We start from the raw sequence: 72089 nt of genomic DNA, 5'->3' as shown, positions 1-72089 counted from the left end.
TAACGGAATCTGTTAACACGGTGGACGAAAAACGGGTTTAGGGAGTGATTTGTAATTATAGTTTACTAAATGGACCCTCCATGCACTTTTTGTACCATTAGGAGTAATTTGTAATTTAGGCTAATTCCAGGGACCAATGATGCAATTATCATTTTTTTTTCTTCTTTTTTTTTTTAAAAAAAAAAATGGAGAATATATAAAATAATAAGTGAGTTTTTTTTTTGGGGGGGAGGGGGGAAATGCAGTCAATTCTTGTAGGAATAGCTATTCCTCTAATTTTTTAGAGGAATAGGTATTCTTGTTAATAAGGAAATAGTTATTTCAATGCCAAACGAGCGTCAATCAAATGTCCAGAAAAAAAATGAGGTGGCGTTTAGGATAAAAACTAAAAATGTTGTTTCTATCATTTTTCCTCTTTTAATAGTGTTTTTTTTTTTTTTTGGGAAAACTCTTTTAATAGTGTTGTTAACACTTTCAATATGTAGAATGACAAATTTATCTTAATAGTATATATATCACATATGAAATATAAATTACATTCAAGAATTTTAAAAAAGAGATGCCCATTTTTTCAATGATATTCAAGGAAAGTTGATATATTTTACCGAAAGAACACTGAAAATCACACATTTTATCTTATTATTATTCTATTTGGTTATGGTGAAAGTGTTCATCAACCCTTCATATATTTATATATAGTTTTCTTTTAATATATTGTTGTGTCGTTCTTGAGCTGGCCCGTACCTTAATGAGTTCGGATTAAACTTGAAAGCAGCCGGTTCTTTTTTTTAAGGATAAAATTGTTTTAAAGATAAAATAACAATATTACTCAAAAAAAAAAAAAAAAAACCAACTCCTCTGCAATTCATTTAACCTGGTGGATGACAACTGAATATTTAACACGGTGCATTACAATTGAATATTAATGGAGGTAATTTGTTTCACTTGATCACACAAAATAAAATATTATAAAAAGCTCCAAAACAAATTAAACAATGTCGCTACGAAGACAACGACATATTTGTGAACTTTAAAAATAGTCTACAAATTTTGTTAGTACGACAACGAGGGTATGAAACGACTAGTTTTATTAATTAGACTGATGAAATAACTGAACCAATTTTAAAATGTTCAAGAATTTGTGAAAATTTATCTTATAATCATACCAGAAGTATTTTAATCAAAATTAACAAAGAAGTAATCATTTTCATAAATTTCTTGTTACAAAATATTTATAATAAACTAATTACCTTTTTTTTATATTGTGATTTAACTCTTCGGTACGTCGTGGTCTATTCTTTCATTATGTTAATATTTAATTCTAATTATAATTTATAAGCGTGTACGTTTTGTAATTCTTGTAGCGAACCGCTGCATCAGTTTAAATGTATTTTTTAAGGCGAATGATATTTATACACACATTTATATTTAATTTGCGAACAAATAACACATTTTCTTTAGCCTTAACCAAGTCATATATTAATGTTTTTTTTTTTTTGGGAGGAAAGTCATATATTAATTATATATGTGATATATTTCCTGTATTCTCATTATTATACATCCAAAATAAATGAATTGTTATTATTTGTTGTGAGCTTTATTGTAATATTAAAATTAATTGAATTGTTTTATTGTTTTATAAATCCCAAAACCAACACATGAAAGATTGAATTTTTGACAACCTGCTCAAATCTTCATATACCAAATATTTTCTAAAAAAATCAGGACAAGATTACTATTTTCGTTCTAATTTGAGTGCATTTATTTATATATTGTATAATATATATATATATATATATATAAAAAAAAAAAAAAAGTATATCGTTAAGGAAACAAATTTCATTTGCGAATTAGTTTCTAAAACTGACACGTGAAAAAGCACGTGTTTTTATTATTATTAATATTATTAAAAAAAAATATGTAAAAAACATATATTATTAAAAAAAATACATTATTTCATTATTTTTAAAAGCTAATTTGTTGAAAAGAACAAAATATAGCTGTATTTTTTTATTTTTTTGAAAATAAAGAAATTCACTAATTGGGACTTGGGAAGATTTATTCAACAAGGAAAACAGAAGATATTTGAGTAAGAAAAGTTCAAACTTTTATGAACAAAAAAATAAAAAATACTCAGATTTCAATAACAGTTACGAGATTCTGACAACAACAACTGAAGCGCAACTTCACATCTATTAAAACGCGCGCTTCAAAACAATTCTCAAATCCATTCGTACAATCAGCGCGTGTATAACTGAAAACGTCAAATCCATTATCCATGCAATCACTTTTCACTTCAAACGCAAATCGGGTAATCAAAAAACTATCGTGAAGACACGCTCTAAGACGCGCGTTGGCTACAAGTTCACCTCGAATCCCACAGCTTTACCCTCTGGACCCACAAAAAAATTTGAGAGAATCCTACTCGTAGCCGATGTCTGGTTTGATCAGCCCCTGACAAACGGCTCTTTATCCACTTTAGAGTTTAGATTGCGAAACTGAAAATACAAAAACACCCTCTAAACCACTTAAATTACAATCAGCCCATCCTACCCAGCCCCTTTATAAACCCCTCCGTTTACGCCCTAGGTTTTAGTTTTGCCCAACCAAACAGCAAACACCGATCAAGAAACGCTCTCTCTCTCTCTCTCTCTCTCTATGGAGAGTGGTACAAGAATGGCTTCTTCGTCTCCAAGAATCAAAGATGACGGCCAAGATTCTCACAAGTATCACAAATTGCCGCCGTCGGGTTACTCGTCCTCGTCGGCGTTCGCTTCGTCGTGCTCGAGCTTCGCCTCCCGATCGTCCACGTTCTTCACGCGCTCCTCCACGCCCGTGAACTTGCACGGACACCGCTCGTGCTCTCCCTCTCCGTATCCGTCGAAGCCGCCTTCGCCGTCGCCGTCGTCTTCCGTTAGGTTCTCGATCGAGGGGGCGACCTCTCCGGGGCGCTCTTCGATCTCCGTGAGGAAGCAGGGCAGCAACAATGCGGTGTCTTCCAACAAGAAGAAGGCGTGCGCGTGTTCGCCTACGACGCACCCGGGCTCGTTCCGGTGCTCTCTGCACAAGGCCTCGCCTTTGGCTACACGTGGCGGAGATCATGGCCACCAGCAGAAAACGGCGTCGTATCACCTGAGTCTTCGGAGGTCGGCAATGACGAACTCACTGGTAAGGATCGGCGGAGTGGAGGGAGGCGACTTGGTGAAGCGGGCCTTGTCGGCTCTGATTAGGCCCTCCTCGCACCAGCAGCGCCGCCGAACGGCGTTCCAGCCGAGGCCGAGCCGCCTCTCCCTCATGTCCAAGGCCGACGAGTCTTGATTTCATTCGCTGAGTTGACTCAGGAGTGGCCTTTTTTTTCTTCGTCAGATTAGCGGGATAGATTAGGAATTTTATGTAAAGATTTGAGAACTCATTCATGTCATGAAATTTTGCCAGGTAGAGTTTTAACCAACGTAAACTAGTCTAACAATTTCTTTTTCTTTTTTTTTTTTTTTAAAAAAAAAAATCAAAGTAGTTTGGTATTTTTGATTTTAATATGAGAAAATTAATAACCTTTTTGATTCTTTAAAATCTGCTGGCCTTTTCTGAAATCTGAATGTGTGATTGAACTTGGATTTGTGTGGGCAAATTTTGTGGACATGATCTATGTATGTATGTATGTAATTCTTTCATAATTTTTTTGGATTTATTTACCTTCTATTTTCTTTTTTATCTTTGGCTGCGGTGCGGGTTGAGATGATCCAAATTTGATGAATTCGACACACTGTGGACAGTAAGATGGAAAAAGAAAAAAAACAGTGATTGGAGTAAATAAAATTTTCGGGACAAAATCCAGCTGCGAATTAGCAAAGAGTTTGATTTGATTGAGTCGAAGTTTATTACTGGTTCTTAGGAAGGTTGACAGGCTGTTGCTTATTTTTACTATTTTTTTCTTAGGAATTTTGCTATAATAAATCAGTTCAAATTTAATGAATTTTTACCTCAAATTAGCTACCAAAAAAGCACTAGAGATCTTACACTATTTTCTCAACAAAGCAAATAGTCCAGATTTATAATTTTCCTTTTCAATTTGAGTAGAAATTAATGTGGTTAATGAGTTGTTAAATCACATTGCACTTGGCAGTTATATAAATTTGTAAGTGAATTTCGTAGATCTCGCATTCATCGATTGAAGAGGTGTGCAATAAATTACGAGCAGTAAGTGACCTTGTTTTATAGGAAATAAATCTTTTTAGGAAGTTATATTCATACCAAAAAATAAAAATAAAATATATTTTATAGGAAATACTTTTATTTATAAAAAGAAATATAAAAATTACTTACAAATTGGTTTATCGAAAATTTTATGCAGAAACTTCTACCAAATGCAATGCACTGCCTTTTGGGATTGAAAATATGCTTTTTTTTTCTTTTTTTTTTTTTTTCATATTATAAAAAGTGAAAGATTCCCGCCCAAACTTTATCTTAAAAATTAAAAAATTAAAAAAAAAATTAGCAATAATAATTTGTGGTTACCGTTCCCTGTCCCAACTCCCAAAAAGGACAAAAGAACAAAATGGTAGTGAATACACATGCATCTATGTTTCAGAAGAGGGGACAGCTGAAACTGTTTTAGCCAATCTGGGACATAGGATTAGTATCGTCTGAATGTTGGTTGAACAATCCATGGCCTGACTTTCAAATAAGCCTGTCCGGTGAAATCTACCCCATTCTATTTTAAAAAGAACAGCATGAAAGAGAAAATAATAATAATAATAAATAAAAACTTTCCCCAGACCTAGCCTTTACATTTATTAGGGTTTATTTGGGTTTGTAATTTTAAAAATGCGAATTAACATAATAATTTTAAAATATGTGATTTGAAAAAGTGATTTTTAAAATCGCGGTCAAGCGTTTGGTAAAATCGCAAATTAACATTTAAAATTTCGCGTTTTCAAAAAAGTATAATTTTACTTGCGATTTGAAAAGGCATATTTTTTGCATTTTCAAATCGTAATTTTTTAAAAACGTAGTTTTCGAACGATTTATATTCTGCAATTTAGTTTAAAATCGTACTTATTATCTACGAAATCGCAATCCTAAACGAACTCTTGGTCATCTCTATCTTCATCTCGCGATTTATTTTGGTTATTTGTGTTAGTCTTAATTTATTTACATTTACATGTAATTAGTCTTTATTTTTATGTAGGAGATTATCTCCATGTGAGTCATAGTTCTTGTGTGGGTTTGGAGTCCTAACGTGTAGGATTATGTTTCCCTGTTCTAGTTTAAGTAAGTCTTGTATCCTTTATTTAAGCACAATATTAAATAAAGAATGGCATAGAAGAATTAGTCAAAATTAACTTTGTATAGTGAGAAATACTATTTTGTATTTTTTTTTTCTTATTATTTTCTGTTGTCGTTGCATTATCAATTCACGATTGATTTTTTTCTTCTATTTTTAATCAAAATTGATTTAAAAATGGATTAACAATATCACGTCGGGTCATCAATGACGAAGGATAGGACAACGACAAAAAAAAAAAAAAACTAAATAGCATATCTTATCAGTTATACATTTTTTTTATAAATTAATTATTAGATTTATGGAACTCACATGTAGGTTTCACAAATTCAATGATGATTTGAACATCTAGTGGTAAATCTACGATTAATTGTCTTTTGCCCAATTTTTTTTTTTTTTTTTTCTAAGTAGGTTCAATTGCCTTTTTTGTTTTTAGTTAGAGGAAAAGTACAAATATCTCCTCTAAAACTAACTCACAATTTGTAATGCTCTTCCAAACTACTAAAAAAAGTTCTACAATTTACCCATTTTATCCCACAAAAAGACAAAAATAACCTTAATTTTCTTTTTCGTATAAGACAAAAAATACCCCTATAATTTATTTTTTTTTAAAAAAAAAGAGAAAAGTACACATAAGCTTCTCAAACTACCACATCATTGTCAATGTCCCCTTAAACTAACAATTGTGTCCATGTCCATATTTAAACTACTAAAAAATGTCAATATCCCCTCTAATAACAAAAATACCCTTCATAAAATTATTATTTAAAAAAAAAAATCTAAAATAACAAAATTTTATACCAAAAATAAAAAACTGATTTTTCTTCTTCTTCTTCTTCTTTTTTTTTTTTTTTTTAAAAAAAAAAATGTTTTTAAAATTTTCAATTACTTTTTCGTTTGTTTTTTTTTTTTAAAAAAAAAAAAATCGTTCTTTTTCGTTTTTATTTTTTATTTTTGTTTTTTCTTTCTTAAAACATTTTAGTTTTTTTTTTTGGAATTTATAAGGACATTTTTGTCTTAATTAAAAAAATTTACGGTCATTTTTGTTTGTCTTAGAGGAAATATTGACAATTGAGTAGTAGTTTGAGAGGATATATGTACTTTTCCTAAATATAAAACTAAAAACTTTTTTTTTTCATTTAAAAAACACAAAAACAAAAATTGGCTGAGAGAGCCACCCAACGGTCCCCCCCACTCTTCCAGCCTCTATTTTTTTTTTTTTTTTTTTTTTTTTTTGTCTTTATTTTATTTATTATATAGTTTGAATTTTTTTTATTTACCAATAGTATTTTGTCATTTGAGAGAGTGCATTATAAATTGAGTATTAATTTAAAGAAGGTATTTGTACCTTTTGATCTTATAGACTTATAGCATATCGGTCAGGCCTAATTGCCTAAACTTCCATTGTGGTTCTTAATGGGCTTGTGTCCACCAAATGTGCAGAGAGGGCCACACTGCTCTAAAATTTTGAGGCCCAAAGATCAATTTCTGCCAGGCCCAACCCAAAGGCCAACAAGCTCAGTGAGAGAGGTTTAAGAGGATGGGTATAGCTGTTAATGTTGGATTTGGCCCATTTGGGTTACGTGCTGAAAAATTACAGTTTATGTATTGTAATAATTTTAACCGTCTAGATTTGATTTCAATTTTTTTATTTTATTTTATTTTATGAAAATGGAAAAAGAGAGTAAAGTTAATATGGACAGTTGAAAAAGTAGAGCCCATATATTGTAGTGTTGATACAAATTTCTTTTTTACTTTTTACGTTGAATCAGAACATTTTTTTCAAACATCTAACAAACGAGAATCATTTTCATTCTTGTTTACTTCTAATGCAAGAACCACAAATACGACCGACCATAAACGGAACTGGTTTACCAAACACTACGTTAGCTCAAGACTATAATTTAAAATTACAGAATTTGACTTAAGTACCGTAAAAACAAATTACATGGTCTAAATTTAATTTTACTCTCTCTTACTTTTATTAAAAAAAAAATAAAAATGAATTAAATTCGAAAATGGTGGTACCCAAAATCTCACATGCCTACTCCACTTTTTCGGTGACAGTCGCTTTAAGTAGGTGTTAAGACACGATTGATGAAGCTGTCGTGCTTCCAAGGTTTTAAGTTTGGCGAGCAGGGCACGTGTCTTCAATGCTACTGCAATCAATTATATAAATATCAAAGGGACACGAGTCTGTCATTTTTTTTATTATTCATTTATGGTCCTGCCAATCGATTTTTAACACGACATACGGTATCTTCTTTTTCTTCCCAAGGATTCCTTCCTCTTCGTTTTAGCCCTAAATTTATCCTGCATGCTATCCATTCTCTTACATGTAGCTACCTAATTGTCCACTATCATAGTTCTTTCATATAAGGTTTAGATAAATGTTATCTAATAATCGTCCGCTAACTGCAAACCATATTAGAGGAATGGTTAGCGATTATAATCGCTAACCGCCTTTATATATATAAACGACGTCGTTTTGTTGTTTAACACTGAAACAAACATCGTTTTGGACGTCCAACCTAGACTTAAAGAACCAAAAAAACAAACAAAAAAAAACCTCGACTTATCTCATTTTCTTTTCTAACTCTCTCACTCCCACTGTGCTGCACACCCTCCTTTCTCACTTTCTCAATCTGCTCTCATCTCTCTCTGTGTGCAACACAATCGTGTCAAGATCAATTGATCATTGCCAATTTGCCAACGACCAGGGTAAGAGAACAACGTCATGAACCAGGTCGCCTCTTTCGTTGAAAGTTCGGTGATGTGGCCAATGGCCACGAACTAGTTCGCCATGAACCCCATCAATGCCGTCTTCGGTGAGATCTGAGCTCCTATGAATATGTTTTCTTTTACTGCTTCTTAGATCTAAATATTTGTACCTTAATTTGTTATTCTAGGTCTTAGATCTGAATCTTTATGGTAGACAATCTGAATCTTTGTTGTATGATCGGCGATCGGCATTGGACACCAGCAACAAAAAGGCCAAAAAAAAAAAAAAAAATCTGTTGTCGGTTGGCAGTTGGTGAAGACAGTTTGATAATTTTTTATAACCGCTAGGCAGTTACGGTTAGCGGTTTTAGCCAATAACTATTAACCCAACCGCCTTTTCATCCCTATTTTGATCGATCCCTAAAAATATTATATTTTTTATATTTGTTTTAACGATTTAAATTTAATTTTGCTCTCACCCTTCCTATTTTTACAATATATAAACTAAATCCAACTCTACAATTTTTTATCTTTTTTTTTTTTAGCAATACAAGAAGGGAAGGAGAGGGGTGTTTGGTAACCATTCCCCTCTTTTCTTTCTTTCTTTCCTTTTTTTTTTTTTTTAAAAAAAAACAACTTTAAAATATTCTAAATTTTTTCATTTTTTATATCACATCAATAATTTTTTTTATTATTCAAATAAAAATATAAATTACAATACAAAACTTTTTCACTTTTTCATAAAAATTATTTTTATTTTATATTACATCAATTATTTCTTACAATTATTTTTTTAAAAAAAAAAAAAAAAAAAACTCATTAATCTTTACGGGACGTATTCTTGTTCCACATTTGCGTCCAAAATGGACTTTAAAGTACTGACCCAACACGAAAATGACAGCAAAGCTTTGTATTCTTTGCCACGTCGCAGTGATTTTTCCTTTATGTTTACTGAACCTGGCGGTGAAAATCACGTTCAACGAACAAGAAGAAGATGAGACGAGTAATTGAAAGTTTTTGGCCCCGTTGGTCAGAGTACTTGGTGGAAGAAGAAGAAGAAGAAGATGAGATCAGGAAGAGTACTGAAAAGTTTGTCAAGTACTAGAGCCTGTTCTACTCTCTTTTACAATGACAAATGCTTCATTTCTTTATGAGATCTTTCCTTTCGTTCTCTTATTTTTCAAATTTATGGGTGAATTTGGAGCCATGAGTATCTCATATATGAACTCAAAAATTCAATAATGATTTTAAAAAGTGAGAAGACGCGAAAATACGTTGTAAAGAACTTTTGAAAAAAATCTTTATTTTTAAACATTTTTTAAAAAGTGCCTTTCGACCTTTTTTATAACAAAAAAGTATAAAAAAAAATAAATTATTTTTTGGTTTTTTTTTTACCAAAAGGAGCACTTTTTATTTATTAAAATAAATTTTGAAGCTCCTTAACACAATCTCAAACAAACTTCTAGTGGGCTTGCTTGAAATCGAGCATCTTGATAGCATATCCTTTATCATCTACTGATCGACAAAATCATATTTAACAAAAAAAAAAATGATGTTCTCTTAAAAAATATTAATAAACAATTCAAAACATAAAATATTTTTTATAAAACTTTTCACACATTTTTCGTAGGAATATATTGACAAAATAAATTCTTAACTTACAAGTGTCGTAGGAGCTAATTTATTATTTCTTTAAAATTAAAAACTAAAGAAAAAGAGAAAGTGGTCGTGTAGCTACCCTTAGTAGATGAGAAGGGTGGTCACATGGAAACTTTTGTCCTAGTCAAAGGTGATTACACAGTCACCACAATCGGCCAAACCATGCAACCACCTCAACTAGATATGTGTGGTTGTACAACCTCCTCTATCTTAGTTTGAGGTAACCACATGAGTCCACGATCACCACAATAGGCTGAGGGTGATCGTGTGACTGCCTTTGTCTTGTTTGGGCACAAGATGCGCTATAAATGCTCCCAAGGGATGTGTCGGCCCTAAATCATACGGGATAATATTGCGAGTGAAGAAGTTAGAGAAAAGAAAGTGTTTATTTTTATGGTTGGTATGTTAAAGCTTTACCACACATACAAAAAGAAAGTATTTTTTCTTTTTCAATGTGCAAAGGAAAAAGTTCTATTTTTCTACGTTTTTTTTTAGAAATGAAAATGATATTTTGTTTTTCATTCAAATGAGAGAGAGTAAACTTTCAAAGTCAATGAGGGCTCATTTTACACATTTTTTTTTGAATTGATGTTAACTTAGCTGGGAACTCACGTTTCCTTTTATAAAATTTATTTATAGCGAAAATGAAGAATAGGGCCTATACATAGGATTAAAAGGCAGTACTAAAGCATAGGTCTTGACTTGATGCCCTAGACTTCTATAAGCATTAAGGAAAATTTTAATATGGTTAAAAGTTATATATTATTTTCTATGGTTGAGATTTGGAGCTCCTTGTAGTACAAAGTGACAAAAAGTTTAAGAACATGTTTGGGTGTTGAATTATATTGAATTATATTTGATTATATTTGAAAAAGTTGTTTGGATTGGTTTTTTAAATTAAAATTGTACAAAAAAAAAAAAAAAAATAACCCAACTCAAAAATAATAAAAAAGAGAAAAAATAAATTTAAAAAATAAAAACCTAGTGGGGCGGGCGTCTGGGGGTAGTGGCTGGACCACTCATAGGTGTCTAAAGCGTCAAAGCATGTGTGCGGCGACTAATTTTTCGCACTAGGTTACACAACTAGCACATGTGTACTCAAAATTCTATTTAATATAATAGCAAGATAAATGCTTATAAAGCATTCAAAAAACTTATAACTTTTCAATATATGACAAAGAGTAATTGCATTCTTTTTGTCTCAAAATAAGTGTTTTAGTTCTTAGTAATACTACTATTGATGAAAAATAAAAAGTTTAAAAACTTCCGAAAATTTATTTAACTCTATTTATGATCTGTTTGAATTTGCGATTTTAAAAAGTGCAATTTAAAAATGTAAAATTTTAAAAATTAATTTTTTAAAAACGCAATTAAGTGTTTGGTAAAATGCAGTTTGACTTTTAGAATTATGTGTTTTAAAAAAAGCATCCATTGCTTGCGATTTAAAAATGCAGATTTTCTACGTTTTAAATCTCAATTTCTTAAAAACACAATCACAAACAATGCATTTATGTGATTTGGTTTAAAATCACACATTTTGTCTATAAAATTGTAATGTCAATTGAACTCTTAGACCTGAACTTTTTTTTTTAGTAAAATTAAGCTATAAGGGTAATTTAGATAAATATCAAAATAAATATTTTACTTTTACTTTTACTTTGAAAACTAGAAATTTATTTTGAGACGTCCTAAAAAAGAAAATAGCAAGAAAGGTAGATTGTTTTGAGTGGAAGGGGAGTGAGATTTGAGGTGTATTTAGATGATTTTGAGATCAAAATGCCACATCCTATTTGATAAAAGCCATCACTTCTATGCATCATTGTTGGTTTTTCACCAAAAAAAAAAAAAAAAAAAAAAAATCTACCAAATAAAATAAGAGAGATAGCAAGAAATGTAGATTTCAAATGCATTTTTAAGAGCACTAGTAGCAAATATCTTATAGGTGGTTTATTTCCTTAAATATAGGAAAAATGTCAAGTTATTATGGAATATATTTAAATAAGAAAGTAAAAAATAATTTTATTTTCTAAATTTAAAAATAAAATAAAAATGAAACTACTGTAAATGCTCATGTTGATAGAGTAAAAGCGTTATCAAAAGTATCCGTTTGGGCTATAAAAACAACACCTAATGCCACAAGCTAAGGAAATAAAGTATTCGTTTGTCCTCAAAGGTAGCTCAATCGGTTGGGGACTACGCCTTATGAAGCGGAGGTCACTAGTTCGAATCCTCCCTCCCCCTCTTGTGAGGACATGTAAAAAAAAAAAAAAAATGCCATATGCTAAGGTCTGTCAAGTATTTTCGTTTTGGTCTTTTTCCCTTTTTTTTTTTTTTTTTTTTTGGATTTTGTAATTTCCTGTGTTTTGGAAAAGTTTGAATGATTAGCTTGTGAGCCTTATCAAATGCTTGAGATTTCCTGCTATTTTCCAATGAGATGAAGATGGGGATAATTTTATGTTCTACTTCATTTATATATGAATGACTAATGTTGAAGCCAATAATAATCAGTTTACATGATGAACCTGGATAGCAGCACTCACATTGGACTAGTTAAAATAGTCAAAATCTTATTTTGGTTAGCTCTTATAGTTACAAAAAAAAAAAAAAAAAACTCAACTTCTGGCCGTCATTTGACTAAGAATATAGCTCAACAATGCATAAATTAAATTAATAAAAAATAATTTGATTATCACTCCTCTATGAAAATAGCAAAAAATAGATAAAGAAAGAATATTTCAAATAAAATAGTGAGAGTGAAAATATTGAGGCAGATCACTGTAATTTAACAATGTATAAGTTAAATTTAATTTAAGAAGAAACTTTATTTATACCCTCAAAAATATAAGAAATGAAATTTTTTTTAAAAAAATTAAACATTAAATACCAATATTATAAATTTTTTAAACTGAGAAATTATGATTATGGGGAGGCTCAACCTTCCCCTCCCCTTCCCTTCACTTCTTTCAAAAAACATCAACTTCAAAACATTCATAACTTTTTTCACTTTTTATATCGCATCAACACTTTCTTATTTCTTTTTAAATAAAAAATTCATTACAATACAAATTTTTTTTTCTTCACTTTTTCATATAAATTATATCAACTTTATATCACATTAATTTTAATTTCTAATATTAAAAAAAAAAAAAAAACCCAAGGGCAGGAAAGGGCATGGGGTTTTCAAACGGGCCCCAGTTGAAGTTAAGCCCTTGCGCTGATGTGAGCCACGTCCAACATGGTAAATTTCATGGGAAGCGACAACTATTCTTTTTGCAACTGGGAAGGGACCACGCTTAAATAAATCAAGTCCCTCTCTGTCTCTCTGCCTAATCGAGTTTCTGAAGAAAATCTCTCTTTCAAGTTTCAATTGATACAGAGTCACAATCACCCTCCTACACAAGTCCGAAAAGAATACACAGTGAACAGTTTATTATCCCATGCCAAAACTAGTTCTGAAAGCAGGAAGTAGACCACCATGGGTGGGTTTGGCGGCCGCAGTTTGGATCCAAATAGCGGCCGGCAATGGCTACAACTTCCCACTATACTCCTCAGCACTCAAATCCATCATGGGCTACAACCAGCAGCAGGTGACGATCCTTGGAGTGGCCAACGATATTGGAGAGAGCGTGGGTATTCTCCCTGGTATTGCCTGCAATAAGTTCCCTCCTTGGGCTGTGCTTTTCGTTGGTACCGTGCTCTGTTTCTTGGGATATGGTACTCTCTGGCTTGCTGTTAGCCAGACTGTTCAGAACTTGCCTTACTGGCTGGTGAGCGACCACTTCAGCACTCTATATCCCAATCTAGTTTTTGTTGCTTTTGCATTTTTTTTTTTGTTTAACTTCAAAAACGCTTTTTGGATACGACATGAACTTGATCGCCTAAAACGGTAGCTGGTGAGTTAGTTTTTATCCAGGAATTGAAGTTCTGCATACCTGGTTTTGAATTTGATTGATTTGGCGTTATTGCTTCATAGGGTTCTTTGTCTTTATGCGTACCGTTATGAAATTGATTGTCTGAAACAACTGGCTGGTGAGCTTAGTTTTTCCAGGTTTTTTTTTTTTTTTTTGCATGCCCTCTTGTGTATTTGATTGTTTTGGAAGTATTTCTTGGTGGGTTCAATTGTTTTACTGCATATTCTCTTTAGGATTTGATTTATGTGCGATAATTGTCTTTGAGTTCATATGTTTTTCCATATTTTTGGTTGGAAAAATGTAAATCTTTACTTAGCCATTTTGTAATCTTAATCATAGAGTAGATTATAATTAATTTCTTGAACTGGGTTTGTCTGAAAATGGAGTTTTGGTGACTTATTTATAAAATTTCGATGAGGATTGCATGACCTAAGCAGTTCATGTGTTTAGGCGATTTCACTTATTTTCTGCGAGTTTTTGTTTGCATAGCTGTCCAATAATATCTTAAAGCTTGCTGGAATTGGTATTGTAATTTAGTAAATTAGTCCGCGATTCAGCATTACTGCTTGCTGACTTGTCATCTAGATACTTTAAGGAGCTACTAAAAATACTGTGGATGTTGTTGAATCTTCATGTTTCTGCTGAAAAAGTTACACTGAAAGCAGTGGAATTTTAATTACTCTTGCAAGGGCATGTTGTGACATTTCTCTACCACTAATATAGCATATAATTGTGGAGAAAATCTTGAACTCTAGGCTTACAAATGATAAGTTATCAATTTGTTACTGTTTTCACTTCTTCTTTTTTTTTTTTTTTACCTCTTTTCATTTTCATCCTTGTGAGGAAAAGTCCAAATGCAACATAAATGGAGCTCCTATAAATGCTCAAAAGTGATGTAGGCTGTAAATCTTTTTTATACATCAACATGTTAGGAGTTAGTAACTTTAATTGGATTTCAGTTGCATTGTGGCCTGGAAATTTTGGAAGCCTGCATTTGAATTCTCTAATGTTTCACTAGATCCCCATGTTCAGATTTTCCCTTGTTGAGTTATCAAAAACAAAAAGATTTTCCCTTGTTGGGAGTATAGAAGTAAACCTCAGCACCTTGCATTTGATGCTTGGATTTTCTGAAAACTCAACCACAGGATTGTGTTCCAAACAGCAATGATATACCCAGTAACACATGGAATATTTTATTTACAAATGGAGTAAAGCCTGGAAAAATATATCAATCTACATATATTGATCATATCTTTGTGCATCTACATGAATGGTGTACAGGTTTTGTTTGTGGATACACAAATGAAATAAATGCATATTGTTTGAGTGGTTTGCCTAATTTAGATCCACTTGATAAGGAAAAGACTTCTTTTATTTATTTATTTTATTTTTTTATAAGAAGGAATCGAATTTCATAAATATATGTTACGACAAGTACCACATTATTGGTTTTCAGGCGTGAATTAAAAAAGAAGAAGTTATAACATAACTGTTTGTGTTTCAAAAATAAAGAAAAAATGTAAATTTGAATTGTATTATAAGGAGTTTTAGGAAATTTGGTCACAATATGATTCTATTCACCAACGTATTGCACTGTACGAAACAAAGGAATACATATTCAGTATTCTATTCCAGTGTTACAACAATACTAAGGAATATGGAATAGATATTCTATTCTAGTTTCTTTCATTCCCACTAATAGTTATTCATTTTCCGAATGGAATATTTATTCATTGCTCCAAACATGCCTTTAGAGGTAATATTCTTTAAACCATTTTCAGCCTGTTAGCTAGAACTTTGGCAATGATTTTGTAAATGCCACTTACTAGGCTAATTGGTAAAAAATCCTTGAGATCAACAACCCTTGGAACTTTCGGAATGAGAGCAATGAAAGTGGCTTTAGATTCCTTTCAAACTTGCCTCTAGCAGGGAAGTCATGAAAGACCTTCACTCCACTAAAACATCCCAACAAGCTTGGAAGAAGGCCAAGGAGAAGCCGTTAGGACCCGGGGCCTTATCACTATTCATGTCTTAGGGGTGTTCAGGTGGGTGGTTTAAAAACTGTCCTGCATTTGCTATATGCCCGTCTGCATAGATTATGGGTGGATTTTCAGCCTAACCCCGGGCGGTTAGATACCATATCCACTATCCAACATATGTGGGCGAATAGCGGAATATGGGTAATATCCACCTCCGCCTACTCATATATATAAAATAGTTTTGTCTTATAAAACAACGTCGTTTTGGGATTAAATCCCCAAACGACGCTGTTTCGTATGGGGAAAAGAGTAGAAAATGAAACCTTAATGCCTCATTTTCTTTCTCCCCCTCTCTGCAGGCCCAGCTCCCCTTCAACCCTCGCTCTCTCTTTGACTCTTGAATTCTCAGTCTCTTCCTTTCTTTCTCTAGAGCGCTCTCTGTCTCTCAAAGAAGACCTTGATCTCTCTCTCTCTCTCTCTCTCTCTCTCTCTCTCTCTCTCCCTCTCTCTCTCTCTCTCTCTCACATAAAGGAAGACCCTGATCTCATCAAGTGCTCTATGTCAATTCATTTGTATTTCTTTTTCAGAGAATATAATTCAATTCAATTGTTTTTTGTAGTTTTTTTTTCTTTAAAAAAAAAAAAATTACTTGTATTTCCCAAAGTTCATAAATCGATTCTTTTGTTTTGTTTTTCAGATTAGAATTCAGTTATAAATACTTGTATTTTGCAAATTTTACAATTCAGAATTCATTATAGAGATAGTCTAATGTGAAGTTGAGTTGAAGAACGGGCAGAACAAACTAGTCAATTTGGATAACTTCCCAAAAGTATGGGCATTGATGAGGAAAATGCTAAGGAAATTGTAATGTTTGTGGTTGATGAGTGTCGCAAAATTCAATGGATAGGATATTCTCTATGATTGGTGCTTAGGGGGCTTGGTGGTTCAAGAAAGAAAAAGTTGGTAACTATGTAGATGAGATTCAGAAGCAAATGTTTAAGCAATTAATTGTTGAAACAGATATCTTATTTCTCAAATTATCAGTATTACCTTATTTAAAGTTCTGGTACAGAGATTATCACCTCAATATTTATCATAGTTTACTATATTTTAAGCATTTATCACCTAAGTATTTACCATATTTTTCAACATTTTAAAATTGATAAATGCTAATGTGAGAAAATCTTAAGCATTTAATTTGAAAATGGTTATTGAGATTTTTTTTTGTCTTTGCTTATGTAATGTATGAACTATCAATTTAGGATAAGGTCCCTTGGTGTATGCATTTTGGAGATAACATTGATGATACTATAATGGGAGCTAACTCTACTTATCAAGAAAAAAAAAAGGGAGCTAACTCTAAGCTGGAAGTTTGGAAGGATACTTTAGAATTTAATAGTTTCAGGTTAAGGAGGACTAAAATCAAGTATATGCAATGCAAGTTCAGTGTTACGCAGGTTATTTGAAAATGGGCTTCATAATCTTTAGACATTTATTTCTATTTATAGAAGTGTTTGTACCATATTCTAGATAAGACAGCTTACTCATACAGCTCACTAGGGAAACCTCATCATGTTTCTAGAACATGGACATATCACACCCCTTCTAGAATATATACACATCATATTATTCTAACACTTGTAAATGTAGAAAAAGGATGGAAGGATTGTTAAACTTTATGGTCAAGAGATTAAGAGTAATTACTTTTGGTATGTTAGATGAATAAGTGATAAGGATGGAAAGATTGAAGAGAATGTGGTCCATAAAATAAGAGCAAATTGGATGAAGCAGAGAATTCGTCACTGTAGAATACCTGTTAAGGTAAATGAAAAATTCTGTAGGACTACTAGAGGACGTGTTATGCTTAATGGTAAAGAATGTTGGGTTGTAAGAAGAAAAATATCCATAAAATCTGCGTAGTTGAAATGAGAATGTTGAGATGGATGAATGAGATACTAGGAAAAATAAGATAAAGAAGATATGTTCGCATAATGAGAATATTAAGATGGATGAGTGAGATACTATGAACGAGAAGATAAGGAATGATGTCATCGATCTGTTCGAAGGCAGGGATAGACCTTTTTTGAGGAATAGATTAGAGAAAGTGGCTTAAGATGGTTTCATCATGTGTAATGGAAATTGACTAATGTAACAATGAGAAAGAGTGATTTAATTAAGTTGAGAGAGTGAAAAGAGGTAGAGAGAGGAATAGATTGACGTGGGTAGAAGTAATGAACAAGGGTACGCTAATTAGGGAGGTGATAAAGTGGATGAATTTAAATATGATAGAATGGCAAAAAGGAATAAATATGGCCGATCCTGATTATGAGGATCCATAGCTTATTCCAATTGAATTGAGATTCGGGGTAAGGTTGAGTTGAGTTGAATGAAGTATTATTGTATGTTTCCTTTCTCAGCAGGGAATTTTATATCTTAAGAATATTTGATGAGCTTAAAGGAAAGACAATATATTGAGCCAGAGAAAATATTTCTGTTGTCATATATTTGACTTACTCGTAAGTTTGTTGCTTGTTAAAGTATTGATTAAGTGATTAAATTTACTTTTTCCTATCAGCTTAAGCTTTTGGAATAAGTGGTAATTTAACATGGTATCAGAGCCAAATGTCTTGAGTTTGAACCTTGACTCCGTCATTTACCTCCCATTTCAATTAAATATTTCTCGTGTTGGGTCTCACTTATTAAAAGAAAGTTTGAGCCCACACATGAAGGGGATTGTTAAAGTATTGATTAAGTGATTAAATTTACCTCTTCCTATCAGGTTAAGCTTTTGGGATAAGTGGTAATTTAACATTGCTGATGTTTCAAAAAAGAAAATGTCATTTAGAAAGTAAATTCAATCAATATGTTGTTATACACAGATAGACAGACAAACATAGATATATGTATGAACTCATGGGCCAATGCAAAGGAGTAAACACTTCATCATTGTGTGTGGGGGTGGTTATGGAGATTTATTTGTTCATATTCAAACGCAGAAACAAAGACATCATCATATTTATGAAGTATTTGGGAAAGATGTAATTTTTCCTGTTTTGCAAGTCCTACAAGTGCCTATCCTGTTCATTCTTTTTCTAATATCATGTGCATTTTAATTCCATGTTTTGCTTAAACAGTGTGCAGAAATTTTATGGAATGCTTCTAAATTTGCTCTGTCTCCATGAAATTTTATGGGTTGCAGAAGTGTTTATTCCATAAATTATTATGGAAAAATGTGTGATATCAATATGTTGCAGAAATCACAAAAGATTAATAATCATCCGATTCATGTAGATGACGATAGAAGAACGTTTTTATCTTTTTCTATTCTCATTTTGATCTGGTTATAGTCAAAGAAAATAGTTTGGTGCATTCCCTGATCCTGATACTTACTACTTTTTCCTGATTGTATTCTAGGTTGCAGTTTTGCAGTTTGATTAAAGGAGTTCATGTGTTTTGCTTTAGATGACCTTTGTTTCTTCTACTTTTTCTTAGCTTTATTTATTTATTTATTGATGCATGTTGGTTTTATGCTTCATTGGATTTTTTTTAATGTTTTCGTTTGGCCAGTTCATTTCCAGCCTGATACTTTTGATTGCATCTTTTCGAGTTGTTAGATTCCCCATGATCTTGGGCATTTCTGTCTCTGTATATGTTGGTTTTAGTTCATTTGTCTTTTCTGTTATCTTCATTGCAAGCTACGGCGCTACCCTTGTCATTTTAGAATTATTATGTGAACCTATTGATAGTGACTATTCCACTTCTTATTATGAGTCAGCTATGTGACTAAAATGAGTCTTCCAAATCAAAGTTTCCTTCTCCATAATCCACATGTGAATAACTGTTTATATAGTCCTGCATTATCTTTTCCAGTTACTGAAAGGAGATTTAATTTAATTTAATTTTTTAATTTTTTTTCTTTTTCGGATGAAGAGTTGTCAAATTTTTGATGAAATAACAAAAACCACATCGAAGTAAGTCCATTATGTTGGTAGAGGAGGCTTGTTTCTTTAAATAAGCAATAATTTGTTTGAAATATCAACTTCTTTTTCCCTTGAGCTGCTGTTATTTATTTTTATAGACCCTTGAGCTGTTTGTAATCACTGCTAATATTTCTTTTGTTTCCGTCATAACATCACATGCCTTAATTTTTTTGTGTCATACTTGCATTTAGATTTTTGGTAGTATTACATACATATCTCCTTTCTAGAATATGTAGGTATAATCTGTATCTCCAATTCTATGGCAGTTATGGCTTGCGCTATGCATTGCCACCAATAGCAGTGCATGGCTTGGCACAGCTGTGCTTGTAACCAACATGAGAAACTTCCCTCTCAGTAGGGGCACCGTTGCTGGCATTCTCAAAGGTTATATTGGACTGAGTGCTGCAGTATATACAGTGATATACACTACGGTGCTTAATGACTCAGCTTCAAAACTATTGGCGCTCCTTGCACTTGGGCTTCCTGTTTTATGTTTGGCCTTGATGTACTTTGTTCGGGCTTGTACTCCAGCTTCTGGAGAAGACTCTTCAGAGCACGTCCATTTTCTTTTCACCCAAGCTGCTAGTGTTTTGCTTGCTATATATCTTCTCTCAACCACAGTGATAAGTGACACAGTTTCTCTAAGTGATACTGTTTCCTACATTTTAATTGCAATAATGGTTATCCTTCTGATGTCCCCCCTTGCAATTCCTGTGAAAATGACACTTTTTCCTGCAAAGAAACTTGGGCCCCCAGTTAATTCTTCAGACGATTTGGTTGGTTCAAACCAAACAGATCCTTTGTTAACACCATCTTCATCAGCTACAAATCTTGGAAGTTTCTATGAGAGTGAGGATGCCTCAGATGTGGAAACACTTCTTGCTGTTGGGGAGGGGGCAGTGAAGAAGAGAAAGAGACCTCGTAGGGGAGAGGATTTCAAGTTTCGTGAAGCTCTTATCAAGGCTGATTTCTGGCTTCTTTGGTTTTCATACTTCCTTGGAGTTGGTTCGGGAGTAACGGTTCTTAATAATTTGGCTCAGATTGGGGTTGCATTAGGTGTTGATGATACAACAATGTTGTTGGCGCTCTTCAGCTTTTGCAATTTTGTGGGTCGTCTTGGCTCGGGTGTTGTTTCTGAACACTTTGTCAGGTCAGTACTCATTGCCTGCGATTTTTGTTTTCTGGGCTCATTGCCTGCGATTTAACTGGTCATACACTAGGTTGAGATATCTTCTCTCTCTCTGGTTGAAAAGGTTTTGAACCATGGTTCACTTTTTCATTGAGCATACCTAGCATGATTTTTCTTGATAAATCTTTATTGCCCCTTACATGCATTCTTTTCCTTTCTCTCTTCCCTTTTTCTTTTTGGAATCTAGGAAAGAGCAAAGTTAGTTGCAGTATTATATTCAAGATTTTCTTAAAAAAATTTCTTTCTAAATTGTTTTCTAGCACTTGTTTCTCAATAGTTTCATAAAACATTGGAGTTTATGACCCAAATTCTTGTAGTTCTGAACTCCAGAGTACATTTTTGTACCTTTTGTGTTTTTTATAGGTCTTATTTTCTTGCTATTTTGTGCGGCTATAATACTAACTTAGATGCGATTATATTTATTACAGATCGAGATTACTTCCTCGCACATTTTGGATGATATGCGCACATATAATCATGATCCTAGCATTCCTTCTATTTGCATCATCCCTCAATGGTGCTATCTATGTTGCAACTGCTCTGCTTGGAATCTGCTATGGTGTTCAGTATTCTACAATGGTCCCAACTGCCTCTGAGATTTTTGGGTTGAGGCATTTTGGTATAATTTACAACGCCATGGGATTAGGCAATCCTATTGGTGCAATTCTCTTCTCAGCTATTCTTGCTGGTTATGTATATGACGCTGAAGCTGCTAAGCAAGGAGGGTCTACCTGCTTAGGCCCCGATTGCTTCAGACTCACTTTCCTGGTTCTAGCTGGCGTTTGTGGCCTGGGCACTGTCTTGAGCATAATTCTGACCATTAGAATACGACCGGTTTACCAAATGCTTTATGCCGGGGGTTCTTTCCGACTTCCTCAAATTTCAAACCACTAAGACTGGAGTTACTATTATCTGATAGGATCAGAGGCATGCTGGTTTTGAGGAGGCATGATTCAATAAAGTTAGTTGCCTAGTTCCTAGTTAGGGAATATCTGTGTCACGCCTTTGCTCTGGATTATTATTATATGAATGCAAATCTGCTGAGCCGTAGTCTCTCCAAGCTGATTTGCTGGTTGTGAGCCTGCTAATGGCAATTTGTTTGGGGGGCTTTGAGGGACTGTATTTTTTATGTAATACACATCTTGAGGTAAAACGTTCCAAATTTTGACACAAATTAGCCTGCTGTATCTTTAGCTTGGTTGGTGTGCTTTCAGCTCACTTCGAAGACGATGCATATTTTTGAGAATACAATTTACATGGATTCTTTCCCCCTTTTCTTTCTAATTTTTGAGATTACAATTTACAGAGATTCTTTCCCACCACCCACTCGCCTTTTTTTTTTTTTTTCATGCCGAGTGCAACAAATGGCTAGGGCGGTGGTTCGCCACCCCCCTAGCCATTTGGGTCAGGTTTTGGTTTTTCAAGCTGAAATACCGCCAATTGTGGTTGCCTTTAATTTTTGAGGGTCTACTATTTGGTCAGCTTACCGCTTGGGGAACTCTAGTTCTTCCAAAAAAAAAAAAAAAAAATTCCTCAAAAACAAATATATATATTAATGAAGTAGACCCTCAAAAATTAATTTGGGAAAAGTCTACATATTCTTCTCAAACTACCACCAAAATTCAATTGACAGTGTCTTTTCAGAGGTAAATCAACCACCCTCAAAATTTACAGGGGTGGCTGAGTCACCCAAAAAACACTTATAGGTGGATCGGCCAACCCGAATCAGACGAGGGTGGTCGAGTCATCTCAAAAAATACTTGGGGGTGGATAGGCTGATTTAGACAATTGTGGGCGAGGGTGTGTGTATATGTATATATATTTGTTTTTTAGATTTTTTATTTTATATTCATAAAGGGTATTTTTTGTCATTTGAAAATGACATTTATAAATTTTGGTGATCCGGGAGAGACATTGTCGCAATTCAAAGTTTGAGAGATATTGCCAATTGGGTTGTAATTTAAAGGGAGTACACTGAATTTTTCCAATTACCCTCTTCCTCCATATTTATTTATTTATTTCACCCCACACTAAAAGTCTGGTTCTACTCCTGTTTTTGGTCAATCCTATATTCTTTTCTTGATTTAGTAGGTTCAGCTTGGTAGGTCTGAATTGCATTTTCCTATTGTACTTTAGACGGGTCATTGTCGCAAATGAAGTTAATTTTGTAAAGACACAAATCCTTTAAAGTTTAAAGGTAGAATAATGATATATGGACTCTTGTCCTTTCTTATTCTTTTCAAATGTGATTCAATTTTTAAAATTATCATTAAATTTAAGACGAATTATTACTGAATTTTGATTTAATGATAATTTTAAAAGTCATAAAAAAATAAAAGAAGAATAAAAATCTTGCTTATAACATTATTTTTAAAAGTAATGTTCCATTAAATAAAATTTTCCACTAAATAGGGTAGGAAATTTTTTCCTTCATACATATAAAAATTAAAAATATATATAAAAATCACATACACTTCTTCTGGCCAAGACTCTAAAGACTAGTGCTTTCTTTTCTATCTTTCAATAAAGACATTGAACATACAAAAGCAGGGGAGACAATCTCATTGCTGAAGCAGACCTATGGTGCTAAAGTTTGTCATCTTCATGACCCACCCACCACTAACGATAAAAAATTAAAAAAAATTAAAAAAAAACACATAAAAATCTTCTGAAACACACAATCAAAAGATTCAAAACCCTATGGTGGAAGAACCCAAAAAAACCCATCTCTCACCATTAAAATTAACTCCAGAGATCAGAAAAAAACAACAGAAGGGAAGAAAATTCACGTGGGTTTCAAATCCTGAAACAGAGTATCCCACCTGATCTCTTCGACTCCGGTCAACCAGTACCCATCATCGCTGCTCTCCGTCTTTTCCTCCTTCCGGAGATCATACACCACAGGGCTCGAGTAATTATCAACACGAGGACTCCCATTTGTGAGCAGCAGCCTACCTTGCTTCGCCGTCGCTGTCGTCGTCATCAATCTTTTGTTCCTCTTCAACATCGCTCCCTTCCATCTCGTCCCATAGCCGGGCCTCGGCACAACCACGAGAGCCGACGACTCCTTGGGGCGAGTCCACGTACGGATGTATTTGGCTAAGCACCTCTTCGTCCGCCTGATCGCCACCAGAAGCCTTGACATGGAACGCGGGCTTGCTCCCTTCTCCTTTCTAGCAAGCTTGAGGATCTCCAGCCTGTGTTTGGCTATGGCAATCCCCATGCTCTGTAGAAACTCATGGTTGAAATAAACTATATCTTCTTCTTCGAGCTCGTTGTGGGCAAAAGCAAGACCATACTCGTAAACAAGAGACGGCTCAAGGCCGGTTTTAGATAGCCAAGAGAACCAGTCCATGAGTATATGTCTGTGCTTTTCTGTGATAATTTGAGAGCTAGATGAGAGAGAGATATATATGAAGTTGGAGGTGATGACTTTTCCTTTCGTAAATTGGATGGTGGTTGAAACTTGAGAGGGACTAAAGAAAAAGAGATCAATCGTGTGGGGTATGCATGCCCATGTTCCCTCCAAAAATAAGGCCGAGTGTGATGTGTAATGGTTCGGGGAAAGCGCGTTATTTATGTCAAGTAGTCAGATAATATGAGACTCCTCGTTTATGATTATTTTTATAAATCACTAATTTTATTCGGGCTATTGCTCGACTTTTCAACATGAGATAAGGGTGTGATGTGTAATGGCTCGGAGAAAAGTGTTAACTACGTATGTACTATCATTCTAAAATGACTAATCAATTTAAAGTTTTTTTAAATTTTTTTTATAAAACCTAATTTCATCTAATAAGTAGACAATATGAGACTTATCATAAATTTTATGTAGACTATTCTTCGTTTTCTCAATGTGGGACAAAAGTATTCTATGATAAGACTTGGATGAGTGATACCTAAGGATTCCTTGCGGAAATGTTTGCCATCAATCACGGCTTGGGTAAAGAGAGTAACGTGTCATGTGTGGGACACGATCACTACGTGTTTTTTTGGTGTGAAGTTGGGGCGGGAGGAAAGTGGGAGAATGCATTCCTATTTCAAACTTTGGCAACCTTTTCCCCAAAGTTTGACAAGTGTTTGGTTGTTTGGTTAAACTAAAAGCAAGCCCTTCTCCTTCATTTCTAACCAACAATATGAATTGCCAATGATTTGATGGAACAGCTCTCATGGCTGGTTAATTAGCCCATATTACTGACTGCTATCTTTTTTCTTTTTTAATTTTTAATTTTTTTTTGTTTGTTTTTCTAGCCGCATATATAATTAAGAGTGTCAATTTATGTACACATGTCAAGTTCGAGTCATGTTAAGACATTGATATAACACTATATATGTCAACTCTAATCCGATCTATTTAATTAAACGGGTCAATTTTTACTAACCCATTAATTTAGTATTGAGCTTGTGTCAGATTTGTAAGTCGTGTTGAGATTAACTTTAACCTGACCCATTTAATAAAACATGTTAAAACCTTTAATTCTATTCAATTTGCGGATTAGTTAAAAAATTATCAATTCTATATATTAGGCATAGCCTCTAGAATGCACGTACACTCCAATTCCCCAAGTTTATTCACTTATATGGAATGACAGACATGTCTAGTTTTCTACCAATATTATTACGAACCCCACTCATGCATGAAGTCAATTCATTGAATGGTTGAACAATGTGAAGGAGAGATTTTCGAGGTATATATGCTAGCTAGCTCCTCAATTAACATTAACTTAAGCTAATGGATAGTCAAAACCTTTTTATTTTCAAAAAGAAAAAGGCAGTAACAGAATTGATTATTGATCATGTGGAAAAGCTTTCCCATATATCTATACGAGAATCTGTTCTCTTTGGGCTTTTACAAAAGTAAGAATGCTTGGAAGGAATGCTATCCAAGGTGGGATTTACTTGTTTTCTTGTTTGTATTAGCTAGGTTTTAGTCTGCCATCACTTGCTAATTTCTGGTGTTATATATATCTAATGCTTAAAAAATAAAATTAAGTTGCACCTTTAAACAACAATCTTTCAGTCCATATCGTTTAAGTATAATCTTAACTATGCATATATAAGTTTTTGGGCAACTTGTTTTTGAAAGTCGGTTTTCAAGGATAAGTTTTATCCAAAATTTGTATCATTTGGTGTTATATAAATACGCAACGGATCTTGTAATGCACCTTTCAATAGGAAAAAAAGCTAGATCGAGATTCTTCTTCCTACCTATTTTGATAGATTGTTAGATTCTAAGAAAACATACACATTAGATTATAAGGGAACATAGACTTTACTGGCCCCGCATAGCTTTACTCTTACTCAAACTAAAAGATCGACCAACCACAATTGAAAGACTACAACTCTGCACCATGGTGCTGTACTCAAACTAAAATACTAATATCAATCGAAAGACTACTAGTACTCCCTTGCATGCAAATGTGACTTCATAACATTTGGTATCAAAGTCACCCATCACGTTGAGTATGGGATCAAACACAACTCGTTAAGTATGGGATCAAATGAGGTAGCGGCTTAAGAAACAATAAGATTTACGCGGTTGGTTCGGTTTACTCTTTTTCACTTGATAATGTTACAATATAAAAGACTCCTATATTACAATCAAATCAACACCTTCGAATTTGATTATAGGAGATTACAATTAATTACAATCAAATCCCTTAATATATATAAGCTCCTTGACAACATTCCCTCTCAAGCTAGTTTTTAAAGGTGAGTTCTATCCAAAATTTGTATCGTAGTAATCTTTGATTATTATTTAAATTTGAAAAATTATAAACCAGTAAGGTAACTAACCCTCGATCTGAAAATTCTGTCTCGAGAAAAACCGGATAAATCTTAGGTTAAAACCTGCTAATACATAGTCATAATAATGTCTTAACACCCCACATGGTGGCACATGAAGGCTTGTCGGCTGCTTTTGTGAAAGAGTTTTGGTATCTTCATTTGTTGCGTCAGAATTTGTCTTAACAATTAATTTAGAAAATGCTTCAACACCAACATTTGTCTCCAAAGGAACTAACTAGCACGTAGTTTTGTTTGTGTCCCAATTTTGCCTTCTCTCACATGCATGCCCCTATCAATTACATTTTGAACTTTCTGCAAAAAAGAAAAAAATCTTTTACATTTTGAACTTAAAAGGCTTCACGGACCCAATTGGAGAGTGGAGTACTATTTCCTCGTGAACAAGAGATATTTTCTTTCGGGTAAAAAAGTACTGTTTATTAATGATGAATTTTGGAGTTTTTGATATAAACAAAGACTACAAACTGATTTTTTTTTTTAATATCAAACCACATTGATTAAATTTAAGATATACCCCGTGAATATAACTTTTAGGATATAAATTAAATGATTCGATTCATTTCTTCTTATCAGCTTAAGCTTTTTAATTAATAGTAGCAACAATTTTTATTTTTTGGTAGGGTGTGGACATAATCAATAATACCGCAAGCGAACGACTTTGTAAGTACTTGTCGAAGGTCGCAATTAATTTAATTTTGTGAACTTTTTCTTTTTAAATCGTACGTTTTGAAACCACGACTCCAAACGGACCGACCCTTACTCAATGACCGATTGAATTGGAATGATTTAATTTAATTTACTCATGGGTAGAAAAAAGTAAATTAATCTTTATATCCAACAATATAAATAAAGGTAGAAAAGAAAAACAAGGAAAAAAAAAAGAAGGTCACGAAGATATTTGCAGGAAAAAAAGAAAAGAAAAAAAGGGTGTTTCCATAATGGCTGTCAAATACAGCAACGCTCTACATTGCAAAATCATTGGAATTTGGGCATTAGCTAGCTTGATGTTTTGCTCTTTTTCTAACCTAGTAATCCAGTTAATTTCTAAACTGTCTCATGTTTTCGTTTCCAAAATGTACAAGGTTCATAAAGAGCAGACACCATGATTCAAATCCTATTGCCTATCTCCACTAAAAGTTTTACATAAGTTCCAAAAGGCAAATAAATAAATAAACAAAATGGGGTGGATAAGAATTGATATACATTAAATGGTCCAAAAAAAGAAAAAGAAAAAAAGGTACAATAAATAAAGAGAATATGAGTAGTGAGATTCGAAATTTTCTTTCAAAGTATTTTTTAGTGTACAAACATTGATTAGTTATTTGTTGGGAAATATTCTCAATAGTTAGTGGATGGACTTATTTAATTCATACAAGCTTATTTACTTACATTAATCCAGAAAAATCAGCTACATTGGAAGGTTAAGGCTTAGGCTCATCAAGAAACAAAGGCCAAGACCCATCAAAAAACAGTTTTAAGGCTCATCAAGAATTTCATAAGAATTTTCAGAATTATCTTGAGAGCATCAAATTCTGGGGTACTCGGACTGCCCAGATCGTGGGTGTGACGGGAAGAAATCTCGGAGTCAGTAGATCAGCTCCCGCCTAATCTAGAGTGGACTGTTAAAATCTCATCTATAAATAGGTACAAACCGTCAGATATTCTTCAGATGATTTTATGATTATACAAACTTGATATAAATTCTCTCCAAAGAGACTGACTTAGGCATTGGAGTGGGTCCAGCTGGCACCCCTGGCTAGCTTCTTTGGTATTTGTTGTTTTGCAAGAGAGAAAGAAGAACTTTATAAAAGTATGTGCCACCGTATCAAAAATTGTCTCAACATTATTACTTCAGAAAAAGAAAGAGAAAAAGGAAAAAAATAAAAATAAAAATAAAAAAACCATTGATTAGTTACTCATGCTAACTGACATTTGGTATGGTTGAGATGTCGGTTGATGCAGACATCATAATTGAACCTTAGGAGTTTAATTGCTAGTGTGAGGCTCTTCTTTATTCCACACCTAATTCTTGTTTGTTTAACATAAACACACTTCAAGGGTGGTTAGTAGTGATGTTATGATACTTTTTTCTTTTTTTTTTTCTTAGGCATGCGCATCCAAATGGAAAAGATTTACAAAGGTCGTATGCATACATCTTCAAACTTAAAATAATTAATCTACTGTTCTGGCTTCGTTTGTTTCGACATTCGATTTTTTTAATATTTGGTGCGACAAAAAATAATAGCTAAATCAAAAAATATATTTGATGTAATAAAAAAAAAAAATCTTCTTTAATTTTGAAAAATGATTTCCGTACGTTTTTACATTTCGTAAATTATTTTTTGAGTTTGAGCATCTCTCTCTCAAACCGTCGGACTAATGTCAGCCGTTTTTCAATCTCTGCTGTCGTTTATTTTCCGTACAAGCCAAATACTAAAAATAATTCTTTAAAAAAAATATTTTACGTAAATGCAGACGGAGCTAGCATTAGTGTTAGGTGGAGAGAAAACAATTAGAATACATAGGCCGGCCTCTACTATATGTCTACATGACCAGAAATGATGGTTCTTGAACTGGGACCACGGAAGTCACGTGATAAGGTGCGAAGTTATCATTCTCTTTTGCTACCTAGATAAAAGATTCAGTTGCCACACCTTTTGTGCTAATATATATTTATATATTAATGTTAGATCATGTTTCACATAAAAGAATCCTCGCATGCATACTTGTTATCCTAGCGGTTTTTTTTTTTACGGATTAAGATCGTTTATAATTATTTGTTCGAAATATAAAAAATTCAAGCAGGTGATTGTGAAAGACCATTTATGAGACTTACTTAACTAAGTAAATGGTTGGACAATCCAATTTTTATTTGGTCAGGTAGGTCCTATAAATAGTCTTTTACAATCACCTGTTCAAATTCTATGCACTTCAAACAAATAATTATAAATAATTTTAATCCGTTTTGTTACATTCACACAATTTTCAGTTCCAAAAGACCATTTTTTATTTAAAAAAAAAAAAAAGAAGAAAAAAAAAAGACCTCAATGATAGATTCTCCAAGTCCAACTTCGAAAATCATGATTTGTTTTCTCTAATAACTTCTTAAAGGGTTCACTTAGTTTCCAACGCTTGCCCTTAGTGTGACCATAAAGCAATGTACTGGTCCTTTAGTTATTTTGACACTTACAAAAACAAAAAAGCTCATATTAAGTTGAATTGTTAATTGCTAATTGAAAATGTGTAGGGAATAAAAGATAAGAGAAATGTTATATACCACTTTTTATTCTATAATTATCTCATAATGCTGATGTAGCAGTCTTAACCAACTGTTAGATATATAGAATAATGCTTGGGAACATTTTTTTATCCGGATAAAAAAAAAATTTCCTTTGCATTACTCTCGATATATATAGGGAAATTTTCCGAAGTATCAACGATTTTGCAATCATAACCTCGAATTATTAATTTTTGCAATATCGGTATTCCAAGAATGTTCTCCTTTTATTTCACCCATTTTTTTATTTATAGAAAAGAGCTCTAAAGGCTATATTTTACTTTTATTAACCTATTTTGAATTCTCGGACACTCATGCATTAAAAATACAAGATTAAAATGTGAGATAGTAATTTCAAATTGCACGTTTACTCATAAATTTATCATACATTTACCCGTATGTATATATTTTTGGATTTTTTTCTTTAGCTCGTAGCCATAGATAGATTATGTTAGTTGGTGGTGTTATAATCCAAGCCAAGTCCTTAATTGGCCCAGAAAAGAAAACTTAATGGACCACCAGGCTAGCCGTTCGGTTGGGCCATGTTGCCAGCCTTGGCCCATTTAATCTATCGGGTCTCCGTCCAGAACCAAGAAAACATACTACCGAGACAAATTCGGATTACTTGAACCTCTCTGTCTCTGTCTATCTTTCTCGCCTTCAAACTCAAAGTGAGCTATTGGTTCCAACAATTCCCACTATGTTCAATGATAATACGTCGTCTCTTCCACATCCGCTCTCTCTCCACGCTCTCTCCTGTCCTACAAAATCATCTCTTCCAATGCAACAAAGCCATCAAAGATCTTTCCAAGCTCGGCCGAGTCGCCGAGGCACGCCAATTATTTGACTCAATGCCTCAACGAGACCCGGGATCCTGGAACTCCATGATTTCAGTTTACACTCAGAACGGCCTCTTACACGAAGCACAAACGCTCTTCAATGCGTTTCATGGCAAGAATGTGAGAACTTGGACAATTCTGTTAACTGGGTATGCGAAATTCGGGCTTGTCAATGAGGCTCGGATGCTCTTTGATGCCATGCCGGAGCGTAATGTGGTTTCTTGGAACGCTATGATGAGTGGGTATGTGGAAAATGGTGATTTGAGGAGTGCTAGAGAGCTGTTTAACGAAATGCCTGAGAGAAACGTTGTGTCGTGGAATTCGATGATTACAGGGTATTGCAATTGCGGTATGATAAGGGAGGCGTATGAGTTATTTGAGAAAATGGGGGAGAGAAATTTGGTGTCTTGGATGGTTATGATATCCGGGTTTTTTGAGACAAATGAGTATGGAAAAGCATGGTGTCTGTTTTTGATGATGATGAGAAGTGGGATGAGGCCAGACCAGGCAGTATTGATTGTAGCTTTATCAGCTATAAAGGGGTTGAATGATTTAGAGTTGCTTGAGTGTTTGAGGACGGTAGCAATCAAGACAGGGTACGAGGGAGATGTGGTTGTGGGGACTGCGATTTTGGATGCCTATACCAGGAATGGGAGTTTGGATAATGCGATTAAGTTCTTTGAGATAATGCCAAATAGGAATGAGTACTCATGGACCACAATGATTGCAGCATTTGCACAGTATGATAGATTTGACAATGCAATTGATTTTTATGAGAGGGATCCAGCAAAGAATGTTGCTGCACGGGCAACAATTATAACCGCATATGCTCAAAAGGGAAGGATGTATGAAGCTAGACGTATTTTTTATGAGATTTGTAACCCCAATGTGGTTATGTGGAATGCTATGGTTGCTGGGTATGCTCAGAATGGAATGCTTGAAGAAGCAAAAGATATTTTTTTGCTTATTCCTGTGCGGAGTGCTGCTTCTTGGGCTGCAATGATTTCTGGGTTTGTACAGAATGGACAAAGCAGAGAAGCTTTAGAGTTGTTTGCCGAGCTTCATAGGTCAGGAAATGTTCCAAATCATTCGAGTTTTACTAGTGCTCTTTTTGCTTGTGCAAACAGTGCAGATTTTGAGAGGGGTAGACAGATACACTCGCTTACCATTAAAACAAGGTGTCAGTTCAATTCTTTTGTAGGAAATGGGCTGATCTCCATGTATGGAAAGTGTACCAACATCGAGGATGTATCCCAGGTTTTTAGCACAATGTTTGTGAGAGACACCGTATCTTGGAACTCACTCATTTCTAGGCTTTCGGAGAATTGCATGTTGGATGATGCTCGAAAAACTTTTGAAAAGATGCCAAAACAGGATGTGGTATCTTGGACTGCCATTATTTCAGCTTACGAGCAAGCAGGGCAAGGAGATGTTGCCTTTGAATTTTTCCTTGACATGTTAGCCAGAGGAATGAGACCGAACCAAATTACAGTTACAAGCCTCCTAAGTGCTTGTGCGAGCCTTGGTGCAATCAAGCTTGGGCAACAGGTCCATACCTTTACATACAAACTTGGAATTAATTCTTGCTTGTCTCTTTGTAATGCTCTTATAACAATGTACTTTAAGTGTGGTAGTCTTGATAGCCTTTGTGTCTTTGAAGAGATGCCTGACCGAGACATAGTCACATGGAATGCAGTTTTAGGTGGCTGTGCACAGAATGGACAAGGCACAAAAGCGGTTGAGATTTTCGAACAGATGGAAGCCTCAGGAGTTATTCCCAACGAAATCAGTTTTCTTGGGGTTCTTTGCGCTTGTGGCCACTCAGGGTTAGTGGATAAAGGGTGGGCCTATTTTACTTCCATGAGCCGAGATTATGGAATTACCCCGTTGGTTTATCACTATACTTGTATGGTTGATCTCCTTGGGAGGGCTGCACGGCTTTCTGAAGCTGAAGCTCTCATCCAAAACATGCCTGCAGAACCGGATCTTGTGATTTGGGAAGTACTTCTTGGTGCTTGTAGGATCCATCGAAACATGGAACTTGGTCAGAGAATTGCTGAAAGGCTTTTCCAGATGGGGACAATGAGATCTGGAGCCTATGTTTTACTATCAAATATATATGCATCTCAAGGTATGTGGGACAAAGTATTGGAAATAAGGCAAGCAATGAAAGATAGGGGAGTGAGCAAAGAACCAGGAATCAGCCGGATTGAGATCAAGAACAAGTTGTACTACTTCCTTATGGGGGACAAGACACATCATGAGATTGGAGAGATTCACTCAACATTAAAGAACTTGTATAGCCGGTTTAGAGAAACAGGTTATGTGCCGGATACAAATTTTGTTCTTCATGATGTGGAAGAGGAGCAAAAACAGGATGAGCTTCTCTACCATAGCGAGAAGCTCGCCGTTGCGTATGGGATCTTGCGCGTGCCGAACGGAACACCAATTCAGATCATGAAGAATCTCCGAACTTGTGGCGACTGTCACTCATTTATGAAATTTGTTTCTGATATTACGAAGCGTAAGATTGTTATTCGAGATGGGAGTAGATTCCACCATTTTAGGGATGGCTTGTGTTCTTGTGGGGATTATTGGTAAGCTAGCAGATACCTTTACTTCTAAACAAATGGAGATCAGGAGTTTAAATGTAACCCAATGTGTGCTGGGTTTTATTCGGATTAAAGGTTGATGGTCATGCATTCATGATCACGTGAGCTTCAAAAATTACGAAACATATACTTCATAATTTTTCCAGGAAATTATTTTCTGCATCGAGGATGATACAGACTTATTGAGATTTTAACTTTCCCTTAGCTGAACAACAGTTAGGGATCCAAGTTAATATCAATTCTTTCTATACAATGCACTGTTGTTCATCATCCTGTTAAAAGGTCCAGTTGTTATGCTTGTCCACTTTCTTGCCTTCATGAAATTTAGGGTTAAATGTCTTTGATGTACATGTAGTAAGGCCTAATATCAATCGGTTACCTCGGTTTAAAAAAGTATCACATATTGTACTTGTATACATCCAATAAATGTCGATGTTACTTCTGTCTAATATTTTAATGGCATGCGACGTCAAACCAATCAATAATTGACACGTGTGGTGTCTTGTATGCCTCACTAATATTATTTAAAAATACAGTATAATTTTTTTTTTTTAAAAAAAAAAAAAAAAAAAACTTAAAAAAGGAAAATAAATAAACAAATAAAAATGTTGGGGGTGGCTTGGCCACCCTTGTTCAGCAAGGGGGTGGTTTCGCCCACCCCTGTTCAGTAAAGGGTTTGCTTCAGCCACCTCTTTTTTAAAAAAAAAGAAAAGAAAAAGAAAAAAAGGGTTTGGCCAAATGGGAGTGTTACGTTTTGAAAGGCATTGACGTGGATCGCAACATGGACAAAAGTACAATATGCGTTTATTGGATGCATCCATGTACCACTTGTTATACTTTTTGAAACCGAAATAGCTAGGGGTGTAAGATGAGTCCAGCCGCTCGTGAACTTGGCTTTATTAAACTCTATTTGGTCTTGATTCGGATAATAAATGAGTTGTTCATTGACACAATAATATATTCGAATATTAAACGAGACATACTCATATAAACTTGGTTTGGCTCAGATAAGTTGTATAAACTCATATTAATTCATTTTCACAATTTTTTTAGTATTATTTTAATTTTGTATATCTTAATTAAAAGATAATTATCCTCATAATATGATAGATATAACTTGAATTATTGTTGTTGTAAGTTTAGTTTTAGAGATTTGTGCGTACATGTGTGTTTGCGAGTATGTGGATATATATGTGTGCGTGCACGGGCGTGTTTGTGTATGTATAATGAATTTGTATACATACATATAAACTTGAGATTAAATTATTCAAGACTCTAGTTCATTTATTTAATTAACTCAAACAATAAAATTTTAACGATAATTAATTAATTAATGAATAGTATGGATTTACGAAAAGATAAAAAATCATGATATCTATTTTATATAAAAAATGAATAAGTTAATTAAGCAGCTCGTGATAAGCTCGAGCTTAACTTATATTCGAAAAAAATTAAATGATCCAAACTTGAACATTTAATGTTCAGCTCGACTCGACTTGAATACAGCCCTAGAAGTAGCCATTTGATAAAGAGTTTTACCATAGGTATTAAAAAATGTATTAACCCTACAATTTAAGAAAAATTACTTATCTAATCCCTGGGTTTGCAGTTGAACCAAACTGATCCCTAAGGTACCAAAAATATCCTGAAGGTCCTTGGGATAAAATGGTTCCATGTTTGATGGAAACATTAAATACACATGGATTCACAATCAATCATCGATTGATATGTAGTATAGTTGATGGCTCACGTTTGTTGTTATTGCAAATCTCATACCCAATCGAAAAGGAAAAGGTCTTGGAATCGACTTAGAGAAAACAACTGCTTTTCTGCTAGCGAGTACAGTTCAAGCGGATGGAGGGTGCTTCTCAGCTAGAGTTGGGGCTGGAGGGTGCTTCTCCTTCGTCAAAAGGGCATTCTCAGGCTCAAGTTGTACAATCTTTTTTTTTTCCCCTTTCCGATCTGAGTTCATTAGTAGGACTAGCTTGCCGAATATAGGAACTGGATTGTGGTTACCTTTGCTGTAAGCTTTTATTTGTAACTGAAGGTGGTGCTTTATACATTCTATGGAGAGAGAGAGAGAGAGAGAGAGAGAGATTAACAACGTCGGAGACAAACCTAGGTATTGCATAATGTTTAAAACCAGGGAGAAATGTTTTGGAGCTCCCTTCATGCATGGATTGGGATCAACAACATACCAACAATGAAGGATTATCGAGTATAACATGATAACCAGAACACTAGGAGAACAGACTTTGTATAAGAAATGGGAAATGATGCCTGCCAATGTGAACTAAAGTATCCGTTCAAACAGCAGCATTGTTTCTAAATTATACAGTTACAACAGCCCCTCCCGTTAAGAAATTAAACGTGGGACTAAGGAAAAGTATGGCATGAATCAATTTGCAATATTTACAACAGAACTTACATGTGGTGGCTCCTTCAATGAAGATTCTCCTCTCAACATCCCTGACATGTAGACTCCGCCTGTCACAGTTCTTCTGAAGCATAAAACGACATTGTATCCGGAACATTAGCGCACCCCTCGGATCTTTCAATCATCACATATTGAGGAATTGTGTTTTATTAAACCTCCCTTATCAAAGATCCATCCCTCACCCAATTTCATTTAAATTTTCAAATCAGGTAGGACACAAAGCAACATTGAACAGAGAAGCCTTGCAATACCAACCCTCAAATTACTATGAAAAGGATCACTCGGATTGGCTTTCAATGCCATAGATATTGCCGATCACTCCAACAATGCCAACTACTATGGCTAATACTAACATCAGCCAGGACAAGAACTTTTCGCCAAAGCTCAAACCACCCCCTTGCTTATTTAACCTTAATGCTATAAGAGATGGGAATATAAAACCCAATGACACTGCTGTTGTTGCCCCAGTAAACTTGAAAGCTGTCCAAATGTTGGGAATCATAGTGGACCCGAAATAAATAATTGCCAACAAAACCACTGTCAAGCCTAAAGACCTCTTCCTACTCTCTAAGAGTGGAGGGGATCCCTCAAACACCAAGGAATCCACTGTTTGCCGCAGGGAAAAATGAACAACAGGGAAAACAAGAATCAAATGAAGAATGTATCCAACCCGGACAATATAGTTCAATGCGGAACTGAAACGAATCCCGAGGTCCTTGTCAAAATTGGTCAGCACATCAGATTCAGTATCCTCCCCAAATAATAGATACCCTGATATGGCTGTAAAAGCATAGACCACAATGCAAACAGCAGTCGTGATCCTCCCCACCCGGTTCATCTTCTGAGGAGACCGCCCTTCAAGCTCATTATATATAGGCTGAACATTGAAATGACAAACATAAGCATTCGTCATGATGGGAACCACCACAAGTAAGTCCAGAATAGCCTTTTTTGACCCAAAATCCGGACCCATCCTTGGAGCCTCAATGTGCCCTTCGACAAGCTTAATAAACGCAATAACACAGGCAACCACAACAAACACAACTGCAAGAGCAACCGAAGCAGCCGAAGTCAAGCTCAACGAATCAATCCTCTCTAAAGCACAAAGTGGAGCAAGAAACAGAACCAGCACAACCAAAATCACCAGCTTCCTTTGATCCCAAACCCCATTTCCCAACCACTGATCGAATACCCCCACGTGATGAACCGACCCCGACATGACATCCCCCATTATAATCAAATACACCACCAACACGCCTGCATTGTTAACAATCAGACAGATCTCTGATAACACCCTCGCTGGCCTCCCCATCGCGCGTTGCACAACCTCACCGTAAGTAGCGGCCTTACACAATGCTGAAAACCTCACCAACAATTCGACACTAATTTCCGACAAAATACCCATCAAAATTATCAAAACAAACCCCAAAACCAATCCAAGAACCTTCATTGCAGCCGGGAGGGCCATAATCCCAGCCCCAATAATCGAAGTGGTTAAATTAAACACAGCCCCAGAAATTCCAGACCCAGTTTTAGACCCACCATCAATAAGAGGATAATGATCAAAATCAAAATCAAGATCATTATCAAAACCATCATCACCATCACCCACTTTCTTGGAGGAACGTAGGTAACCTCCTTCTTCATCCAAAGGTAGCAATTTGAAATGGGTTTTGGGAGGAGATCTAGGGTGTTGGGGATCATTGTTGGATTGTAATTCTAGATATGGATTTTTGGGTATAGAGGAATAAGTGCTATCCATTTCTATATGATAGAATTAGTGCAATAAAAATTGAGCAATCTGAAACTGAAATTGCAGATCTGAGAATGGAAGATGGATGTGAAAACTTACCAGACTATGAGGATGGAGATTTTCACTCCGTGGAAATGGAAAGAGAGCGGAGAAACCCTAGATCTCACAGTCAACGGTTTATCCCTCTTCCTCTCTTGTTCTGGCCAATGGAAGGCACGGAGGAAGATAGGTACAGGATTTGTAATTTTTCGGTGACAAATATGTTTTGCTATTGGTCAACGAGTTCGTCTACGGTCTATCCGGCTCCCTCTCATCCCACTTTCATCCAACTTTCGTCCCTACGTGGCACTTTCTTTTTTCTTTTTTCAAAAAAATGAAATTACATTTTACTCTCACCAACTACTACCCTCCGTTAATATGTTCTAATGAACTGCCAACTCGATCATAAAAAAGTATTCAATTATCAATTTTGCTCATTTTCACCCTTTTCGTCAATCATTCCCGTTAACTTGAACGGTCAACCCATCACATGACCATCACATACATTTTTATTAGGTTTTCTTCATATTGTGCCCTCACTTTCAACAACCCAAGATTGTATCGTCTTCTTTGTAATACCAAGATTGTCAATTAGACAGAAAGAGTTAAACATAATGTGTAATGTGTATTGAGTAGAAGCTTAATAGTGAGACTTTTCTTTTAGACTTGTAATTTTAGATGTATGAAAAATATCAACATAGAGCCCGATCTCTATACGTTATTTTCTATTTAAATTTATGATATAGAATTGGAGAACGAATATGATATTCTTCATTGTCTTCCTCTTGTTTGTAGTCCTGGAATAAGAGAAAAAAAATATTGATTTTTAATTATTTATTTACAAGAATTGATAAAATAATGTGCATTGAATGGGAGCTTAATAATGAGACTTTTCTTTTAGACTTGTAATTGGGGATGTATGAAAACTTACGATCGTGCAGCTCTAATTCGTTTGGCAATGAAAAAGAATATTTGATTGTTTTTTACTTTTTTACTTTTTTAAAAAACAAATCATATTTTATTCAATTTTTTAAAATTTTATCTCACAAAGTTAAACTTCGAAATTCACACAGTGAATTAGAATTATATTAGAGTCTTGCCTTCTGGAAGTCAAAAAAACTAGCCTTGCTTCTTTAAGTCTTTAGTAAGCATTGACTTGTTTGCATATTTAGTGGTTTGAGGTATTTATCTTTTTTTTCTTTTTAACCCATCTATTCAAACTGCATTTTCTCCGTTCTTGGCATGTCTTGCAGTTCCCCTTGCTGTCCAGAAGTGGAGTTTAGAGTGTTTGTAATGAGCTCCTCAAACTTTCCTCAAATTTTGGGGAAAGAATACTCTTTTTGAGAACGTGGGAAGGGTAATAAACAAATGGAAAATAAGAAGAGACGAGAGGAAGTTGCCTCAGCAGACCAGACGAGCCATTTCAGCTCTCACCAAATTTACTATAGTAAAGACGAGTTTGTTACAGACACGATTTTGATGAAACTTAGCTGATTTTGACGATTTCCTCACTTTGACGAGCTCATTACAAATGCTCTAATGAAGATGTTATTGGAGAGCTTTCTGGCGAGGATGAGAAGAAGTGTGTTTTGCAGAATGATTGCTACATAACGGCATTTGAGTTTTATGGTCTTGTGTGTTGAGTAATATGGCGTTGCTTATCCTGCTTATAGAGTAAGTTATATTTCAGAGTTCTTGTTTGGTACCACATTGGTTAAATTTGCTCTATTGATCTAATATGTTTTCTAATCCTTGGATACTTGACAATTATCTTCTTTGTAGGACACATTAACACAAAAGTGAATAGTTGGAAGTCACTTTTGGCTACAGCAGGTTCAGGAGACCCTGGGAGGTGTAGGCTTTGTGGTGGATCAAGGCACTTTGAAATGCTGCTAATGTATATTCTTGTTGTATATATTGGGACTGGATGACACTTATTGTATGTACTTGTTCCAATGTGAATGCATTTTGATGTAACTTATTGTATATACTTGTTCCAATGTGAATGCATTTTGATGTAATTAATAATTATGATCAAACATTTTGGGTTGATGAATTATACAGAGACAATAGAATTTCTTGAATAATTTTGTGCGAAGATAAGACCGGTACACATTGGAAAGTTTGCAAGATATTGGAAATGTTGATTAAAAATTTGGTATTAGTTCCAAGCGGAATAGAAGTATTGGATGTAGGGGAACATGTATCTACATCTCAACTATTATTTGGAAGAATTCATAAGTCTGTTGGTAATTTGAGAGGTTTAAGAAGTTAGAGAAAGTTGTTAAATTGAGAGTGAAATTTGTAAGGCATGTATAAGGTAGGAGTAATGCTACATATCACATTTGTGTCCCCCTAAAATTGATGTGGCGCTTAAAATCACAATTGGATCAAAATCTGGTAGTGGTCTATTATAAATTCAATGGTGATTTTAAGAGGCACATCAATTTTAGAGGGACACACTGGTGATATGGTCAAATTGACTAACTCACTAGTTGAACTTAGAACCTATAAATTTTGGCATTCTCTCTAGGTTGTAGCACAAGCTATAATAAAAGTATATAAAAAATCAAAAAATCTGGATTCAATAAAGATCCACTGCTAAACATGCTTAAAAATGTCTTGACCTTGTCCTTATAGAAACAGTCAATGACCAATTCATTGCGGAAACAGACGGTCACTAATGGACTAAGTGAAAGAAAAAATGTTGCTTCTTAGGGAGAGTGTATCAGATGAGTGACTAGACCTTACTAAGATAAGGTTTGACTTTTGACTGATCTAACATTGAATTTTTCTCTTGTTTAAAAAATTCAGTTGTTGTAAATCATATCAGCGAACATTATACCTTATTGAGAAAACTTTCACACATACACGCATAGTATGAGTTAAGTCATCTATTTAAAATTTCTATATGTAAGGAAATTTATGCTTATTAAATACTTAACTCTTAATTATATCTTTGCATATTTTTTAAGGGATAATTGCACCGTTGATCTCTGTGGTATGCCATAATTATTTTTCACTCCCTATGGTTTAAAAAGTTCATGGGAGGTTCCTGTGCTATGCAATAATTACGTTTTACTCCCTGGGTCGATTTTCTGTCCACCATTTTGACGGAATCTGTTAGCTCTATACGTCAGCGCCACGTGTTGCCAATAAACTGGCGACACGTGTCCATCTTAATAAAAAAATATAAATTTATTAAAAAATAAATAAAAATACTTTTTTTAAAAAAAAAAAAACAAAAACAAAAAGAAAAAGAAAAAACGGGAAGCAAAGGGAGGTGCCCAGCCACCCCTTGCTGCTTTTTTTTTTTTTGTTTTGTTTTTTGAATTTTAATTTTTTTTAAAAAAATAAGTATATTTATTTATTAATAAATTTATATTTTTTTATTAAGATGGACACGTGTCGCCATCTTATTGGCGACATGTGGCGCCGACATGGTATTTGACGGAATCTGTTAAAAAATTTAACAGAATTTGACGCTAGAGATCGATTTGTAATTATTGCATAGCACAGGGACCTCCCATGAACTTTTTAAACCATAGGGAGTGAAAAATAATTATGGCATACTACAGGAACCAACGGTGCAATTATCCCATTTTTTAATTGCTATTTGACTGTCATATCAGTTATTTACATATGCATGTTCTAAAGCTAACTTTAGGAGAAAAAAAAAAAAAAAATTCATGCAAATTTTCCTCTGTTTTCTTCTTCCAATGTGAAACTTCTAGACGAACCTGTTCTTTGGTCCGGATGTGCGCAGCTCTGTCGATCAATGATCTGGCAGTATGTCGTCCGGACAAGTGAGTAACACGTCTGAACGCAAGCCCATTACTTTCTCAGCCAGCCGCACATCACTATTTTTTTTTTTTTTTTTAATTTATCCTGTCATGTTGTGTGCATTTTCTCGCGGTTTTCTCCTGAGATTTTGGCATTTTCTGCACATTTCTTCTCATTCCATTGTTTTCTCTTTGGTTTCCTTTATTCTTTTAAGTTGTTATACTTTTTAGAATATTGGAATATTGACTAGAATATTTTTTTTGAGATATTATGCATAAAAATCCTATTTTGTCTGTGTGCTGAGTTGGTATTGATATACTTGTGCATTTTGGATTGCTATATTTGCTTATGTATTTTTTGGGCATCCAATTTACAGCCATTATAATACCAAAAATTTTCTGGAATTAACATGATCTAATCTTTCTTTGTGGTGTTATTTTTGGAAATATTTTTGTTTCAAGAATATGTCATCTAGCGGCTCCAAGTAGAGTATCCAACAGATGGATCCTTTGGAAAACAGAATGTTGTTGAAATCATATGCTCAAATTCCAAAGGTCTTAGGATTTATATGAGCTTATTTCCCCAGCTCATGCAGAACCTTCCGTAGCATCCTTCTTTAGATCTGCACCAGTTAGAGGTGTAGTGGTGAATCTTCTCATTCGTCTTGCAGACCAGTTGACTAAAGATTTCAATATGCAGATGATCAGTTTTAGGCTTTGCAGACTCAAGTAACTGAAGGTGTTCAATCTTTGCATTCTCGGCTTCAAGAGCTAGAAGCCGAAGTGGCACAAATTCAGATTAATGAACGGATTTCTCTCCGTCACTTGGTTTTAGTAGATCAGCAGGATTTGGTGCTTTGAGGATTTTTGCTCCTCTCTATCAGTTGTTTTACAAACTTCTATTATTTGGGCTTTTTACAATTTTTTTTATTTTCCTGTGTTTGGACTTTAGAACTGTATAACTATGGTCTTTAATACTCTGTATACCCTTTGTCATTTTGAGACAAAAAGGGGGAGTAATTTTAATTTGACCAGGATTGTATGTTTAACCAGTCAAGTAAATTTTGTCCCAGAATGGCCAAAGGGGGAGTTTGTTGGTTTTTAATTGGCTGTATTCTGTTTACAAAATCACTATTATATAAGTCTGCTGCCTTAATAGGGATACCGTATTTTTTAGAGTCTTCAAAATATTCATGAGTTAATTTCCTTAACATAGAATGCCTTAATATGACAAGTATCAGTGTTATCAGCTCAAGAAAGACAATTTCTAGGCATCATGAAGATTCTGCACAGTTTACAGCTCAGCAAAGTCGGTTCCCTATTTACCGTCCAGACGGCCTAGAGGAAGCGTCCAGACGCCCATCAGTGTTCGAAGAAGTGTCCAAACACCTCAGTAGACACCAACCACATGGAACTCATGTTCGCACAGATGTTCGGATAGCCCAGCAAACAGCACCTCCCAAGAGCACCTGTTTGCGCAGGTGTCTGAATGGCAAACTGGAGGCTACGAGCAGTGCACATTGCAAGCAACCGTCTGGATGCTAGGGCTATACCGTCCGGACTCGATGACTGAAGATTAATGAAGAATCGTGTGTTTTGAAGTCAGTTGCTGCTTGCCATCTGGACGCCTCCCAGAGAACTCCAAATCATACTTGTATTAGGTTTTCTATAGCTTATAAATAGAAGTCTCTAGGTATGTAATATTGAGTGAATTCGGTACTAAATTCCTTTGTACTAAGAGAGAGTGTTTAGGCAGAAACAGAGATATTTGCCAGCTCTCTTGGGGTGGTTTTTGTGTGATTTGATCAATCTTGAAGTGAAAAGTGATTTTTCTCTGAATTGAGTTTTCACTTCGTTAACAAAATATTTGTTTTATTTAAATTCTGCATTTAAATATTTTGTTACACAATTGATCACACACACACGTTAAATTATGAGTATATTTTATTTTTCAAGGTGCTCTTGGTGGTTCGCGTTCGCTAGGCCGTCTGGTCAGGTAGCGAACAAGAGCTCTTGGTGGTTCACGTCATATGGGCCGTTCGGACAAGTATCAAACTCTGACTTTCTATGATTGGCGTCTGAATGCTGCTTCTGCCCGTCAAGATGGTCTGTAAGGAAACCGATTTTGCTGAGCTGTAAAGTTTTCAGAAGTTATTATATCCTTCTCTGGAAGATATATTGCCTCGTGCAACCTTTTCCTTTCTTGATCAATTGCCTTGTTAAGTCCTTTCCATTCTTGATTAAATATTCTTCAATAAGGTCTTTTGGAATTACGGTGTCCCTAATAAGACAGTGTTTTTGTCGACAAAATGTAACCAATAAAATAAACAAACAAATGAAAATTGAGAGCCAATTTTATTTTGTGTTGATAGATGTATGACGATTGCTTTCGATGATTTTACATGTGTTGAAAGTATGCTTTTTAAAAGTGATGTTAAATCAATGGTAGATTTTATTGTAAAATCGTGGCAGAAAATGGAGAAGTCGGCTCATTGTGAAAACTTAGTGATTTTTATACTTGCTGAGCGCATGGACTCATATTTCCGCTTATGCAAACGTGGTAACCCCACGATGGCATAGATAATGTTGTCGTTGCATGTAATGACAATGTCAATGAGGATCTAATGACCTCGTACTTAGGCTACTACGATTGAGGTCATCAGATGTCACATACTTTTCTATTAAGCTAGCATGTGTTAATCAAACTACTGCGCTAACGAGTAACGACTTTCGCGCAGCTCATTCCCTTGTTGTTTAGACCGTTACGTTGTTCGACTGAACTTGTTGGCTCCACCTATAAACACTCATGATGTATCATGGCTTTGTGTCACAAATGAAACATTTGTGTAGCCTTTCTTTTGGTATGTAAATGATTCAATGCAAATTTTTAAATACATAGATGTTTATGTTAGCTTTGTGTGTTATGTATGCTCCATTGTAATTATGTTCCACTGCGATGTGATAATCTCTGATATGATATGCTCATATTATGAGATGTTAATAGGTACATATAAGTTATTGTGGTCACCTGGCCTTTGATGGTAAAGGGGGTCGTTATAGCATATGAGGAGGAGTTAGGTCAATGTGGAAGAGACTCACATGTGAGGGGGAGATTTGTTGTGAATGTATGTGTTATTTGAATTTTGGATTTTATTCACACCGACATTAGGCGTGCCTTGTCTTCAACTTTGTGCTTGGGAACTTGTTGAAATTCCTCCACATACAAAACCGATTGGTTGTAAATTGGTGTTTAAAACTAAAATGGATTCAAAAGGAAATGATGAACGGTATAAAGATAGGCTGGTAGAAAAAAGATTCACTTAGAATTAAGACGTTTGTTATTTTTATTTAGAACTTCTTTAGATGAATGTTAAGACAACATTCTTGAATGGATACCTCTATGAAAAGGTTTACATGCAGCAACATAAAGGTTTCATAGTAAAAAGGAAGGGAAATATGGTGTGCAAATTGAAGAAATATAAAACTTGATAATGTGACATTTTATTGGTATTGTTGGAAAAACAGTGAACCAATGCTTATATCTCGAGATAGTTGCTAGAAATTTTATTTCTGTATAATATTCTACTTGCTAGCAGTGACTTGATATTACTTCATGAAACCAAATACCTACCATTTGCAAATTTTGAGTCAAAAGATCATGGGAAGCATTGTTTGTACTTTGTATTGAGAGACATCATGATAGGAAACATAGTCTACTGCACTTCTCTCAAAGAGCATATATTCGACGTGTTCTTGAAAATGTTGGTATGAAATGTTGAGCACCGAGAGATATGCTTATTAAAAGGGGGCAAGTTTAACAAGAATCAAAGTCTAAAAATTAATATTGAAATGAATTACATGAAAATATATCATTTGTGAACGCCATTAAGAGCTTGATGTATGCACACAGGTTTCAGTCTAATCTGGGTTTGAAACATTTGAAGGAAGCCAAGATAGTGATGAGGTACTTGAAGAAAACTAGAGATTACATGCATATTTTAAGTGTTGTGATTGCCTTGAGATGGTAGGCTATTCAAGTTCTTATTTTGCTGGTTTTCGAGATAATTTAAAGTCTACTTCAGAATATGGTTTCTTTTTTTTCTTTTTTCTTTTTTCTTTTTTATGATTGAGGATGCCATTTTTAGGAAAAGCATTAAGCAAAAGTCTTGTGGTTTCCTTTACTATGCAAGATGATTTTGTGGCATGTTATGGAACTATAATTCAAGTTGTTTGGATGAGAAACTTTATCTCTGGATTACGAGTTGTTGATTCAATTTTTTACATCGATCAAATTATATTAAAAAATTGTGAAAATATTCTTTTGAAGAATAACAAGAGGTTAAGCATTTTCCAAATATATGGATATTTAGTTTTGAAAGTCAAAGATAAACCCAAGTAAAATGGTAGACAATGAGTAATGTTTACACACAATTTGTGTCTAAGGTTTGAGAGACACATTAATAATAATACGAGCATGTAATTGTGAAAAATATTTGATATTTTCGATCAGCGGGAGCTTCACCTGTGAAGAACCACATTCTAATTTGATCCTTTTTGAGATAATTGGGCGACCGATAATGTTTTTGGGTAAGCCAGTGTTGCTTATCACCGCAATAGCATGCATTTGTTTTGTTTGTCATTGGGAGGCATAAAATTTTAGCTTCTAATGAGTGATAGAGTGACGCATTGGATATGCATTTTGGCTTGTGTCCTTCTAGCATATTGGATATGCACTATGGCTTATGTCATATGAATTAACACAATTATTGATCACCCATTTGTGTGCTAATTTCATATCACATTCTATCACATTGTTCTACTATCCATATCCATAAGAAAGTTAGCATTTGTGATTATGGAGTGGTCTTATGTCAAATAAATGGTGTAACGATTTTCAAGTTCAATGTTCATGTTCTTGTTGGGCTAGATCGATTGTTGTATTTGGGCAATATGTATGTATATGTGATCACTAAAGTAGTTCAACCCTAGAGTCATTTTCAAAACAAAATTGTTTTTAAAATTAGGCATAATTATACCACTGGTCTTTAGAGTTGGCATAAATTACGAATCACTCCCTGTGATACTATAATTACAAATCACTCCCTGAACCCGTTTTACGTCCACCAAATAAACAAAATTTGTTAGTAGATTACAATACAAATGACATTTAGAGGTTGTCTCACTATTTATATAACGTGGTAAATTAACGGATTCTGTTAACTTGGTGGACGAAAAATGAGTTTAGGAGTGATTCGTAATTATAGTTTACCACAAGGATTCTCTATGAACTTTTTATACCACAGGGAGTGATTCGTAATTTAAGCTAACCCCAAGGACCAATGGTGCAATTATCCCTTAAAATTATGCTAGCAATTTAATATCATCCAATTGGGAGAATATTAGATTATTTTCTTTATCGGTCTTCCATTGATTGTGGATTTTAATTTGCTAAAATGGGTTGGACATACAACCTAAAATGGCGGCCTAAAATGTTGTTGAGTGATTAATGAGTTATTGGGTTCATATACTTTAGTTTTGTAAGAATTAGATTCCTCCTAAGTGTGGTAGACAATATGTAGGCGGCAGGCCTATAACCCTACTTGGGTTAGGATTATGTCATAGATAAACTCCATATGATTTTCTAATATATAGGCTAGGTCTATTTTCTCTCCATGTAAATAAATAAATAAATAATAATAAAAAATCTATATTCTCAAATTTTCTCTACGTACACAAAATCTATATTCTCAAGATTTGACTTGCCACAATAAAGTCACCTTTAGAAATAGACTTGTCCAAATGTAAGTTTTACAGATTCAATGATTGATTTAAAAAAGAGATATACAGAAGATATAAAAAAGATGTAAAAAGACCATTTCTCTTTACTACTAGTTTGTCTAACAACTTCATCTACCTCATTTTGACATGCCTTACTAGTCATAACCCTGAAAAATTTTGGTCATGCATAATGGATTACAATTTAATTAGCAATTCATAAAATTACAATTTTAGCTAAAATCAAAATTAACGAAATTATGGAAACAAAAATCGATAAAGAGAAGATTCAAGTTTTGGTTCACGTGAGATTTTAAGAGGATCTCTGAAAGCCTTGTTTGGCAAACCCCTCTTTTATTTTTTCTAAAAAGGTCAACTTCAAAACATGTTACTTTTTTATATCACATCAATCAGTACTTTTTAATAACTTTTTTTTATTTTTATATTTTTTATATCACATAAATTATTTTTTAACAACATTTTTTTTATTTTTCTTTACAACAAAATTCAAAAACAAAAATTATACTTTATATCACATAAATATATTTTTATTATTTTTTTAAAAAATAAAAACGAATCAAAAGGTTGACCAAACACACCTTCCTTTACTTGATGGTAACAAAATTCATGTATAATTAATATTATTTTAATAAGGAGAGTTAGTGAAGTATATAGTGTCATGACACCCTCATCATAACGAGTCATGACAACTAATTTATAAGATGCACTTTTGACAGTCAAAATTTATTGTGAAATGGTTCCACCAATCTCACGAAAAACAAAAGAGAAGTTCTGTTTACGAGATGGAAAAAGGGCTATTTATCTGATTGATTAAACAAACCCTATCCTACAATGTGGCCCCTCCCCATAATAGGAAGAGTTGTTTGCCTCTTTTTTCATGACCCTACTTGCCCTTTTCTTCTTCTTCTTCAATATTTTCTTCTTTTTTTTTTTTTTTCCTTTTATATATATATATATATATAATATTCTTACCAATCTTAGAGGATACAGTAGGGACCACACACTTTATTAACATTACAGTTTGAACTTATTTATTTATTTTTCTTTTATAAGCAAGTTAGTATATAATATAATATATTATAAAAAAGAATATGAGGTACATCAAGGCTTTTTACGGGATTGGGATCTCTAACAATTATCTGTATAATTTGCTAACAATTTGAACAAGTAATGTAAAAGAGCTCATCTGAAATAAATTTTTAGTAGTCCAACCTCTTACCTGAACAGAATATGAACAGACTCTCTCACATTATTTGTTTAAATTACTAACAATTTGAACATATAATTGCCTTGAATTCTCATCTCGTCGTACCCGCTATCAAATTCAAAAAGAAAAATTAGGGAAAAGATAAAGTAGGTAGAGGCCGGATACATTTAGGCCTGCTGCCCATTGGACTTAGTTATGAGTCACAGTTTGTTGCCTTTTCTTTTCATTTATTATTATTACTTTATACCCAGCCCACAGAGTTGATAAAATGGCCCATCTGCCCAAAAAGTCATATTGGAGAAATAGATGTGAAAGAATTCAACAAATCATAAATAGAAAAAGGGTAGATTCCCTCTCACATTCAATCTCAATCACAAACCCTATTTTTGTTCTATACTTTCTTTTCTTTTCTTTTTTCTTTTTTTTTTTTCTGGTCTAATAAATGATTAAGTTCAAGCACCCACCTCCCTCCATCTCTCTAGCTCCTTAAATGCCTTTTATTCTGACTATGAAAGTGACATTAACTTCCAATATTATTTCATCACATCATGGCATTTCGTGCATGACTATATATATATAAATATGCTGCATATTGATAAAGATGAAGTGGGCATAACCATAAACCATATAGCTAAGACTAGAGTAAGGCAGGGCCAGGTAGCATGGGAGGCCAACATGCGCGGACTGGGAAAGAAAACTTCCCACTCATCGTATTCAAGCCCTCCCAAGTATCCTACTGTCCTCCCCGATGTTTGGATTCCCAGCACCAAACACCACCGTCCTCAATCCTCTGGAAATTTCCGTAAGTTGTCAAAGTGGCACCATTTTTTATTTGCTACGTTTTCTGTCTTTCCCAGGTTCAAGTTGTCCAATTCATAACATTTTTTTACATCTATAAAAGCACTGAAAATGACTGATAATGGCATGCAAACCAGCTAGTGGTCGCACTGCTGCAATAACTGATGGGAAATCGATTGCACAAGATATAAGACTCAGAATAGCTGGTGAAATACATAGAGCGAAGGCTGCCATTGGGAAATCTCCCGGATTGGCTGTTGTTTTGGTGGGTAAAAAGGAGGGACTCCAAGACTTACATCAATATCAAGTTAAGAGCTTGTGATGAAGTTGGGATTGCAACTCTGATTGCGGAGCTGCCTGAAAACTGCACAGAAACTGAACTTCTTGATGTTGTCTCTGGTTTTAACGAGGACCCATCAGTACATGGTATCATTGTGCAACTTCCTTTGCCACAAGTAATTTCTACAACTGTTTTTGCCTTCTTTTATTTATTTATTTTTCATTTACTATGCTGTCTAGTTTTCTAAAAAAGCTGTTGCCGGGCTTCAGTGGCTATGACCTTACCTTATGTGTGGTACACGAACAGAGGATCGACATTCTGATAGATTTTTATTTTTGCTTGTTAGAACTATTATTCTAAAATAGAGTTGTTGCCTTCAATTGCGGTGGTGGCAAATTCTATTGATACTCCATCTAGACACCATATATGTAGCTCTAGTCAAATTTTTCCTTCGTTTGCACCTAGAGGGCATTGCATCCTAATAGCACTAGTAGCAGATACCCTATATCTCATTCCCTTTCCTAAAGGGAAAATTTGGAAAAAAAAAAAAAAACCACACATCAGTTTCCCTATGTGTGCATTAAACCATTGATTGGGTAAATAGGATTAGGAACCACTTCTAATTGAAATGCTTGACACAGCACTTGGACGAGGAAAAGATTATGACTGTTGTGAGTCCAGAAAAAGTTGTGGAAGGCTTCCATCCCCTCAATATGGGGAATCTTGCCATGAGAGGAATGGAGCCTTTATTCATACCCTGTGCCTCTAATGGTTGCATTGAGTTGTTGCTTAGGTTTGGTGTTGAGATTATTGGGAAAAAATCCGTGGTGATCGGGAGAAGCAAGATCGTTGGATTGCCTACTTCTTTTCTGTTGCAGGTAATCTCTACTTTTCTGCTTATACACTATACAAAATACTTTTATGTCCGTTTGTGTGATATATCGTTGGTCGGCAGAGGCACCATGCAACGGTCAGCACCGTACATGCATTCACCAAAAACCCGAAACAGGTAACTTCTCAGGCTGACATTGTAGTCACAGATGTTGGGATCCCAAACATAGTCCGAGACAGTTGGCTAAAGCCGGGAGCAGTTGTAATAGATATGGGAACAAATTTAATAAAGGTAAGCAGTCAAAATCTTACATTTACCTTGTCTCAAAATCTTGATTCTTGAAGATTTTTGTCTGTCTCAATCTCAATTTATATATGGAATAAATAAAGAAGAAACTACTGCTGATTTAGCCAGATGAAAAAACAAGTAATACGATTGTCTTTGTTGCTATTAAGTGAGTAGTGACATGGATTATGTGAGCACTGGCATGAAATTGTAATTGTTGCTATTAAGGTTAAGGGAGAAATAAAGAAAGCGTGACATGGATATCAGTTTACTAATAAGGCTCTTGCGTAAGTATCTTGAAATGCATGCATCTTTTGATTAACAGTAGCAGCCCTGATTGTGACTGAAATGGTTGAAATGAATGAACTATAGCCTATGGCAGTGAAAGAAAATATAAAGCTATGGAAATTAAAGGAAAATAACGGAATAATAAAATAGAAACAAAGAATTTTACGTGGTTCGATCTATATGACCTACGTCCACAAGATAAAGTCTTGAGGCTACATTGTATCTCTTATTCACTTGGTTGATTTTACAATACAAAAAACTGTATTTATAGAGTTTACAGATAATTTGAAATCCTAATCAAATCCCTAAATTTAGGTTAATCTAATATTCATCAAATCCTTAACTTTAGGGTAATCCAAAAATGCTCTAACTGGCATATCATTTATTAAGATGTCAATCAAACCAATCCTCATTAGAATAGCATTACACGCCAATGCTCTCTTTTCGGGATCTTGGTTAGCAGAGTAAATGTGTTGATTGCTTGGTCACTTACCATGACCAAGATAGGATAACTGCATTAAATTTACTTGAATATCTGCAATATACAGAGAGATGGACGGAGCCAAGTAATATGCTTTAAAAAGAGAGGCAAAAGACATGCACAGCAGCACATGTCATTATGAGAGTAATTCAGACACTCATTTGCTTCTTGTCCTTGAATATAAGTAGTATAGGTATATGTATCGTTGGAACAACTGAGATATAGGTATTAAGGAGAAAAATAACTTGCCTTACAACTGGCGAAGTGATTTCTCATGTTGCTACTCTTTATGATAATTTGCAGGACCCAAGTAGTCGCCATGGATTCCGGGTCACTGGAGATGTTTGCCATGAAAAGGCAATCAAGGTGGTGCCGGCAATCACCCCAATGCCTGGAGGGGTGGGACCTGTTACAATCTCAATGCACAAAAAAATCCAAAATATATGAAATCATTAATATCATTTAATCGAAGTTTTAGAACCTATTGAGCAAGAGGCAATGTGCATTGCTCTCATATAGTATGTGTGCTAGCTTTAATTTATAAATTTATTAATTAATATTTTCTGTGCAAAATAAATTTATATATGATATCAAAATCAGATTTTATTTATTTCACCTAAAATTAAAGTCATTGCCAAAATGTTCAAATGAAATTGTTTTAGCAATAACTCGTAATTATCAATTCTTGAACTTGTGCACGTATATGATACAGATGAGTGTATTGAAAGAAAACGGAAGCATAAGAACTTTAGTAGCAGTAAATTTGGAATCTCAGAGAGCTGTGTGGAGCATCTATGAAACTCTGTTCTTTTTTTCTTTTTCGGTAGGGAAAAAACAACAGAAGATGTGATCCTCATTTTGATTGAGACTGTTCTTGACCGAAAAATGATACCAAAAGAAATCTAGCTGTCCCATATAAAAGTTGAATAAAATTAAGCATAATGTCCAATCGAATAACATGCAGCTAGCCGACCATTTCTCAAATAATAATAATAATAATAATATTTATTGAGCGGGATATTCGAAGAGAAACAAAATCCCCTGTTCTACAAATATGTATTTTCCTTCTTGACATCCAGAACTTGGTCTCTCACATTTTGCCTAAATTATTAATATAATTGCCTTGAATTCTTATCCATCGTACCGGCTACCAAATTCAAAAAGAAAAATTAGGGAAAAGATAAGGTTAGGCCCGCTGCCCATTGGACTGAGTTATGAGGCATAGTTTGTTGCCTTTTCTTTTCATTTATTATTATTACTTTATACCCAGCCCATAGAGTTGATAAAATGGCCCATCTGCCCAAAAAGTCATATTGGAGAAATAAATGTGAAAGTATTCAACAAATCATAAATAGAAAAAAGGTAGATTCCCTCTCGCATTCAATCTCAATCAAAAACCCTAGTTTTGTTCTATACTTTTTTCTGGTCCAATAAATGATTAAATTCAAGCACCCACCCCCCTCCATCTCTCAAGCTCCTTAAATGCTTTTTATTCTGACTATGAAAGTGACATTAGCTTCCAATATATTATTTCATCACATCATGACATTTCGTGCATGACTATATATATATATTGAAAAATAGTTTGGTCAGAGTTTATTGCATGTGGGTTTTTGGGTCAAGTTTGAATAGTCAACTTACGATTTAAAATGTTAAGTTTTATTTACTTATTTATACGAGGACAAATCGTAAAAAATAAATTATTTGTTTTTTTAAATTGCAAGTAAATGAATTTTTTTTTTTTTGAAAAATACAGTATTTTGAAAGTCAAGTTACAATTTTAAATGTCAAACTGTAATTTTATCAAATGCTTAACTGCATTTTTAAAAATTACTTTTTCAAATCGCACATTTTAAAATCACTATTTTTAAATTACACTTTTTAAAATCTCAAACTCAAACGGATTCTTAATTAACTAAATATAATATTTATTTTTTATATATATACATATATAAAAGACACGTGTCCAGATAAAGATCTAACACTGTGTCATATTCAAACGTTACCAAAACAAAAGATGCAAAATGTGAAAAACATGCATGGTCATTGGTCCAAGTCCAAGATAAAGAAAATTTGGACAACGAACAACTATAGTCAATTGCAGTAATTTCTTTTTCTTTTTTACTTTTTTTTTTTTCTCATTTCTTTGACAAAACAATAGTAATATTCTGAATGATTGATAAAACCAATCTGCAAGCTAAGACAAAAAAAATGAAAAAGAAAAGAAAAGAAGAAAGTATATATATATATATATACTTTGGGAGAATTTGCACACTCGGGAATCAGAACCTTTCGGGGGAGTCTGGTCCACATGGTGAGTCTATTGAAGTAGGAAAAGTATGAATCAGCTGAAGAAGATAATGCGGAGGCGATGAAGGGGATATATATAGGAGTTCTTTTACTTGAACCCAATTGAATATAGACATATTTGAATTTCATGCCATGGATCCGACTACAAAGGTGTTAGAAAAATAATACGCAGCGGAATAAAATATTCAATACCTCTCTTGCACCGAGATAGAATTTGATTGAAGTTGTTCTACGTGTTTGGCTCTTGAATAAGCAACACTTTCTTTCTCCACAATAAATTGTGACATGATGAAATGACTTTGTCCAAAAATGTAGACAAAGTCATATTTCTTTCTGCACAATAAATGCGTAATGAGTTATAAACATTTGCTTCTTTGATCCCTACGAGTTTGCAACTCCTCCCAATGTAAAGATTCATTCACTTGTGGACTTCGAATTTGATTCTAAAACTATTTCAACTAGCATCATTGTATCCCTTTAACACATGCAGCTGGTTTCCTTTTAGAGTGTATACCATAATTCATAGTCCCCATTAATTATCTTAAAACTCTAACGATAGCATTCCATTATTCTTTACCTAGATTGCTAGTAAATCTACTTAGCATACTAATTAATAACATATTATATATTAGGTCTAGTTGTGATTTATATCTTCCTATGTTCTGTCTTAATTTTAGGCTAGGATCATATGGTTCTGAAATTGGCTTTCGGTCCTCATGGCATACTTCTTGATCGCTTTCTCAATGTAATGAGATTATATCAAGGATAAACCATTTATTGTTCTTACAATCATATCATCCACGTATAAGCAAATGATGACACCAATATTATTATCAAATTTATAATATACACATTTAGCGGCATCATTTACTCTAAACCCATATATGGGATAATACTATTTTATCAAATTTTTCATGTCACTACTTAGGAGCTTGCTTTAGGCCATATAAAGTGATTTAATCAATTTACAGACTTTCCTTTCACAGTATGGTACTACAAACCTCTCAGTATGCTCCATATATATATATATATATATATATATATATATATATATATATATATATATATATATATTTCTTCCTCTATGTCAGTATTAAAAAAAAAAAAAAAAAGATTTCACATCCATTTGGTGAACCACTATATGGTTAAGAGCAACAAGAGAAATTAATCCTCTAATGATGGATATCCATGCAACTAGTGCATACGTGTTAAAGTAGTCTATCATTTATCTTCGTTTATAGCCTTTATGATGCAAAATGAAGAAAGAATATTAGTTTAAGTTTTATTTAATTTTTAAGAGTCGGTATTATTTTGTATTGGTCAGTAACATTTAATTTATGTTTTAAGAGTTGGCATTTAATAATGGTCAGTAACGTAAGAATTATCTTTATTTTGTGTTGTTTTCATTCTGTCCTGCGTCACTTTATCTACTAATTAAGTACGCTTTAAACTTATTTATAGTGCTAATTTTTGGAAATTGCTGATTTCTTATTTGGAGGGGAGTATATATATATATATATATATATATATATATATATATATATATATATATATATATATATATATATATATATATATATATATATATATATATATATATATATATATATATATGTCCTTACTAGCTTAATGTATTAAGGTTTCTATTATGGTTTTGAACTTTCTTTTTGAGGAATCATGGTTTAAACACACAAATTTTGATAATTTAAAGTTAAAAGAAAATAATTTAAAGAATGTGATGCAAGGTAATGTATGACTTTTTAAAATTACAAACTGATGAATCAAATTCAATCTAAATTACAGATCAGTAAAGTGGAATTAATCCTTGGAAAGATAGTGTTAAGTCACTTTCTTTTGCTTAAAAATAACCACACAAAAAAAATAAAATAAAATAAATGTCACTTTCTTTGGAAGAGGACAAGTAGCTAGGAGGTGGTGCACCATACAGAGATGACTAAAAATGAGTGGATGTGGAAAATGGTGTAAGGTAGACAAGACCCTCTTCTTCTTTTCTTTTTCTTTTTTCTATTTTTCTAATTTAATTTAATCACCCGTTGCTTTCGTAACTTTTGTCTATCATTTCTTCCTTTTATTTTAACTAAAAAATAAATAAATAAATAAATTACAATTTGTATTACTTGACAAACTTCTCACATGCACATAAGCTAAAAAGAGAACCTCTTAGGATTAACTCCTTGCGAGAAGTTTGAGGAGAAACCTTTGGTACATACATGGCGAGCAAGTCGGTTGAGAAGTTTGAATACAAACCTTAGTTTCCCATTAATTAGATCAATCCTAAGGAAATGAGGAACAAAACCACAACCAAATCAAATTGCTTAGAGAATTGAACCAAACCCAAACCAAATATCTTCATATTGTTTTGGTTTTGTCCCATGGATCTTTTGTTACTTAAAGAATAAATACTAGTATATTAACAAGAAAGAGATAATTAGAGACAAAGAAAAAAAAAAAAAAGACATGAATGAAAGGATACATACTCGTATAAAATTTAGCTTGGCTCGAATAACATTCGTGGACATGGTCGTATAAAGCTTGACTTTTATATATATATATATATATATATGTGTGTGTGTGTGTGTGTATTAAAATAGCTTATATAGTATATAACTAATTAAATAATCTATATATTATAAATAGTTTTTATGCTTATATAGTATGTAGCATAACACTAAATATCTTAGAATTAAAATATTGTAGTCATGTGGTGTATTGTGTGTATTAAACTTAGTTAAAACGTTAGATAATTAACCATGTATATATAATAAGTGTTTCCTTTTTATCAAAGTAAATTTCATATATTAAGCATGTATATTAAACTTTTTTTTTCCTACTTAATTTTAAGAGTAAACTCTTTTAGATTTTCCTTGTATTTGTTTACTCACAAGCGTCCCACACCAATAAAATAAAAGCTAACACACCCCTCACAAAAATAGTTGGCTTTTTCAATTGTCCAACACGAAAAAAGCAAGGAGAATTCATCAACGAAGTAATTTATAAAATGGATGGAAGCCTCTCTTATTGAGACAAGGCTCCGGTTGTCCCGCATATAAAGAGTAAGGAGAATTCATTGCTCAAGCAAGACATGTGTGCATCACGCATGCCAACAAAAGTAATTTTGAGTTTTAATTACAAAATTACCCTCAAATTTTATGGTTGGGAAGTTAATTTTTTTTTATTAATGTTATTTAATTCAATTTGTCTCATCTGATTGTTGGGAAGATGAGATGTTTAAGTTAAAAAAATCAATAAATTCTTCATTAGCCAAGTGAGGCAAGCCGAGTTTCTCGCGCGAGCTCACACAATGATTTTTTCTGAGCAAGCCGAGCCGAACTCAAATTTTAATATTTGTTACGAACCCCTAGCCTATAAGTCCAAATTGTCAGTACCCCTAAATTTCTAATGCCTATAATTTTTGTTTGACAAACAAAATAACCTATCATATACTTTCTTTATTTTTTGGTTTGAATATATAGATAATAAAATTTCTACATATATGCATGATTAAATGGATGACCTCACTCTCAATCATACTTAATTAATAACACTATTATAGTTCAAGCATGTTGAAGTGTCAAACATCCAATAGAGGAAGAATATAATGGATTTGACTTGGATTGACGTTGTCTTAGCACCTGTCTCAAACTGCGATATGCCGCCCAAGTTTGTTGAAATTTCCCACCATTATTGAAATAAAATGAAGAAAATGGGGGCCTTGGACGCAGCATGGCCATGGCGGATGCCCACATTAAACTTTGAATGATAGGTGAAGCACATGCTTTTATATGCTATCAAACATTAAAATTTGAGTTTGACAATCACCCACCACGACAGAGAGGGAGAGAGACGTAACGTCGGCAGCGATCGATTAGGGAAAGTTTGGTCCCTATGTGATCTTGGGAATTTTTTTTTTTTGGAGTTTTATAAGAGGATTATTTGTTTAAAAAAAAAAAAAAAATCAGGGTTTGGTAGAAAATAAAATTTTTAAAAAAATAATAATAATTTTTGAAAAAACACTTTATTTTTAAGCTTTTTTAAAAAAATAAATTTTGTCTTCTTACTATACCTAAAAGCCAAAAAATTACTTTTTAGATTCAACCATATTAAATAATGAGTAATGATTTACCACCACCTAAATATACAACTTTTCACCACCTTGTTTATGTGGTAAAGTGGTCCCTTATTACTTTTTTAGTTTTTTTTATTTTTTAAAAATAAATTAAAGTGAGGGACCGCCTTGCCACATAAGTAAGATGGTAAAAAGTTGTATCTTTAGGTGGTATTGAATCATTACTCTTAAATAATATAAATATGAGGTGTTTTACTATCTTTATACAACTCTTGTACAACTTTTTTTCAAACTAACCATTTGATCTATTTTTCTACATACATATCCAATTGAAAATTTCTTTAAAAAAAATTGTTGAGGTTATACAAAAATTGTAAACGTATCATATCTTGAAAAGGAGAAATGATCCCTACACTCGTTTTTCACAACAGCCCCACAACAAGCTGATGTGGCTGGTAATATTTTATTATTTTTTTACAAAAAGAAAACAAAAGAAAACAAAAATAATAATAAAATATTACCAGCCACGTCAGCTTGTTGTGAGACTGTTGTGAGAAATGAGTGTAGGGATCATTTCTCATTTTCAAACTAATTATTGAGCCTATTTTCTTATACATAGGTCTTAAATATCTAATAATTATTCTTAAAAAAAAATTATAAATATATTATATCTTTACTCGATAATGCCGTTTCATCTTTATATCATATCAAAAGACTTTGTCTGAGAAACGTCCGAAGAGTCTTACTATTGAACGGCACCTTGACATACCGTTCATGGTGGGCAACACTCTCTCTGTCACTCTCACCGTTTTCCTTTTGTTTTTCTTGTCCCCACCGCACCTTTGGAGTCATGTCACTGATGTCAGAATGTCAAACAAAAGATCACCGTCAAAAATCTCGCGACATTTTGATGTGAGAAACTGCAGAGACAATCCAAAAGAAGGAAAATTATGAAGTGGCTTACACGTCGCACCAAAAGTCGAAACAGTGAGAAGGCTCCAAAGGCAAATGAATGGACGTGGAAAGCAGAGCAGAGCAGATGAGAGAGAGAGAGAGAGAGAGAGAGAGAGAGAGAGAGAGTTTATATTGAGAGGACCTGGGCTGCATGGCATCATGTGTGGGGAAGAGACAGGCCTTTTGTAATTTTGTTTGTCAAAAGTTAGGTGGGGAATGGCATAGATTTCTGATTTTGGACGGAGAATAATACTTTTCCAACTGCCTTTACCCTTTAGCTTACAAAAATAGAGAAACAGATTGCTTCTCATCCATTTCTTATTCACACTCTGTTTTCCTCTGTTTTTTTTTTTTTTTGTTTTTTTGGTTGGTTTATCTGTTTGTTTCCAGTGTCTCTAAGACTCTTATTGGAGGATAATTGGCACACTCTACGTTGAATTAATTTTGAGAAATGCTCTACTTCTCAAAATGTGTCACCATTCCATAAGATATAATGACACATTTTTTAAAATAGTAGATCTTATGATTCTTATCCATGATTGATACATTATTTGGGAATTAAATTTTGAAAAAAAAATAAAAATAAAAATAAAATAAAATTGGTAAGGGTAGCACTTTTCATTAATTTTTTAGGACGATCTAAAAGAGTAAAAAAATATATACATATATAAAAATAAAAAAAGAAGGTATTAAGGGGTTCTCCCAAACTAAAATATAAGGCATCGTTTAAAAACATTTATTGATGATAGAGTTGACGAGAGGTTTAGAATGCTTAACACAGATTTGAATACTCTCCAGTTAATGACCCACCTCAACGACACTATTTTTCTCTTTTGGCTCCCCCGGCCAGACTTTCCAGGATGTCATCTATCTTGGTATTACTCTTGCATAAGAATGCTTAATTGTGAAGTTCTGATAGGTTCATGTCATCACGACTTTAAAACGCGTTATGTCAAAAAGGGTGTGAATATACATATAAGCACATCATCATTCTCATTCACATACTCAAGCGATGTGGGATGTCACAATCACTCCCTCTTGGGATCCAGTATCCCCGTTGATGTCCCCCATGAGATCACCCCATTCTTGGCGTCACAGTGAGTGCCCGTTGGCGACTCTCATGGGCTTGTGTACACTCCCCCTATCTCAAGCTAGGCAATGGCTCTGATACCATTTTTGTAACGACATATAGAAAAACGCTAGTTAGATTTGCATTATCACCCCAAAATAATTAGTCATTTGGAGTTTCCCTATAATCCATTATGAAGATCAATTTTACTTAGTAACTATGCAATGTGGGATTTAGCACTTATGAGCATCTCTTATGAATCACCCAGTCTATGTGGGCTGCTTCTTATCTTCTTAATGTGGGACAAGGATGTCATAAACTCCCGCCTTAAACCCTTAACGTCCTTGTCAAGGTCACATCATGCGATGATCCAATATCACATGATATGGCATTACTAAGTGACTCTGGTATCATTTATAATGACTCACCCCTAATGACATAATATTTTTCGCTTCTGGTTCCCCCAAACCAAACTTCCTAGGAGGTCACCTATCCTGGTACTACTTTCGCATAAGCAAGCTTAATTGCAAAGTTCTGATAGATTCATGGTTATCACAGCTTTAAAATGCATTCAAGAATGGTGTGAGTATACATATAAGCACATTCTCATTCTCATACCCATGCGATGTAAGTCGTCACAATAGTACACAAACAAAGATACTTACGACCTTGTAAGGCTAAGACTTCGTGAGCAATAAAGCTCCTCTCTCACCTCCCTGCCTCTTCAGCAGGCTCTAGTTCCCAACTGGCCAGACTTCTCGTAGACTCCTTCAATACTCACGGGGCATCCATGTACTACCCGCCTACATACTACAATTCTCCCTACTAGAGTGGCTACTGCAAGACCGACTTCTAAGGGTTCTACCACTAATCTATGTACATATCTTCACAAACGTACTTGACAAAAAAGAATAGGTAACCCTATAATCAAACAACATCGATACCTTAAATCCAGAGATAGGGATGATACTTGTTACCATATCTGATTCTACCTCAAATTCTCCTAGAGTGAGTGAATAAACTTGAGTTGGAACCAATGGCTTCTGCGCATTGTCCCGATGCAGTGCTATCCCCTTCATGGTGCACTCCTTACATAAATGGATAGGCTAAACACACCAATAGCACGTCTGGCAGGGAATTGATGACTGATTCTTTTGGTATTGTTATTGCTGTTGTGGGCGTTGTTGAGGGGCAACTGGAGCAATCACAGGATGTGCTTCTCGTCCTTGAACTTCCTCAATGGAATAACTTGTCCCACTCCCTTTTCCATGGCGAGTAGCATCTTTCTTTCTTGCCACCATCTTTTAGCCTCTCCAAATAGCTTGAAGGCGGTGTAAGTTACCTTTTGCTCATATGTGCAACTAGTAGCCTCCAATAATTCTTCGATATTGTTCAGCCAGTTCTTGGAGTTGAAATATCCTTCGATACCATCAAAGGTGAAAAGTTATGATTGCATAAGTTCTTCAACATGCAGCCTTGCTCGACTGCTTGCGGACTAGGCTCTGTTGAATTAGCCATCATCGTAAACAGTTAGGCTGTGTGTAATACCCGTATTTTTTTATTTTTTTTTAAATATGAATATTTATGAAAATAAATAATAAGGAGAGGATACCTTAGTTTAAGTGTTAGGTTTCAAATCTCAGAATATTTCTCTAAACTTCTTTTTGCAATTTATTTAGGTAGAAGGTAGCTAAAATATTGCTCTGAAGATATCAGGTAAGGGAAACACTACCTCAAAACCCCGGCAAAGTTTTAATAAAACTCTTTCAAAAGAAAAAGTCGGGAATTTTCTAAACTCTTTCAACTCTTTTAATATTACTTGTCTTTTTATATTACCATTATAAATATGCTCTTGTTATATGATGTGATTGAAATCTCATGTGATCATACTTGGTTTATATTTGATACATGTGCACCATATGAGTAAAGATGATGATATCATAGTATGTGTTACATGTGCATCATATGAGCAAAGGTTGATGATATCATAGTATATGTGTTATATGTGCACCGTATGAGCAAATGTTAATGATTTCATAGTACATGTTTTATATGCACACAGTTTTACCCCCACGGTACCATGTCATAGACGATCCGGATCATATATGTGTTACGTGTTATGTGCTATGTGTTATGTGGGTAGCATGGCAACCACACGGAAGGACTAAAGTGTGGGCTACCGGCCGGGAAGGCCTTCACCTAGGGAAGTTCCCAACCCGGTACGGCTCTCCCCTGTGACGACAGGATGGGCTCATAGTCGTCTTTCGAGACGAGCCAAACGTGCGCCGCTCATGGTTAACTAGCGGATATTGGACCAAGGGTGGTTAAAACTTACACGTAGCATAAATGATTCATGCACCATTCTACATTTGATATAATTGTATGTCATTTAACTGTTTCTTTATTTGCTAAATTATTTGAATTCTATTTAGAATTCCTGAAAAGAAAATTACACTTTTGTTATTGTGTTTTCCTTACTGAGTTGTCAAACTCACCATTTTTTTCCCCCAATCTTTTCAGATGATACTGTAGACCAGAGTCTTTTCTTTATGGATGGCATAGACCCTACCCCTAAGAGCAATAGATTGATAAAGACCGGTCTAACTTTTGTATTGTACATATTTATTTTGAATTCCTAGAAATATGATGTAATAACTCAAGAACTACTATGTATATGTTCTTATAATGAAATATAGCTATGCGCTATTCCTGGGAAAATGTGTACATGTTTTAAATTATAGAGATGTTTTATAGCTCAAATTCGCGTTTCCCTTATATCCCAAAACGGGGCGTGACACTGTGGCAGCCAGAAGTTGTGCCCCATCAGTGTTAACAGCTTCGTGAACGAGAATCTCGAAAGTCTCCGGGTGGTTATTGTCACCACCACCCATCAAAATGTCATTAGGATCAGTACCCAGGTTTCTACGGTGCGGCATAATTATGCAAAAATAGCAGAGTCAATACCAACTCGAAAAGAACTACAAACAAGCAATCAAATCCTAACATGATCCTACTTATATCTAGCTATACTAAGCTCTGGTTGTAATCTTCTCCTAAGGGTATCCTTACTAAATCCAATAGTCCTCAAAGGAAAATGCTTTGATACCAACTCTAACGCCCCGAAAAATTAATTAACTGGTAATGAACTTCGCGGTTCGCCTCCCCGTCTCACTTACCAAATAAAATAAGACTAATGGATCTAAACTCTCAATAGAGAGCTTATCGTAAAAGACTTGTCACTTTTTTTTAATAAGATAGCCCTTACTTTTACCCCCTACAAACACATACCAGAGCAATTCTAACACATCAAAACATAATATCCAGTGTCTCTGTGTAAGACCAGTCATCAAATCGAATAGTTAAATACTAGAGATCCAATAGTCGATCACTATAGCACCGAGAAACAAAGATAATTGTTATCATATCTAAAAGAAATCTTCAAGTACCACATATAAAGAAACCCTAGGGGCATACAACCCAACTTTGCACCACCGGCCTCCATCATCTTCACCAACGCAGGGGTTGACCCAAAGATCAACTTAGCAAGATTATCCAATGACATCCTCCTATTCGAGCGCCTAAGTACCATTCTCAAATGAAGAACCAACTATAAAACAACACATGTTTTACAAGTGAAAAAATAAAACGTAAGTCCGCGACTTAGTGAGTAATAGTACACGGAGTAAGCATGTTATCAAATGGTGAATTTAGTTGTTTTAGCAAAAAGGTTTACAAATCACAAGTTGTAACATAGCATGTAATCATCTGTTAAATTACAAGAATATCATGATGATTCATTATAGTTTATAGTATATGATATTTAAAATGGACATGTCATAGTTCAACTTTATATGGTCTATCCCCAAGCTCTTAACCCTTTCCTGGTAGGCTTGGTGTTGTCCTGAAGGATCTATAGTACGACACTGGTGACTTGTTGAATCAAGCATGCTATCATCACTAGTAGTCTGACCGGATTTAAACTCCTAATGACCTACACTACTAACGATGTCGTCATTGTAACCACCAATCAAACATAGTTGCGCCGGTCACCTATAAAACTATTGGATCCAAAGCCAAATATAAACATAAATCTCTAGACCATAGGCTTAACTTGTATAATAGTAACCCATGGTCGTCATCTGTACATGAAGTAGCATGTCCTACGATGCAGTTAATTATTGTCTTTTACATGCACGCATTTACAAAACTTTCATAATACATCATTCTATTATTCATTACACATTTTCATAAAAGTAGAGTTCACGTCGTTCTAAAATTTATTTCATGTGAGTTGTAACTATGCACGTTTGATATATATATATATATATATATATATATATATATATATATATATATAAAATAATCATGCTATGATAAGTTTCACTCAACCTGATCCAATAAGGAGATAGACATTTAGCAACTACTCTAGAGAAATCAGTCATATCCCTGGTAGAATTGGGATAGGACTCATGGTCCAATCGAATAAGAAGAATGATCAGATCAGAAGTCTAATAAAGATATTAGATTAGAATTCTAACAAAGGTTCAGAGTCCAATTAGAACTTTGACGGCAGTTCTAGATCAACAAGGAGCAGGAGTCCTAATTCAAGTTTGACTCCACATCTTTGCCTATAAATAGGCACATACCCCAGGTATAAACTAAGACTCAGTTTTTATATACATAGCATTATTTTCTTGCAGAAGCTAATTTAGGCATCAGAGAGGACCTCCGGATCCCTTAGTTTTTGTTGTTTTGCAGAATTATTAAGAAGCGTGAAGAATATCAGAAGAACGTGCAGATTCACACCATACCAAAAACTGTACCAACATTATGAATTAAAATAACAAGTATCCGTGTAGATGTAGAGTCACTACGAGTAACACTACAGGTTAATTAATTTTGGGGCGTAACAAGTTTTACTATAGAACAAAATGTGAAAATCAAAAACAAGGATGGTCCCCTAGTTATAACAAGATCTATCTCATCTGGATTTTAAGCCAATTCATGGATAAACTACATATTCATCGACTCAGTGGTACCTATTGAATTCTAGGATATATCAAATGAACTCTAGGTCTAGGCCTTCGTTTTTTGTACTCATCCAACTCATTACAACTCAAGGAATTTTCATATTCAAATTGGGCAAGTCGTATAGAGACAAGAAGCTCTATCACTAGTACTGCTTATTGCATTTTCTTAAGTGATTCTCTTGCTTGTTTCATGGAAATCAAAGAACCAGTCTATTGTCTCTCACTCTTCTGTTGAAGCCGATATTGTGTCATGGCGCCAACATGTTGCGAGCTCACTTGCCTATTCTCAGTCAAAATATCTCAATGTTTCTCACCCAGTACTAACTTTATTATGCTGCGATAATAGAGCTGCTTTACATACTAAAGTTAATCCCGTTTTTCGATCATGAAGGTACAAAACATATTGAGATCGATTGTCATGTCGTTCGAGAGAAGATTCAATCCGGTTTAGTTCGCACATCCCACGTCACATCCACCCATCAACTTGGGGATATTTTAAATAAGCCCCTCGTCGCTAGTCAGTTCTCCACTTCGGTGCACAGGTTAGGTGTTCATGAATTGCATACTCCAACTTGAGAGGGAGTGTTAAGAGTAGTTAGGATTAGATAAGAGCTATCCTTAGTTGATATATATATAAAAGGTTTCCACCATGATAAAAGGGTAAAAGGTTTAATTCCACCATGATAAAAGGGGACCAGCGCGCCCATCTCTTCGTCAGAAAGAATGTAGTGTGTTTGCTTGAGATGCACTTGAGGAAGGGCTATTATGTGGGTAATTACAATAAGCCCTCAAGACTTTTTTTCTTTTTCGTTTTTTTTTCTCCAAGAGCGCGCTACATTCATACATTTGGCACGACTCAAAACTCAGAGGGTCACATCATTAATGGTTGGAACTTGGAACAAATAATCAAACAACAAGCTGACCCATCTTGCTCAGAAGAAAAATAAATAAATTAAATAAATAAAAGCTGACCTATCAAGCAAGGTGGGCTGTCGGACCCAAGACCAACTTGGTGAAAGGGACTTTCTTCAATTGATGTACGTGTGGGTAAATGGCATATGGATTAGGAGGGACTATTTTATATACGTCGGATTTGTGAATTTAATATGAACTTAACATAAAATAAGTATGTTATAATTGAAAAAAATTTACTTGTTTAATTTAATGAATTTGTGTTACAACTGATTTATATAATTTGATACATATATTTCGACACGATCTGAATCTGACCTACAAACATCATATATAAGGTAAATGGCATATGGATTAAGGGTGATAATTTTTTATATTATTTGTAAATTATAATTGAAGGGTTTTGGTTAGAATTGACCTGCGTAGGCTTATACCCATACTGGCTTTGACGCGGCCTAAATCTGACCTACAAACATGAATTGTCACACACCTAATATGAAGCAACAAGTTTAAGAACATAGAGGGTCCCGATTTCATTGATGTCTATTTATTTATTTTGGATGATATTTTATTCATGTTTACGCCCTATAGCTCCAAAAATATCACACTCAGGGGACTTAGAATGTAAATAAACGGATGAATGAAAAGTTGGTATGATTAATCAAGAGATGACTATACGAAGGAATGTGACAGAATTGGCCGGTGAAGGTTTAGAGAATTAAATATGGTAGCTAGCTAGCTAGCTTTGATCAATATGGTAATTAATTAAATCAAAATCTTGTCTTAATTAATTGTTGTTCTGCAGTAATGAGGCTGCAGGCTAGCTAGAGAGAAAAGTCAAAGAGGTAATTAAGAGGTTGTGGAAATAGCCTCACCCTTGAATAAAATATTTTATCATTTTGTAATTTGGAGATGCTCGAAATAAAAATAAAAAATAAAAAATATTTTATAAAATATTAAGGCGTGTAGAATATGGTGTATGTTGATGTATTCACGTCCACCGATCTAAACTGTTGGTCTTAGTTTTAAAGAGGAATGATATGGTGATGATCCATCGATGACGTTGGTGTCGACGTCAACGAATTGCTTTGCTCCTATATGTTTTTCTATTATTATTTATTTTGTGTGTATCTTCAAAGCTCTTCACTTTCTTCCACTTGAATTAACAACCTTAATAAATATATTTAAAAAAAAAAAAAAAAAAAAAAACCTTTTTCATGTTGACTAGTAGGTATTCCTCGCAACTGACGTGACTTTTGCATGGATATCGATCTTTTTAACGTTATCCCTATCTTTCTCAACATTCACATTAATTCATCCTCGATTTTTATTTTTTAAGAGTAAATGAAAAACAAAATTCTCTAAGTGGGTACTCCCCACTTATAATTTGGATGGAGGGGATGTGGGATGGGAACGTGGCCCTAATAGATTCTGGCTGTGGCCCATTGTACTGAATTGTAGGTACAGAAATTTGTATTTTTATTGACATTTTTACCTTCTGACAGAGAGGATGTTAGGATAGAGTCAATTATAGCTGAAATGGGTGAAGAGTTCCTCTAGTCTTTAGATTATTATAATCGAGGTGTTGAAGAGCTAGCCAAAATGACTACATGAGAGTCATCTTCAATTATGAACCGTCCAGACTAGGTTTGAAAGAAGCAGCCAATTAGGACATTGCTAAGAGAGCAGCAGCCAAGGTTTCACTAAAATTAGGTTGGCATGGAGAGACAATTTGAGAAATCATGCGAATAATTTAATTTGGCTTCATTAATTGTTTCGACAAATTGCGGCATGAGCTGAAAAATTGTCTCTAATATATAGCTAGTTAGTTGTATCAAAATTGATTTTGAACGAATTTGGAGAAGGAGGAAGCCATTTTTCCATGGGAGGGTACGTAGATCTTCAATTTCCATGCATTGTCATGCTTAGTACGTAGCAGCTTTGTTAATGTTATTTGAGATACTCATAGCATCATGAGTGAAACCATAGAAGATCACAAGCAACATGCAAAAATTTGAAACTTATGATGATCGCCTTGAGGAATTCCAAGAGAACTATCCAGAGAGATAAAATAATATTTTATCCAATCCGTCATCTTCGTCGATATGTTCATTTGTTATTGAGTCTTAATGGATCCGGCTTAAGTGCAGTAAAAAAAATAACAGCACATGCATCTCCTATGAAAAACAAAAAACAACTGTTTATATTGAACAATTTTTCTTTTAACCAAATTAAACGACATTTTATCACCCAAAAAAACCCAGCACCCAGCAGAATTGCTGTTTCCCCTGGAGGTGTTATGGATCATTAATATTAATTCCCTCATCCATATTCCTCTATAGTTTTAATTAATTACTAGCATTTTTCATGTGTCCGTTTCGTTCATTTCTTGATCTAAAACCCCTTAATTAGATTCCAAAAGTAGTCACATGAATGCCCTGCATAATGACAAAGGAGAGCATTTGTGATGTGTTAGGTAGAGTCGTCTTGTCCAATTCTTATTATTGGCCCACAAAGTAATAAGAAACAAACACAAAATTAAGCTTTCCCATGTGAATTATATGCTTAGAATCCCCGGCCATCTCAATAAACTATGAGAGGGAATACTGACAACAATAATAATTGACGTATCAAGGCTGCTTCAACCATTCTCAATTTCTCAGAAATAAAATGGGGTGTACTGTAGAGACATATTCGAATTCATCATTCATGATTTTTGGTTCTGATATATATTATATATGCATGTTAAATTACTAGTTAATTATCTCAAAAATTTAATATAGGAACTTGTGAGTTAAATTTTTAGTTAGTATTTTTACGTGATTAAGGTAAATAGAAATAATAATTGATCAATTGGATCAGTAAGAATGATTAACTTATTTTTTTTTTTTTTCCTAATTGAAGTAGGAAAAATGTTATAAGGGATCAAAGGGTCTTTTTCACTCTTGATCTGAAAGGAAAAGAGAGTAGGAAACCTAAAAAGATGGGTGAGCTAGCCCCCAACAATGGATACAAAGCAAAAAATACAACAAAATAGTAAAAAATAGATCAAATTAAAAAATGACTCGGTATATATTCTCAATAAAAGCCTCATAAAGCGGTATTAATACTAAAATAGAGGTCCCAAACAAAGCATGACCATCTCGAGACCCTTCAACCCTACTCAGATTTTCAAAACAGAAGAACGTAAGGAGGATTAATTTGACTGGATATCATTCAATGTTTCACATGGTCAAGAACCATAATATTATTTTGTTCTTATTCCAAAACTTCTTGAGTTGGCGAAGTAGGAAAACGAAAGAATCTAAAATGGATTGACTTTTGTGGGATCTGTATAAGAGAACGAACACGAGAGAAAAAGAGTCATGCATTCATGACATATGAAAGAAACAAAGCTTGTGGCGTATACTATATATATATATATATAGTCCAATACAATATTTTCTTTATTTTAAATTTTCTCCTTTTATTTTCAAAGGCATCATATGATGGAGTACTCTTCTTTAATTTGTTTTCCATTGTAAAGCGTCCTTGGCAACCTTTTACTCAATTTGAGAAAACTTTTTTTTTCTTTTTTCTTTTTGCTACTTTTGTGAATAGACATGGAATATATTCACCTTCTTTTTGGACAAGTTTCGTGGCAAATAACATTTTCTTATGTATCTTTATTGATTTCTAAAGCATAATATTCACCATTTTATATCCAAAAAATAAAGCGTCCTTGATTTATATATATATATATATATATATATTAAACATAAAAACTCAAACTCTATGACAATGCAAGTTCCATTTTATATTATTGGTCGTTATTATTATGTTAATTAACGCCGGTTTAGTTGACCAAACCTTCCGTATAAAGAAGCTCTTTTATTTCTTTATTGTTTTTAGTCAATTTTTATCGCATAAAACTATCTTACAATGTTGAGGTAGCGGTCTTAACTAACCCCTAATTTATTTTTATTTTTTTTAACAAACATAAAGGTGAAAGGTATTTTGAATTTTTTGTGAGTATTTTGGGTTGAAAATTGTTTATTAATGTTTTAAATTTTAAAAAAAAAAACAAAAAACAAAAAACAAACTCTTGTCTTTGTCGTGTGTAACAAAACATGCACGCTTGATTCCATGATTGGCCAAAAAAGCATAATTTGTCAACAAAAAAAATTGAAATACTCAGATAAAAGGAAAAGTGCACCATATCTGCATAATACTTTTTTGTTATTATTTATTATTATTATTATCATTATTTTGCTTAACAGCTAACTTGATCCTAATTAATCCTAATCTATCAAGTTTTGTCGGACTCTTTCATCTCTTTCTCTTTGTCTAAAGTCTAAAGAGCCTCTTACACGCATGCATGTAGAGTCGGCTTTCACAAATCAAATCGATCCACCATGTGATCTTAATTTATATGGATTAACTTATTTTCATGTCAATTCACCACGTGCATCATTCTATATTTTGAAATTTATCATACGTTGGAAGAGAGTGTACATAATAAATATATTAATTTTTATATATTTCCAACAAATTTATTGTTTATATTGCTAGCAATTGATGCAGTAACATGAGAGAGTTCTTATATATAAGGCCTTCTTACATAGGATAAGTAAATTCCATAAAAAATTTCTCACGTTTTTTACCTGAATTGCTAACTATCCAAACAAAAAATTACTGGACATCCGAATCTAACCATATGGGCAGCATCGTAGTAATTCGTACAACAAATATGAGAGGGTTCTTATAGGATCTACTCGTCTGAATAGGTCACAAACAGCCCACTTACTTGTTAGAATAGGTAAACCTTATAGAAATTCTCACTTTTTCTGTCACAATTTCTAACCATCCGAATAAAAAAAATTACTGGATATCCGAAGCTAACCAACAGACAGTGATCCTTTTGAATTATTTGTCTCGAATTCGGGTAAGTAATCGTGAGAGACAGCTTATAGAACCCACCTGACCGGATAAGTGATTAGGCAACCTAATTTTTATTTGCTCATATAAATCTTAAAAATTGTCTCTCATAGTCATCGGTCTGAACTCTCTTAAATTCGAACAAAAACTTTGAAAGAATCGTAGTTCCCAACCATAATAGCAGCCTCGGAAGAACCACATTCAAAATAGTCAAAAGGATGGTAGGGTAGATGTGTCTACCCGTTCAATTTTCAAAACTCTCACAAGTCACATGGATTGAATCATTGAATGATTTGAATCCGCTTAATTAGTGTGTATTAGATGGATAATGACGTTCATTAAATTTAATTGAAAAGCCCATGGAGACAGCAATATGCTCACGCAATTATTCTACTTTCAACATGTGTTGCACAACTAACAATTCCTTTTCCTTTTTCTTTCCAACTACACCTTTACCTGATCGTGGTTTCACGCGCGTTTGAAGTGCGAGTAACCTTTTGATTATTCTTCACGTGTACCCGTGTACGCATTAATTACGGGCTTAATTGAAGGGGTTATTCACATCGATCTTTTCTTTCTTATTTGGCTCCACCCAGTTTCAGAAAGAGGAAAGTTGGGTTTACCTACTTTAAGCCAAAAATAAACAAATTACAGAATATGTGTTAATTTTTTAATAGTTTAAATTTAATTTTTTAAATTTAGACGGTTGAAAGAACTATATATGCTTAATTTTTTTTTACAGCACCTAATTTAGATCCGTTTGGGATTGACAGAGCTCTCTATTCAGCTGCTAGAATAACAAGAATCATCTTCTTAATGGAGTGCCATCGATTTGTATGTTTTGAGCAAGTATTGCATGAGCTCCATGAAGAGCTAATTTTGATTTGTGTTTTTCAATTTTTAGTAATTTATTGCTTAAATTGCTAACAATTTCATTAGCAAATTGTGACGGATCTCATATTGAATTACCTATCTAAATGAATTTTTAAGAAAAATACACGTACCCTCTTCAAACTATATATACCACTTTATTATTAATGTCCTCCTAAATTATCAATTGTGTCAGTGCTCCTCCTAAATTATCAAAACGATGTCAATGTCCCTTAAGACCAATAGAAAAACAAAAATAACCTTAAAAAAAATTCAATAAGACAAAATATCATTATAAATTTGTAAAACAAACAAAAAATTGAAAACAAAAATGGACCCTTTTTATTAAAAAATAAAAATAAAACAAAAAATTTTATAAAAAATAATTAAAAGGATCCTCGTGGTTTTTCATTTTTTTTCCCTTTTTTTGAAAAAAAGAAAAAAGAAAAAATGGTTTTTAAATTTATGAAAGATATTTTTATCATGAGGAAGATATTCAGATTATTTTATTAGTTTAACAACACGAAATGTGCATTTGGGATTGCGATTTCATAGAGAAAAAGTGCGATTTTAAACCAAATCACAGAAAATGAACAGTTTGGAAACTACTTTTTTTTAAAATTGAGATTTGAAAACGTAGAAAATGCTTATTTAAATCGTAAGCAATGTGTTGCTTTTTTGAAAACGTAGTATTTTAAAAGGATAA

The 72089-nt window shown here is 34.0% G+C and overlaps 5 protein-coding genes and 1 pseudogene across 5 annotated transcripts; 4 read left to right on the top strand and 2 right to left on the bottom strand.

Annotated features, from left to right (window-relative positions):
- Positions 1–2580: 2580 nt before the first annotated feature.
- Positions 2581–3692, top strand: LOC133864433 (uncharacterized). Its single transcript, XM_062300766.1, has one exon. It carries the CDS (start codon positions 2659–2661, stop codon positions 3316–3318), a length of 660 nt encoding a protein of 219 aa, XP_062156750.1. The 5' UTR covers positions 2581–2658; the 3' UTR covers positions 3319–3692.
- A 9268-nt stretch (positions 3693–12960) lies between these two features.
- Positions 12961–21999, top strand: LOC133864171 (protein NUCLEAR FUSION DEFECTIVE 4). Its single transcript, XM_062300424.1, has 3 exons — positions 12961–13431; positions 19801–20684; positions 21152–21999. Exons 1-3 carry the CDS (start codon positions 13102–13104, stop codon positions 21615–21617), a joined length of 1680 nt encoding a protein of 559 aa, XP_062156408.1. The 5' UTR covers positions 12961–13101; the 3' UTR covers positions 21618–21999.
- A 1138-nt stretch (positions 22000–23137) lies between these two features.
- Positions 23138–24170, bottom strand: LOC133864746 (uncharacterized). Its single transcript, XM_062301158.1, has one exon. It carries the CDS (start codon positions 24076–24078, stop codon positions 23509–23511), a length of 570 nt encoding a protein of 189 aa, XP_062157142.1. The 5' UTR covers positions 24079–24170; the 3' UTR covers positions 23138–23508.
- Positions 24171–30430: 6260 nt separating this feature from the next.
- LOC133862577 (pentatricopeptide repeat-containing protein At4g02750-like) lies at positions 30431–33529 on the top strand. Its single transcript, XM_062298417.1, has one exon. The coding sequence runs from the start codon at positions 30513–30515 to the stop codon at positions 33243–33245; it is 2733 nt and encodes a 910-aa protein (XP_062154401.1). The 5' UTR covers positions 30431–30512; the 3' UTR covers positions 33246–33529.
- Positions 33530–35497: 1968 nt separating this feature from the next.
- On the bottom strand, positions 35498–37710 carry LOC133863767 (amino acid transporter AVT6E). The gene has a single exon (XM_062299853.1). The coding sequence runs from the start codon at positions 37453–37455 to the stop codon at positions 35971–35973; it is 1485 nt and encodes a 494-aa protein (XP_062155837.1). The 5' UTR covers positions 37456–37710; the 3' UTR covers positions 35498–35970.
- An 11196-nt stretch (positions 37711–48906) lies between these two features.
- LOC133863304 (bifunctional protein FolD 1, mitochondrial-like) lies at positions 48907–60933 on the top strand (annotated as a pseudogene).
- The last annotated feature ends 11156 nt before the right edge of the window (positions 60934–72089 follow it).

The sequence above is a fragment of the Alnus glutinosa genome, chromosome 3 (assembly GCF_958979055.1).
Source record: "Alnus glutinosa chromosome 3, dhAlnGlut1.1, whole genome shotgun sequence".
Classification (NCBI taxonomy): domain Eukaryota; kingdom Viridiplantae; phylum Streptophyta; class Magnoliopsida; order Fagales; family Betulaceae; genus Alnus; species Alnus glutinosa.
Note: the sequence above shows the minus strand (reverse complement) of the source record. Positions and strands in the feature narration are given on the sequence as shown.

Coding starts and splice junctions, on each gene's coding strand:
- LOC133862577 (XM_062298417.1), top strand. CDS start 30,513: ATGATAATACGTCGTCTCTTCCACATCCGCTCTCTCTCCACGCTCTCT.
- LOC133864433 (XM_062300766.1), top strand. CDS start 2,659: ATGGAGAGTGGTACAAGAATGGCTTCTTCGTCTCCAAGAATCAAAGAT.
- LOC133864746 (XM_062301158.1), bottom strand. CDS start 24,078: ATGGACTGGTTCTCTTGGCTATCTAAAACCGGCCTTGAGCCGTCTCTT.
- LOC133863767 (XM_062299853.1), bottom strand. CDS start 37,455: ATGGATAGCACTTATTCCTCTATACCCAAAAATCCATATCTAGAATTA.
- LOC133864171 (XM_062300424.1), top strand. CDS start 13,102: ATGCCAAAACTAGTTCTGAAAGCAGGAAGTAGACCACCATGGGTGGGT. Junction 13,432..19,800: donor AGAACTTGCCTTACTGGCTG/GTGAGCGACCAC, acceptor ATTCTATGGCAG/TTATGGCTTGCGCTATGCAT. Junction 20,685..21,151: donor GTTTCTGAACACTTTGTCAG/GTCAGTACTCAT, acceptor TATTTATTACAG/ATCGAGATTACTTCCTCGCA.